The sequence below is a fragment of the Ranitomeya imitator genome, chromosome 8, assembly GCF_032444005.1.
Source record: "Ranitomeya imitator isolate aRanImi1 chromosome 8, aRanImi1.pri, whole genome shotgun sequence".
NCBI lineage: Eukaryota > Metazoa > Chordata > Amphibia > Anura > Dendrobatidae > Ranitomeya > Ranitomeya imitator.
In genome coordinates this window covers 199,945,021-200,014,594 of record NC_091289.1, presented here as the reverse complement: position 1 = coordinate 200,014,594, position 69,574 = coordinate 199,945,021, and the positions used below count along the sequence as shown (strand labels likewise).

Sequence of the window (69,574 nt, the reverse complement as noted above, 5' to 3'; positions counted from 1 at the left end):
TGCTAGGTGAGTGCGTAGGGATTTTAAAACCATCAAAGGCCCATTTAAAAATAAATAAACGTGTACAAGTTGGAACAATTCCTTTTAAGATGCTTTTCCTGACAACTTTGTCCCCTCCTGTGGCGAACGTATTATTTTGCTCTCCAGAGGAGAGAAGGAGAATCTGCGGCCGGACAGCTCATCTGCAAGAACAGAGGGATCGGGCGGGTGAAATCCAATCTGCCCACTCCTTCTTCTGCCTGACACCTGCTGTAGGGTGAGAGTTGGGGCACCGCAATGCCCCCGTACATATTACACTCCTGGTTTTCCCGCAGTTTAAAAAATAAAATGTATTTGCACAAAAAAGTGACTTTTACGAAGTCTGAATTGGTAATAAAAATAAATAAAAATAATCTAGAAACCTCAAATGCTGTTCTCAATGGTCACCGTAAGAAACAGGCGAACAGATAGAATAAACTTCTAAATGGCGCAAAAAAAAAAAAGTTGAGACAAGGCCACAAATGCATTAATGAATCCGACCCATGGACTTGTTTTCTAATCCTGCACGTTAGGTTGGGCCACTACAACGTCAAGCTGTCACACACTACAACTCCCAGCATGCAGGCTGTTGTAGTCTGCAGACCACTATGATGCAGCTGAGTCGTGTGCTGGTGGAGGAGGCTTTAGTGCCTGATCTTTAGCAGCAGGGGGTGCGGTGTGGGCTGAGCCCAGTGTAAGCTCCTTATCTCCCAGTGCAGGAGGTGAATGCTGGAGGGATAGATGCTCCGACCCTGGACCTGCAGTAAGTGTCATCTTCTATGTATTCTGTGTTGCTCCTCACCTGTGGCGGCCTCTGTAGGGTCAGATGCTACCGGCCGTGTCTTACCAGTTCATGGCATTGTACCATCAGGATTGTCGTGGTGTCTGTGCGGTTTCTGGGCGCTTGTTTCTTGGCTGCGACACGTGTAATGATGCACGATGGCCGTCACTCTCAAGTTCAATCCCTTGTGAGGTTCACTTTACTTGTTGATCTTTTTTATCCTTTTCGCTAGAATTGTTACATTTGCCCTAAAACTGAATTGTAACCATTTTTATTATGTTGTAAATGTTTTAGTTACAACACGTTTGGGTTTTATTTATGAATATTTTTGGTGCATTTTTTACGCGCTCAAACACTTCTGAAGGGTCTAATCAGTCTCTGCTGTTTTTGAAAAATATTTAGAATTGAGTCCTCAGTGGACTACTGGCTAACACGGTACAAAGATGTAAATCTCGGCTGTTTGAGTCGTTTGTGCAGTATTTTTTCCCCTAATGAAGTCAGAACTAAAAGGCTTCATGCTGTCATGCGACAGATCTGTGTGGCCCCGTCTGCGCCGGCGGCTGTGTGGCCCCGTCTGCGCCGGCGGCTGTGTGGCCCCGTCTGCCAGGTGCTGACATGTTCTGCTTCGTGGTCTGTAATATTGGGCTACAGTGACTCCATCTGCTGCCATTAAGGCTCCATAGCTTTTTTTTTTTTTTTTTTTCCTTCCATTATTAGTATTTGTATCTATACAGTAAGTTTTGCCTTCTTCTCTAAACTGAAGTCGTGTGCGGTGCCGGTCTAGAATAACCCCATCACACTGAGCGTGATCTATGACTCCGAGGGGGGTAGTTGTCCTTGTCACACCTGTGGAAAGTGTCAGACAAAGCTCATACATTGGGCGTCCCGGAGGCGCAGATGAAGTGTCTTTGCGATGGGCAGAGGATGATCGTCCTGAAGTCTCTGCCCCGTATCAGCTTCTCCTCTGGGATAATGGATTGTGACCAGGTCTTCTGTAATTCTCTAGGCCACGATTTCATTTCAGCAGAGCCATCTGGAGGGGATTAGTGGCCAAATTGGAGGGGCTCTAAGTAGATTGTGCAGCGTCTGGTTATGGGATCAGTGTTCCTTATAGTAATTGTCGCTGTCAGAGGTTCATGTGTACGGGCGACGGGATTCCCTAAACTGGTGTGACCTTCATGGGCAGCGCTGTACCCAGACTAGTGAGGGCACGAAGCCCGAGGGCTGGATCTCCAGGTTAGGGCGATCCTACTGCTTATATAAAGTATCTGCCCTGTGATGTGTGTAGGGGGATCGTGGCGCCCTTCGGACGTGGGTTACAGATCGCCCCAGTATCACTTTTGTGTTTCATTTTATATAAAGGTTTGTTGATTTTAATTCTTGTCTCTTTTAATTTTAGGCAATGTCTCCATAGAAGCGGCTCCTTCTCGCTGTATACCGGCCATTGATGCATGTGGTATGCCGACTATGGGTGACTGGAGGACTGGAAACATGCCGGAACCGGGTAATTCTGCATCCTGACACTCTTCTCCTTTGCTCTTATTACACAGTCTGCTAATATCGCGTTCCTCTGGCCTTAGCCCCTTTTAAGTGCACCATATTTTTTGGATTATAAGACGCACGTTTTTTTCCCCCCAAATTTGGGAGGTAAATGGGGGTGCGTTTTATAATACGACTGTAGCTTTCCGGTGGTGGGGCGGCTGCAGTGGAGCGGGGTCACAGGAGTGGGGCGATGCTGCGGGTTCTGGGCTGGGAGGAGGGGTATCCGGATGCTGCGGGCCATGGGCTGTCCGAAAATGTCGACATTGAGCAGAGTCTCCACATTTTCCTATTAATTTCCCTGCTGTGGGCATCCAGAAAATGGCCGCCTCCAGCGGTGCGTGTACAAATTGAGTTGGACTATAGGACACACCATTTTATTAATACTTTTTTTTTTTTTTTCTTCCCTCCCTAAATTTGGGGTGCGTCTTATAGTCCATAAAATACAGTACATTCATACCAACTAATACGGTACTTAAGATGAAGGACTTTTTTCAATTACTTTTTTTTTTTTTTTTTTTTTTTTCTTTCCATCACCTTGTGGATGACATTTAGTAAAATCCACAAAGGGCTCTATTAAGTTTCCAAAAATGTCCTTCTGACTGCACCCTCTAAGTGGAGCATGATTCGATGTACACGTCACCCCTGACTGTACATTGTAGGGTACACAGACAGGTATATTGTGTTCCACTGAGGACTTTGCTGCCCAAATGTGACGGTCACAGCAAACACCTGTACAGTGCTAATGCAGAGATGCTCCAGTCAGTAAATGGCCCCTCTTCTAGCAACACTTACCTGCCGCGGAGCTCAGGTAATAGAGGCGTCATGGAAGTCAGATTCACTGCCACCCTAAAGGGCCTTCATAGACTTATTATGGGGTCCGTCTTGCTTTATTTACAAAATCCATCCTCCAACACATCTTCTAGTTTTTGTGACGATACATCACATAGGAGACATCGAGGCTGCTGTATATACATCACATAGGGGACACCGAGGCTGCTGTATACACCTCACACTGAATGTGGTGAGATGTGGAGCTGCATTCGGTGTAGGTCGGCAGCGCATCTCGTGTAAACCAGCATGTGCTGCTGACAATAAGAGGAGCGAATAATCACTTGTACGTGTCAGTGGACGCACGCGAGCGTCGGCTTCTTGTATCGTCAGCGTTCCCTGGACAGAATCCACCACCAGCAGGGACCCTGCGTGTTTGTGCCACGTCTGTTCTTATTCAGAGTATTTCAGACTGGTGGTGCAGGTCAGTTTACGCTGAGTAGTTGAGTATTTTCTCTGCTGTTGTAATACGCTGCAAATATTCCATGGAAAATGTGGCGCTTAGTCACTCGTGGGACCAGACCCTCAGTCTCTTGTAATTGGCCACAGCGGGGAGGTGATCGTTCACCGTCGCTCTTTGTAGCCAGGAATATAGAAAAACAAAAAACCACAGTATAGGAGTTCAAAAAATACAGTGTATATAATAATAATTTTTCTTTCTTTCTTCTATTACTCCTATCTGGCTGGGAAATAGAGTTGCTGTTAAGTAGCCAGTAATATGAGTGTCGGGGGCGACTGCTATCGCTCCTGAGGTGCAGAGCATTTGGCATGATCTCCTCCTGCATGTAAACACTGCCTCGTCTCCTCCATTGCTGCTCATTCCAGAAAGCCGAATCCTCTCCCGATACAACTCTGAGCCCAGGATGACGCCCCCGGCCCTCCTGCAGCCCCCGGCCAGCGCGGCCATAGTGTCCCAAGACCTGAACTTTTGTACCGATGACAATGTGGAGCAGTGCATAGCATACATCGACCAGGTGAGCTTGTGGCCCAGTACTGTACAGCGTGGAGACATGGATAATGTTGTGGGATCCTTCAGGAAGGCAGACACTCTAGGTTGCAGTAGTGGCCCCCAGGTTTCATTATTCTGAGAGCCGCATTCAGAAAGAATTGTTCAAAAACTGGAAATGCCTCAAACAAGACTCCACAGTCGCTATTGGTGATGGCTTTTCGGGGGTTAAACTGCTGGGATCGGAGCAGTTTGTGCCTCTGTGTGTACAGAGATGCCCAGTGTCCACGCTCTGCACACAGGGACGTGACTAGGCGTACCTGCCCACGATCAGGAGATGGCAGCGCTTTGGACTCTGTTCTCGCTGCATTCAGTCACACAGTTAATCCGGATGTGTTCATTGAATAATGTTGCTTTGTCGCATCTAATACATTCTATTGTGGAAATTTCTGGTGCAGAGATGCTCGTCCCCACCACAGAAATGTACACGCTGGTAAATCTGCACAGCGTCAAATAGTAGCACAGTGGGCGTGAGACTTCTAGAAGTCCCGTGCACTGTGCTTGTATCGTAGGACGCCGCGCCGGTGAGTTGTGTCCAGAATGCTGCGATTACGGATTGTGGGCACGTAGCGTATAGGGATGTTCCAGCTCCGCTCACCTGTGTCAGGTGAGCAGCGGCACTGAGGTGTGCGGACACCGGCCAGGACGTGTGCGCCATCAGGACGTGTGCCCCATCAGCACATACACTGGGAAGATGACGATTTCATACGCTGCTGATTTTCCATTTTTTTCCCCCCACCTAAATAGAATGGAGCGATCTGTAATTCTTATCGTAGGTACACTTCACCTGTGAGAGACAGAATCTAACATAAAATCCAGAAAATCACATTGTAGGATTGTTACATCATTAAACTGCATTTTATTTAATGAAATAAGTATTTTATCACCGACCAACCAGCAAGAATCCTGCTCTTACAGACCTGTTAGTTTTTCTGTGAGAAGCCTCCTACTCTCTGCACTCATTACCTGTATTACTTGCTCCTGTTTGACCTCGTTACCTGTATAAAGGACACCTGTGCACACTCCAACACACTCCAACCTCTCCACCACGGCCAAGACCAAAGAGCTGTGTAAGGACACAAGGGACAAAATTGTGGGCCTGCACAAGGCTGGTATGGGCTACAGGACAATAAGCAAGCTTGATAAACAAGCTTGATAAGAAGGCGATAACCGTTGGCACAATTGATAGGAAATGGAAGAAACACAAGACTGTCAATCATCCATGCAAGATCTCACCTCCTAGGGTAAGGATGATTCTGAGAAAGGTCAGAAATCAGAACAGTTCTACACAGCAGGACTGTGTCAATGACCCGAAGAGTGCTGGGACCACAATCTCAAACATAACCATTAGCAACACACTACGCCGTCCTGCGGGACATTCAAGGTCCCCCTGCTCACACCAGCACATGTCCAGACCTGGTGGTAGTTCACCAATGACCATCTGGATGATAGACGAGGCATGGGAGAAGGTCATGTGGTCAGATGACACCAAAATAGAACTTTTTGGTATCTACTCGCTGTATTTGGAGGAAGGAGTACAACCAGAAGAACACCATCCCAACCGTGAAGCATGGTGGGGAAACATCATACTTTGGGGGTGCATTTCTGCAAAGGGGACAGGACGACCGCACTGTATTGAAGGGAGCATGGATGGGGTCCTCTATCGAGAGATTTGGGCCAACAATCTCCTTCGCTCAGTACGAGCATTGAAGATGGGTCGAGGTTGAGTCTTCCAGCATGACAATGACCTGAAACACGCAGCCAGGGAAACTAAGGAGCAGCTCTGTAAGAAGCATTTCAAGGTCCTGGAGTGACCGAGCCAGTCTCCAGACCTGAACCCAATAGAAAATCTTTGGAGGAGCTGAAACTCAATGTTGCCCAACAGCCCCAAAACCAGAAAGATCTGGAGAAGATTTGTATGGAGGAGGGGGCCAAAATCCCTGCTGCAGTGTGCGAACCTGGTCAGGAACCACAGGAAACGTCAGACCTCTGTAACTGCAAACACAGGTTTCTACCAAATATTAGAAAACCAGAACTTATTTTATCAAATACTTATTTCATGCAATTAAAATGTGAATTTAATTATGTAACAATCCTACAATATGACTTCCTGGAATTTGTTAGATTCTGTCTCTCACAGGTGAAGTGTACCTACAATAGAAATTAGACCTCTCCATTTTTTGTAGGTGGTAAAACTTGCAAAATCGGCAGAGTATCTGTAAATGTTCCAAATGTTGCGGAGCGTAGATTCATGTTAACCCCTTCACGACATGCGCCGTACATGTACTGCGCGTGTTATGTCCCTCCCTTTGATGTAGGCGCTGAGCTCACATCTTTCCCGCCACATGTCGGCTGTTTTGAACAAGTTCTCTATTTTTCACCTTTTGGTGTGTGTGTGTGTGTGTGTGTGTGTTTGTTTTGTTTTTTTGTTTTTTCCTAAGGGAAAAAAAAACAATGTTATTTTTTTCCCTGGCGCAAATCAAAAATATAATATTCAGAATCCACTGTGAAGCCTCCTGCTTATCGGATAGGTGGCGACATTGTCAGCCATCGTCTGTAGTAGTACACAGCAATATAATGTAAGGTAGACCCTGTATTGTGGAAACTTGCTGCATTCGGTCTCATTCTGTGCTTGTAGGAGCTCACAACATTGGGGTTTCCTTCACTGCAAACTGTCCCCCAAAATGGTGTCGGCAGGAGGCTGCAATTAGTGTCCATTATGAACTGTATCCACGAGCTGCTGCAGCGACAGAGCCGAGACCGGAGACGACGAGAAGATGCAGAAATGCAGATCCTGAAGATGAACAGCGACCTGGAGCATCTGCAGAACGGCCACAGCAAACTGAAGGTGAGCGCAAGTGTGACCTGGTACAATGTCTGCACCTACACTATATATATATATATATATATATATATATATATATATATATATATATATATATATATATATATATATATATATATATATATATATATATATATATATATATATATATATATAGTAATTTTCTGCTCCCATCCATATGCCCTATACGCTGCTCCATAAAAGTTTATGGCCCCCATAAGATGCTCCATATTATATGCCCCCGTACACTGCTCCATTATGGTTGATGGAGCCGAAAAGTGCAGACTGGTGCTTCAGGAATCGGCGTCTGCGCCGCCGCCATTTTCTTGAGGACACACTGAGGTTTCCCACAAAATGGCGCCGGAAAGCGCGGACTGCGCATGCGCCGATTGCGGGAGAAGGGAGACATTCATTGCCTGGAGTCAGGGGGCCTAAAAGTAAGAAATCGCTGTGGCATGTGTTGTGTTCCACTGCCATTTTCTTTCTCCTCCTGCTGCCGGAATCGGCGCCTGCGCAGTTCGCGCTTTCCGGCGCCATTTTCTTGAAGACACACTGTAGTGTGTCTTCAAGAAAATAGCGCCGGAAAGCATGGACTGCGCAGGCGCCGAACCGGCAGAGGGACCAAGAAAATTGCAGCGGAAAGGAATCAGGTGGCGTAAGTAACAAATTGCTGTGGCATGAAGTGCCACAGCCTCATGGCACAACAATTTGTTACTTGCGCCACCTGATTCCTTTCCGGCGCCATTGTCTTGCTCCTCCTGGTGCCGGAATCGGCGCCTGCGCAGTCCGCGCTTTACGGCGCCATTTTCTTGAAGACACACTTTCGGCACCAGGAGGAGCAAGACAATGGCGGCGAAAAGGAATGGCGTAAGTAACAACTTGCTATGGTGGCGGAAAGGAATGGCGTACGTAATAAATTGCTGTGGCATGAAGTCCCACAGCATAATCGGGGTGGAAATATGTGGACGATGACCCCCTGCTCCCGGCAGTCCGCGCCTTTTGGCGCCTTTTTTTTTTTTTTTTTTTTCCTGACACTATAATGTAACGCTAGGAGCGTTGCGCCTGCGCAGTCCATAAAGGCTTTGGACAGAGTGACGCTCCCAGCGTTATATTATAGATATTTATTATTCCGGCAGGATCAGCTGGATCTAACAAAACGAGAAAACGCTGCTCTCCTGGAGAAAGAGCGACAGCAGCAGTGCAAGAACCACAACCTGCTCCAGCTGCTGAAGAACGAGAAAGAAGAGGTGCGTGGTACATGGGGGGACGCGGCCTGAAGGCACGAGTCTGCAGACTAACATGGGAGTGTGGGGGTTTTTATACCAGTACGGCATGGCAGTCGTGGATGCAGACACTGCTGCCTGCTCCTCTGTACGCGGAGTACAGACCTCCATAAACAGCAGCTTCTGTCTGTGAAGACGTTTGCTACACCAGGGGTGTCAAACTGCATTCCTCGAGGGCCGCAAACCATGCGCGTTTTCAAGATTTCCTTAGCATTGCACAAGGTGCTGCAATCATTATGTGTGTAGGTGATTAAATTATCACCTGTGCAGTACAAGGAAATCCTGAAAACATGACCTGTTTGCAGCCCTCGAGGAATGCAGTTTGACACCCCTGTGCTACACAATTCACTAAAATCGGTCCTCTCACAAATTTGGATCGGTATTGCAGAATCTGTAGTGTGCGCCGGCCCGTCAGTACCTGTATGTACTGGGCTGTAATCCCATCAGTAAGGGCACATATAACACAAGCATTGATGTCTGTCCTGTGCAGGTGCAGAAGCTGCAGAACATCATTAGCAGCCGATCCACTCAACACAATCACAACCTGAAGAGGAAGGAGCGCGAGTATAACAAACTGAAGGAGCGGCTGTACCAGCTGGTGATGGACAAGAGGGACAAAAAAATCTGTAGGTGCAGAGCGCGCGCTTCGTGTCCATGAGCCACAGCCGGCATACTCGGCAATTCAGCACATTAGTTATCTGAAGTCCTGGCCATGTTCACACCTTGGAGGAATCTCCTGCCGCTGATCTGGCCACAGACGTCACCTTTTCCCATTACACAGTATTGTATATGCGGACTGAGCTGGACGTGCTGCAGATCTACAGCCGGCGCCGATGCCTGTACATTGGTCCAGTGCTGTAAACTGCTGCAGACTTTCCAGACGCTGCGGCTCCACACTGCTATCACCTCCCTCATTGCATGACGCTTTATTTCCGTGTCTGTGGATGGCGAAACGCAACCTTGTGTAAGGCAGAGATGTGGACGCTGCTGCTCACGGCCTCTGTCTCAGTAGAAGTCCTATAGCCCAGATATAGTCACACACCATAAGTTTGGGGAGGGTTTTGTTTTTCCTGGAGCCAGTCTGTGCTCCCCTGTAGACATGCAGGAAGGCTCGTGATGGAATAGGGAGAATTTGCTGATTTGTCAAACATCCACCATGAATAACGAACGCTTAATCCACAGCCATCGATGTGCTGAACTACGTCGGCCGAGCTGATGGCAAGAGGATGGCATGGCGAACAAGCAGAACGGATGCCAAGTGAGTAAAGTGCAGAAGAACACAAGATGGCAGCTGGTGGGAGACTGTAACTTGTGATGAGACCTAAATGAATTAATTACAGCTGACCTGTGCCATTCGTGTCTGTGGGGCTGACCTTCTCACACCTGTGGAAAGTCTCGTGCACAATGGTGGCGCCTGTCGGTTCTATGCCGCCGAGTGTAATGCAGGTTATTGGCTTTATTCACAGGACCGTCTCCTGATTTGTATCGTGTATCGGTGGATATATTGATTAAGCAGCCTGCATGTGGAAAGCGTCGTCCTCTTCTGCTTTTCCATATAGGTAAACCCTTGCGTTTCTTCTATAAACCTATATTGAACAGCAGACAAGAGCTCTTTCCTTCCAGGCCGCCCTCTGCCTACGTGTTACACTAGCTGTGGTCGGATTCTTCGGCCCTGGGGCATCGGTGTTGCATTTGTTGCTGTATGACCAGAGATATTGCGATCAGGTGTGAATCTTCGCTCTGCGGTGGTTTTCTAGCTGCGGACGGCACGTAATGTGTTTTTTGGTCTCAGAAATGAAGAGGAGATGTACAAGGTTCTGCTGAGTGACTATGAGCAGAGGCAGAAGCAGCTCATGTTGGAGAACGCAGAACTGAAGAAAGTCCTGCAGCAAATGAAGAAAGAAATGATCTCCATCCTCAGCCCGCAGAAAGCCAAAACCAAGGAGAAGCTGGAGGACAGCTTTGGCCCGGTGAGTGTCAGCTGTTCTGCTCTCTTCATCCTTCTGTACCCGACTATGGCCGCCGGTGCTGTAGTTGGCCAGAATTGCTGCTGACTGATCTTCACTTTCAGGCCTTTTCAGATGGAGAAGATGACGCTGCAGACTCCAGCAAGGACAATCTGATTGAGTTATCGTGCGAGGCGGTCCGAGAGCAGCTGGTGAACAGCATCCGTCAGCAGTGGCGCATCCTGAAGAGCCACGTAGAGAAGCTGGACCACCAAGGTGCGCCTCCACCCACCCCTGTATTCATTAGTCTCTGGTTGGATGACGCTACATGTGTGATCTGTCTCCAGATCGCAAAGGACTAATGTCCAGAGAAGATCATGAGAAGGAGCTCGGCCAACTAAAAAAAGAAATTCAAAGCTGCAAAGAAACCATAAAGAACCAGCAGCACCTGCTACAGGTACGGGCGCTGTGGCCGAATCTGGGGTTTGTAGGCTGAATATAACTGATCTCCCCATAATCTGCTGAGGGTCGTCCCATCGATGTCTATATCTAGAATGTACGGAGATCTGCACTTACTACAGAGAACGCCAACGCTATATGTCCTAGAACTCAGAAAGCTGCTGCCTGTCTTCTCTTTATAGTCCCTTACTAATGGGCAGCTGATCTGTGGGGTCCGGGTCCTGAGACCCCCACATTGTCTCTCACTGCAGCCCAGGGGTATATGGGCTCCATAGAAAGTCTGACCCCATAACTCACCTGTTGGGAAAGTGAATAGATCTTAAATGTAGAATCGGTATTCTTCAGGACCCCCATACACTTTAGATGAAATTTGGTGGGACCAGCCAACCATCTGACATTTCTGGGGGTCTCCAACCTCTCTCCATAAGCTCTTTTCAGAGGAGATAAGCTGCTGCCAGAGGCGTCTAGAAGTTGCTTTCTCCACTCTCCCCATTGAAAACACACTACTGCTTGTAGATTGCATGTATGGAGGGTTCAGCGGAGGTGAATCCATGCTGTAGGTGGGCCGCACATCCAGATATTACACATTGCTCGGTGCTGTGTGGCAGCCATTGTTGTGACGCCCAGCGCCATGGTGTCATTACACGGCAGGTTGAGGGCTGCGGAGGCCCTGGGTGGTGGCCGTCCGTGCACAGTGCTGCGCCTACCAGTAAGGGATGTGCGAAGAGTCGCTGTGATGGGGCAGTGGCTTGTAACATTCACTGAGAATCTCTTCAGGTTGGAGCTTTTGCTCAGCTGCAGAAGCTCAATGTAGAATATGCGGTCCGGGGATTTAACTCTTCTACTACAGTAACGGTGAATGAGAGTGAGGTGGCTGCCGTCTGATCGCGGCTGGGCAAGGCGGCTGCCGTCTGATCGTGGCTGAGCGAGGCGGCTGCCGTCTGATCACTGACCGCCATCTTGAGTCCCCATGTTTCTTATGTTTTACACTGATCTGCACCAGTCGCTTTATCAGTAAAGGAGCTTGATGTTCTGTACAATGTCCAGACTGCAGGGACGATCGGGTGCGGCGTGTTTATTGGGTGCTGCATGTTCATGGTGCTGTGTATTCCTGGGGTGCTGCATATTCATGGTGCCCGTCGTGTTTATGGGGGTACAGTGTCTTATGGTGTGCGGCTTGTTCATGGTGCGCTGCTGCCACCTGCAGGATTGTGGTGTATGTTATACAGAAGGTTCTTTATTTTCTGATCGTCCTAGACTTGGCGGAGGTTCTGTGGTCTTGGGCTTTGTGCTCGATCATCTGTTAGCCGCCAGCGTTTGTGTCGAGCTTTGCAAGCAGAAGACTTGTTTGGTTTAGGACCAGTCATTCTGTGTCTTCTTCCTTTCTGACATGTGAGTGGCTCTTTAGCATCTAAAGTGGCGGCTGTAGTGGTCTGAATAGATGCAAACGTTCTCTGCCAGAGTGGTCCGACCTCCATTGCTGCCGCTCTCCGTGGCCGCAGCTTCCTCTATGCTTTTATCTGGGGGATTAACTAATGATTATATTTTATTGTGCAGCAACAGGTTGTTGAAGCGAGTGACGATGACACCTCCACCCTGCTGCAGGATTGCTACCTCCTAGAAGACCAGGAGCGGCTCCAGCAAGAATGGACGCTGTTCAACGAGCAAAAGAAAAACTTTGAAATGGAAAGAAGAAACTTCACGGAAGCAGCAATCCGCCTCGGCCATGAAGTAACGTGCTGTACAGCCTGTAGCACAAACATTAAAAGCTGTCACTAGGTGGCGCTCCCTCACCACTAATGGGGCGTGGGATGGTCTTGTGAGTCTGTGGCTGGTGTCAGCGGCCCCTCCGGGTCCATAATGTGGCTCCTCTCTGCCACTTCTGTCTTTATATCCGTTAGTGGTGGTAGTTTCTGGGGCAAATCCTTTCCCTATACATGCAGGCTTTATTTTTTCGGTCACCTTTAGCTCAGTTACACCCCATTGTCTTCATGGAAACCCCCTGTCTATTCTGTATTTTGTCACAAGGTTTTTCTTCCTTTTTTCTTTAGAGGAAAATGTTTGAGGAAGATCGGGCGCTGTGGTTGAAGCACCAGTTCTTGAACATGACCTTGTTCTCTGAGCGGAGGAGCTCCGAGCACGGCCACCCCCGAAGTGCCTTAGGTAAGATGCTCCTGCGGGATCTGAGGCCTCGTCGCCGGAACCGTGGAGATGCCATGTAAATCCTACCATGGTCTTTGCTCTATTCCTCGCTGGAGCAGTGTGGCCCACTACCGGGAACTACCGGACCACCTCGGCTTTATCCGTTCAAGACCCGAATGATGATAAAAGCAATCTGTAACCTGCATCCGTGCGACTGCTCCCGGCAGTGAGGTGACCTTGTTTTCCTGTGTGGGCTGCAGACTTTACTATTTTATCAGAGCAGACCCCCTGCCCTGACGGCATATTGATGAGTTCCAGCCTCTGATTGGCTGTAGCTGACATGTGACACATTGTCACGTCATCTCTAATGAATCGGTCCCGTGAGGAGGAGTTGACAGCTGGCTGTCCTGCTGCTAGGACCCCTGCTCCACCAGAGACCACCTATAATCTCTGCTGGGACTCTACAGTGTGGTGAACTGCCCTGCAGCGCCCCAACAGGCAAAATGAGGCATTACAGTTTCCATTGAGATCTGTGCTTTCCATGTGAGATCGGCCATTGTGTATGATCAAACCTCAGTCCGCTTCGTTTTCATCCGCTGCATTTTTTTTTTTTTTTTTTTTTTTTTACATACATATCTGCGAAGCTGGAACTTAATCTCTTGTCATTGAGTTTAATTTTGGTGGCAGCACGATGGCTCAGTGGTTAGCACTGCAGCGCTGGAGTCCTGGGTTCAAATCTCACCAAGGATGACATCTGCCAGGAGTTTATGTTCACCCCGTGTTTGCGTGGGTTTCCTCCGGGTTCTCAGGTTTCCTCCCACATTCCAAAGACATACTGATAGGGAATGAAGATCATGAGCCCCATCGGGAACAGCGATGATGATGTGTGCAAACTGTAAAGCGCAGAGGTGCTATATAAATAATGAGATTATTATTATTTATTACTTTTTTAGGCCCTGATCAAGAATCTTCTAATGTCCAGACTGAAAGTAGCCTTCGCCCATCATCTTTAGGAGATGTCACAAGAAGCGCGCGAAAATCACTGCCAGCGACTCCTGCGAGCCGATCGCCTCTCTACAGGTGCAGGTACGTGTTCCGCGGCCGGCAGCTCCCCTCCACCCGCGGGTTAGAAGATTGCGGATTCTCTTTATCTTTCTGGTGCCATGTACAGCACCCCAGAGCTGCGTGTGGCACGTGTCTGAAGCATCAGAGACTGTTTGCAGCGTCTTCTAGCAGATCTTTATTTTGGGGTCTGTCTCGTGTTTGGTTCTCGTGGTCTGTACTCAGATTGTGATGTACGATCTGACACTTGGTCTCCTGACCCCACTTGTGCTGTGTCCTGGGCACATCGCTCTGGAGATAAGTGATCGGTCGGTACATCAGTCTGGACTGGACTATCTTCTTAAAGAGAAACATAACGATGGTGGTTAAATATTGTAGAGGCTTCATCTTGCATCTGTAGGCGCTGTACCCCCGCACCCTAAGGACATGTCATCTCAGCGGTGCAATGCGTGCCACTGATGCCACATAAAACCCCATCGATCCGTCGTATTTCCACTGGAGTCCCCATCTGAAAACTAGAAACCACGCAGCTGTCAGATATTGTAGATGGACGTAGAGCTCCATTTTATCATTTAGGGACCCCTCCTCCTCACCACTAGTGGCATAGATCCGCTGGATCTCCGGGTGCCACATTCTTTTTTTTTTTTTTCTTTCTTCTTCCTAGTGATCTGCCATTGTTGGTGCAGCGTCGAGAGGTTTTGGGTCATTTCTGACCGGTCTCCAGTCCTCCCTCCATTACCTGATTCTAGGAAAGGAGCGGCCTGTAACTAAAGTGTATGGAATCTATAGGGAGAGCGGTCACTTACACCTCTGCTCTGACATACGGCCAAGCCATCGATTATACTGTCTGTTCAAACAGCGACTTTTTGTGTGGGAAGATAAAATGAGAATTGTGCCGCAGCGTGACGTGACGAAAAGACGTGGACTCATCCAAAACTTATGTAGCCATTATTGTGGAATATTTGCGTGTATGTAATACATTTTTATTTTTTCCCCCCTCCAGATCGGCTCGTACTGATGGCAGCGACTTGTGACACCCTGGCAGGTGTGGGATCGTCCTCGGCTCCTGCACACGCCGGCCCGTGGCCTTGCTTCTGATGTGAATTCTTAGTAACTTCTCCCTGTACCCCGTGTCCGTTTCTTCTGTGGATTTCACTGCCTGAATGAGTCGTCTGTCGTTAACGCTGGAGGGAGTTGATCATTCGCCCCTCGTTGTGCTCCACGCTGTGTCCCGGCCATGGAGGTGCGGATCTCATTGCTTCCGACAGAATGTGAATTGATTCTCTCAGGGAATAAAGCCGAGCGTCGTTGCGGCCTTACATTGGCTGCACACAATGATGTCTCATATCCGAATGGAGCTCTGGCTCACAAATCATCCAAGGAAAACTTTACATGGGGGTCCACTGTGCCTGCTGGTGGGCCAGACCCCTGTGTTGAGCCCTGCTGGTCTCTCACTAGTTTTGGGGGTAAATAAAAGCTGTGATTTATGACATATCCTCATGTGATGCGCTGAGCAGCCCCATAATCGAAGCTTAGCCCATGGGTAAACCTGGCCGTTCATGGTGTGTGTGGGGCCCCGACATCCCTGACCACACATGTGATGGGGATTGGGCTGCTGGATTTTAACATGCCTAACCCTTTTGTTTGTGCTGCTTTAACTCGCCGCCTCCTGCTGAGGCCCCCGACATGTTCATCTGAGCCCAGTGTATGGTGGGGGGAGATGGTTATGTGTATGGCCGTTGTTCTGGGGGAACTACCACTCCTGCCATGCTCTGAAGGTCTACAAAGCATGTTGGGTGTAGTAGTCAGGAGTTGAAGCCGCCTGCTGCTTGGGACTTTTTTGTTCTGGTTTTTAGATGATATTTTGGAGCTTTCTTTTATTAGGACGTAGCTTTTTTTTTATTTTTTTTTATTTTTTTTTTAACTTCTGACCTGCAGTGAATGTCAGTCTATGAAAGATGTCCATGGCTCCCAGCATGCCCTGGTGTGATTGTCCAGACATGCTGGAAATTGTAGTCCTACGACACTTGGAGCAATCCCATGTGATTCAGACCAGATGTCCACCATGATCATGGCTGGGACTGGACCCTGGAAAGACTGTACGGCGGTGATGCATTAGAAGATGTATCCTAGAGCACAATACTGTCTGCACGCATACATTGCACCAGAAACACTACTGTGAAAGGCTGGTGGTTGGAGCGTGCAGGTATGTATGCGGTCTGACAGCTGGAGCAGCCGCTGTCCTGTTATATTCTTTTTTTACATGGCGTATACATCTTTATCACATGGGATACGTGACGACACAGGGCTGCGATGTGGCACTGCAAACATGGTGAGTGGCTGCACCGCCAGCAAAGCGACATCGGACTCTGACGTCCCGCAGGCTCGTGCCGCCTGAATCCTGCGTCGTTGCTTCTCACTGTTATTCTACATTTTCATTAAAGGGAACCTGTCACCAGTTGTGGCTGATTATAAGATGCGGCCATCACCTTTCAGGGCTGATATGCGCCATTCTATAATGCTGTATATCTGCCCCAACCTGACCTGCAAGAGAAGAAAACTGACTATTATTACTCCCCTGGGGAGCGGTCCGGTCTCAGTGGTGTCGCTCTTCTTGGTCCGGTGCCGTCCTCCTGCTTGGTTCGTGTGGATGACGCATCGCTGCATCATCCACAGTCTCCCCGGCATCGCGGCTCCAGCGCAGGCGCACTTCTCGGTCCTGCTGAGAGCAGAGCAAACTACTGCAGTGCGCATGTGCCGGGGCGCTTTGACCTTTTCTGGCACCTGCGCACTGCAGTAGTTTGCTCTGCTCTCAGCAGGACAGAAGTGCGGACAGATATACAGTATTACAGAATGCTGTAGATAAGCCTTAAAGGGAACCTGTCATCTGAATTTGGCGGGACTGGTTTTGGGTCATATGGGCGGAGTTTTCGGGTGTTTGATTCACCCTTTCCTTACCCACTGGCTGCATGCTGGCTGCAATATTGGATTGAAGTTCATTCTCTGTCCTCCATAGTACACGCCTGCGCAAAGCAATCTTGCCTTGCGCAGGCGTGTACTATGGAGGACAGAGAATGAACTTCAATCCAATATTGCAGCCAGCATGCAGCCAGCGGGTAAGGAAAGGGTGAATCAAACACCCGAAAACTCCGCCCATATGACCCAAAACCAGTCCCGCCAAATTCAGGTGACAGAGTCCCTTTAAAGGTGACGGCCGTAACTCAATCGGCCAAAACTGCTGCCAGGTTCCCTGTAATGCGGAAGCTGAGCCGCCAACTATGGTCGCACCGGCTCCGCTCTGCCCTCCTAGCCCCTGATTGACGCTACATATTCTAGTACAAGGTCTCATCTGTGGATTTGGGATTTTCTGCCGGCCCTGATCCGCGGGCCTCGTCGCTCCCATTCATCTGCTGTGCACTCTCGGTAGGACGCCTCCACTCTCCAGCATCGTTTTCTGCACTTATAGATTATATTCTCCTCCCTGTTTTTGTCTTTTTAGATTTATAATAAAATTTATTTTTGGCTTTTTATTGTTTGTTCTGTCGTTCCTGCCGGTGCGATCATTGGAGAAACGACGAGGCCTCGCTCCAAGGATTGAGCAGTAGGGAACATCTTCATTTATATCTCACCACCTCTGCGCCATGACAGACTGCGATGCGGGGGGCTCGGATGCAGAAAATGAATGTTCATTTCTTGGGCACCACCTCATAGTGGGGGAGGCCTTGGAAGACCAAGCCATCATGTGGCGGTATATGCGAGTACGTGTGATCTCACTATATGCTGCCATTATGCCTCTCTTCCTTTATAGAGGTCATGGTGTCCCCGGATTATCCAGGAGGCTCCTGAAAGAACAGGCAAATCTGCCACGAGTCCCCACTAGGGGGCAGTAGATCCCGGAGTCTGTCTCCTGCCGCCAGTACAGTGCGCGGGGAGACAAAGAATATAAAGAGTTAATGCCGTTATCAAAGTGGTCTGCCAGAAACCTAGACCCCCTCCCCAGGCCTCAGAGGGCAGAGACCCCCACTAACTGATAGGGTATGTGCACACGTCAGGATTTCTTGCAGAAATTTTCCTGACAAAAACCGGACATTTCTGCCAGAAATCCGCATGCGTTTTTACTGCGTTTTTTCACACGTTTTTGATGTGTTTTTTTTGTGCGGTTTTTCCCAAATTGCGGGAAAAATGCAGAAAATCTGCAAAAATAATGAACATGCTCATTTTTTTTTTTTACCTAGATGCTTTTTTTGCGGAAAAAATACGCATCCATGTGCACAAAACATGCAGAATGCATTCTAAATGATAGAATGCATAATGTATGCATTTTTTAATGAGGTTTTTAGCGTGAAAAACGCGAAAAAAACCTGAACGTGTGCACATAGCCATAGACATAGTGCTCAGCCATGAACACCGACTCAATGGAAGATTTACCAAGTTACGTGCCACAAAAATCAGGAGACCCTTCCTCCGCTGCTTTCACCGCGTTTTACATGCTCTTATTGGGGTCCTGAGTGACCACAGGCACAAAATGGTGTAAACAGGTGAAGGCTCAGACGACGGCATATAAAACGGCGCCAAATGTGTCTTTATAAATCACGGTCACATTTTAGTCCTTATCTAAAGATTAGATTTGTCTGCCCCAATGACCGCGGTCGGGGCCTTCATCTTGTGGCGAACAGCACTGAGCTCTGCTGATCAATTTTACTGGTGGTCTCTGCTCCGAGACCCCCCATTAATACTCCTGTGACCTGGGCCCTTTTTGATAAGGATTTTTCTGCCTGAATAAAAATCATTAAGAATTGATATGTTGCACTAGATGCAGCCCAGGCGCGTCTTTACCCAGAGTCTTTTGACGTGGATTTTGGTGTGAATTTTGCTCTTGTGTGAACCTACTCCTCATGAAGTCCAAAACACATAGAAAACATATTTTTGGGAGGGACTGGTTTTTTTTTTTTTTTGGTTAAATCACATGTTTTTCCCTTTTAATATATTGTAAGCTTACTCTGTATTTGAGGCAGTTTTTCATGTTAATATTGGAGCAAAATCGATGTGGAAAAGCCTCAGTGTGATCATACCTGTATGAGCTGTCGCAGCAAGAAGCTGCCACATACAGTGGGGGAAATAAGTATTTGATCCCTCTGGCAAAGAAGACTTAATACTTGGTGGTAAAACCCTTGTTGGCAAGCACAGCAGTCAGACATTTTTGTAGCTGATGAGGTTTGCGCACATGTCAGGAGGAATTTTGCTCCACTCCTCTTTGTAGATCATCTCTAAATCCATGAAGATTTTGAGGCTGTCACTTGGCAACTCGGAGCTTCAACTCCCTCCATAAGTTTTCTATGGGATGAAGGTCTGGAGACTGGCTAGGCCACTCCATGACCTTTAATGTGCTCCTTTTTGAGCCACTCCTTTGTTCCCTCGGCTGTATGTTTTGGGTCATTGTCTTGCTGGAAGACCCAGCCACAATCCATTTTTAATGTCCTGGTGGAGGGAAGGAGGTTGTCACTCAGGATTTTACGGTACCTGGCTCCATCCATTCTCCCATTGATGCGGTGAAGTAGTCCTGTGCCTTTAGCAGAGAAACACCCCAAAACATAATATTTCCACCTCCATGCTTGACAGTGGGAATGATGTTCTTTGGGTCATGGGCAGCATTTCTCTACCTCCAAACACGGCGAGTTGATTCAATGCTAAAGAGCTAAATTTTTGTCTCATCTGACCACAGCACCTTCTCCCCGTCACGCACAGAATCCAGGTGTTCATTGGCAAATGTCAGACGGGCCTGCACATGTGTCTTCTTGAGCAGGGGACCTTGCGGGCACTACAGGATTTTAAACCTTGACGGCATAATGTGTTACCAATGGTTTTCTTGGTGACTGTGGTCCCAGCTGCCTTGAGATCATTAACAAGTTCCCCCCGTGTAGTTTTAGGCTGATCTCTCACCTTCCTCATGCTCAAGGATACCCCACGAGGTGAGATTTTGCATAGTGCCCCAGATCGATGTCGACAGTCATTTTGTATTTCTTCCTTTTTCTTACTATTGCACAAACGGTTGTCTTCTCACCCAGCGTCTTACTTATGGTTTTGTAGCCCATTCCAGCTTTGTGCAGGTCTATGATCTTGTCCCTGACATCCTTAGGCCTGTCCCACACGTCCAGATAATTCCGGTACCGGAATCATCCGTGTCCGTGAGCTCACGTAGGCCTTCCGTGTGGCACACGTGTGCCGACTAGGTACCACACGGAGCGCGCAGGAGACAGCGCTAGAGATAAGTGCTGTCCCCTGCATCTAGTGCTGAAGCCGCCATTCATATCTCCTCTCCAGCAGCGTTCGCTGGATAGAAAATATGAAAAATCCTTTTTTTTTTTTTTTTTCGTGTTTAAGTTAAAGATGCCTGTCCCCACCCCCTGTGCGCCCCCCGCTGTTAATAAAATACCCGGCTCCCTCGCAGCGTCCTGTCCTCGCCGCAGCTTCTCCTGTATGAGCGGTCACGTGGTGCCCGCCATTACAGTCATGAATATGCGGCTCCACCCCTATGGGAGGTGGAGCCGCATATTCATGACTGTAATCGGCGGCCCCACGTGACCGCTCATACAGGAGAACAATCAGGTAAGTATTAGCAGAATGCATACAGATGGGGAAAGGTATATGTGGACATACCTATTTAAGGTGTCAAACCTGTATAACCCTGTAGAATGTAAGTCCGCAAGGACAGGGTCCTCTCCCCTCTGTACCAGTCTGTCATTGTAAATTCGTTTACCGTAAACGATATCTATTACTCTATATATAACCCCTTTCTCATGTACAGCACCATGGAATTAATGGTGCTATATAAATAAATAACCAATTTAGTCCTAATGACCGTGATCGTATAACTTATATCTGAACAAAAATGATGGCTGGACGTACAAGTGCTTCTCTCAAAACTAGAATATCAAAAAGTTAATTTATTTCAGTTCTTCAATACAAAAATAGGAAGACGAGAGACACCAGACCCATCAATGCGACAAGCTGAAGGCTGCTATCAAAGCAACCTGGGCTTCCATAACCCCTCAGCAGTGCCACAGGCTGATCGCCTCCATGCCACGCCACATTTATGCAGTAATTGATGCAAAAGGAGCCCAACCAAGTATTGAATGCACTTACTGAACAGACATTTCAGTATTTCATTACATTTCGGATTTTAAAATCATTTTTCAAGCTGATGTTATAAAATATTCTAATTTAATGAGATGATGACTTTTGGGTTTTCATTGGCTGTAAGCCATAATCATCAACATTAACAGAAATAAACACGCAAAATAGATCACTCTGTGTGTAATGACTCTATAGTATATAGGAGATTCACTTTTTGCATTGAACTGAAATAAATTCACTTTTTGATGATATTCTCATTTTGTTAGAAGCACTTTGTGCTGCAGACATTTAAGATCAGCAAAAAATAGCAAGTATAATACCTTAATCTTGAAAGCCAAGGTGGAAACAATACGAGTGCTGTCTCTTTCCCACACCTGACTCTGTTTTGCCTATGCTTCTTCCGGGGGAACCAGTATATACACTTTACCTTTTCTGAAAAGCCACTGAGGCTGCAACACCATTAACAAGAGGAACCACTAACCAAACACCATGAAGACCAAGGAGATCTCAAAACAGGGACAAGTTGAGAAGGACAAGTCAGGGTTGGGTTATAACTAAATATCCCAATCTCTGATGATCCCCTGGAGCACCATCAAATCCATCATCATCAAATGGACAGAACATGGTGCCACAACAAACCTGCCAAGAGATGGCGCCCACCAAAACTCTCAGCCTGGGCAAGGAGGGTATTAATCAGATGTCTGAGCCCCAGGTGGATGAGCATAGAGCTTCTAGGTGAGCTGGAATCCAGTTTTTATTAATCAGAGAGGCTGCACAGAGACCAATGGTAACAGTGAAGGAGCGGCAGAGTTCCCAAGCAGAGACAGGAGTAGCTGTCCGTACGACCACAATAAGCCATACACTCCATAGAAATGGCCTATATGGAAGAGTGGGCAGAAAAAAGCCTTTACTTATACACAAACATTGTAAGACTCATTTTTGAGTTTGCCAAAAGACATGTAGGAGACTCCCCAAGTGTATGGAGGAAGGTGCCGTGGTCAGATGAGACCAAAATTGATCTTTGCCACCAAGATAAATGTCATGTCTGGTGCCAAACCAACACAGCTCATCAAGAACACCATCCCCACCGTGAAACATGGCAGTGGCAGCATCATGATGTGGAGATGTTTTTTTTTTTTTTTTAGGCAGCAGGGACAGGAAAAATGGTCCTAGACAAGGGGAAGATGGATGGTGCAAAATACAGGGATATTTGTGATCAAAACCTTTTTGTCAGTGGTTTGAGACTGGGACGGAGGCTCACCTAACTAGTGATGAGTGAAAGTTCTCAGGTACTAAGCAAGTGTCTTTGGCATGCTCGAAAAATATGTTCGAGTCCCTGCGTCTGCATGTCTCGCGGCTGGTTGACAGCCACAACACATGCTGGGTTTGTCTGTTTTCTAGGCAATCACTGCATGTGTTGCAACAGTTGAGCAGCTGTGAGACATACAGGCGCGGGGATGAGAACATATTTTTCGAGCATGCAAAAGTCACTTGGTTAGCACCCGAGTGTGCTCTGATAACACCTTATCCGAGCAAGTTCGCTCATCACTACTTATAACAAGACAATGACCCAAAGCATAGCGCTAAAGCAACACTCAAGTGGTGTAAGGGGAAACGTGTCAATGTTCTGGAGCGGCCGAGTCACAGCCCAGACCTTAATATAATGGAGGATCTGAGGTCAGACGTGAAGATCGCTGTTCACCAGATCTAACCTGAAGGAGCTGTTTTGCTTTGAGGAATGGGCAGAAATCCCAGTGACAATATGTGGAAACTTCAGAGACTTATCCAAAGTGACCTGCAGCTGCAATTGCCGCAAAAGGAGGCTCTAGAAAGTACTGACTTTAGGGGGTGAATAGTTATGCACATTGAAGTTTTTATCTATTTTGTCCTATTTGTTGTTTGCTCCACAATAAAAAGAAAACCAAATGTTCACGATTGTCAGCACGTTCTTTATATGAACTGATGGAGACCCTCAAGAAAGCGGTGGAATTCCAGGTTGTGAGATGGTAAACCACAAAAAATGCCAGGGGCAATGAATACTTTCACAAGCCACTGTAAGTGAGTGGTACATGAGGGTCCTGAACACGGCAGTGCTCAACATGTGACTACACCTCCCAGGATCCTCTGATGTCTACAGTCCGCTTGGAGTTGTAGTTTTACAACAGCTGCAGCTGCCGCCAGATACTGAAATCTGGTTTAGAGGCAAATCCCCCCAGGATGTGTCTGATAGAATGGGGGTCTCCACTGCACAGAATGGGTGCTGCACATCTGCGCCTCTCTCCATGAATCTCGATAGTAGTCACAGAAAGAGCCGAGCATCTGAGCGCTGCCTACATCCGTCAGACACTTATCCATGGCTGCAGTGGTGATGTCCCTTTAAAATAACTGAGAAGGACGTTACATGGAAGCGGCAGTCAGGTGTTTGCACAGTTCAGGAGATGCGACTGATCTCAGGACCAGCGCCGTTATTTATTTGCCAAATGTTTGTTCTTCACCAAAGTCACAGTGACCTGATCCAGAGCGCCCCGGACAGAGAAAGCCAAAAATAACCAATGAGCAACTCTGCTCCCTCCCGGCCCTCAAAGTGAGGGTCGCAAATAAGACCACGCATACGCCACATCTGTTTACTGCTAAAACTACCCAAAATGTTTAATGCAGGTTTCTAAACTGTCCTGTTACCTGGAGGGGCAGCATGGTGGCTCAGTGGTTAGCACAGCAGCCTTCCAGCACTGGGGTCCTGGAAGGGCAGCATGGTGGCTCAGTGGTTAGCACTGCAGCCTTGTAGCACTGGGGTCCTGGAGGGGCAGCATGGTGGCTCAGTGGTTAGCACTGCAGCCTTCCAGCACTGGGGTCCTGGAGGGGCAGCATGGTGGCTCAGTGGTTAGCACTGCAGCCTTCCAGCACTGGGGTCCTGGAGGGGCAGCATGGTGACTCAGTGGTTAGCACTGCAGCCTTGCAGCGCTGGGGTCCTGGAGGGGCAGCATGGTAGCTCAGTGGTTAGCACTGCAGCCTTCCAGCACTGGGGTCCTGGAGGGGCAGCATGGTGACTCAGTGGTTAGCACTGCAGCCTTGCAGCACTGGGGTCCTGGAAGGGCAGCATGGTGGCTCAGCTGGGGTCCTGGGTTCAAATCCCACCAAGGACGACATCTGCAAGGAGTTTGTATGTTCTCCCCCTTTTTGCGGCGGTTTCCTCCCACATTTCAAAGGCATACTGATGGGGCTCACAATCTAAGTTCCCTATCAGGGGACAGTGATGATAATGTGTGCAAACTGTAAAGCGCTGCGGAATATGTTAGCGTTATATAAAAATAAAGATTCACCATACATATCACTATGGTTGTGCCGGACCAAAGTGTGCTGATAGGAAGATAACTTGATGGTTTTTTTGTCACTGCAATTTTTCGGACTGACTGATCTTCATTTCTTAAAGTAATGATGGCCACTCGTTTTCTTTACTTAGCTGCTTTTTTCTTGCCATAATACAAATTCTAACAGTCTATTCAGTAGGACTATCAGCTGTGTATCCACCAGACTTCTGCACAACACAACTGATGGTCCCAACCCCACTTATAAGGCAAGAATCACACTTATTAACCCTGACAGGGCACACCTGTGAAGTGAAAACCATTCCCGGTGACTACCTCTCGGGCCGGTTTCACACGTCAGTGGCTCCGGTGACAGTTTCCTCACGTACCGGAGACACTGACTCACGTAGACACATTAAAATAAATGTGTCTCTGCACATGTCAGCGTGTTTTCACGGACCGTGTGTCCGTTTGCAAAACACGGAGACATGGCAGTGTTCGTGGGAGCGCATGGATCACACGGACCCATTAAAGTCAATGGGTCCATGTAAACATGTACCGCACACGGATGCTGTCCGTGTGCCATCCGTGTGCCGCCTGAGGAACACACGGAACAGCGCTACAGTAAGTGCTGTCCCCTGTGTGTGGTGCTGAAGTCGGCATTCATCCTTTCTATCCTGCTCGGCTGAAAGCAGCGCTTGCAGGAGAGAAGGGATGAAAAATCAAGCTTTTTTTTGTTAAAAATAAAGTTTGGTGTCACCTCCCACCTCTCACCCCCCGTGCGCCCGCCCGCTTGTAGAGAAATACTCACCCAGCTCCCGCGATGCCTTCTCTCAGCGCCGGCAGCTTGTCCTGTGTGAGCGGTCACGTAGTACCCCTCATTACAGTGATGAATATGCGGCTCCACCTCCCATAGGGAAGATAAGAGAATATTACATGTAAATGTATTCAGTAGACGACATAAAATCCACATCGTACAATGAAGGAATAATATCAGATCTCAGTAATGTTAGCGGATATATTCACATGCATGTCTGTGCCCGGCTCCATCACGTCTCGGACATTTCACCACAACACTTTGATTTTCTCTACACCTGTTTAAGGACTGAGGAAGTTGTGAGAAAACTCTAGAAATCACATTGCCGGGCAGATTCTCAGTAATTGGTGACAATTGATTAGTAAATCCCTGCAAATCTCTCCACATATCCATCATTTATTCATTGACTCCCTTCTATCTTATTTATATATTCAATGTTACTTTTTATATAGTTTGGTGTGCACATTCACTTCAGTAATAATTCTTATTAAATTACTGGTTTGCTTTCTTCAGTTGCATGGCTGCACCTACCCCCATGACTATCTACATCGTGCACTTGTACCTTTCCCCTCTAATTTCTATCTTTAATCTCTTCTGATAAGTTTCCTTTATTCAGATGCACATTTTGATACGTTTTATGTGGAATTTTATTTTCCTCCATTTTATTTTCTTTACTTTGTATTTAATATTTTAAAACAAGAAAAATTAGAGACAAACATGAAAGTTTTTACATTTAAATGTTACTTATAAAGGCAGATGAAAGTGGTAGAAAATTCCAGATCAGAGGAAGAAGAGGAGAAACTCAATCCTGGAGTATGAGGAGTGTCCCTAGACCGGGCAGATTGAGTCTGTATAGGGTTAATATTCGCTTTTGCAGAATGAACCATTTCCTTTCCTCGTAGCTTTTCCGTCTGGTTTCCGGTATCGTCTCCTCTCTCTTGGGCTGTGTTCACATGTAGCATGAATGTTATGGTTTTTATCTGCAGGTGTCCTCGCCAACATACACAATATCCATCTGCTCTGATTATTGCTGTTTTTGCTGTTTTATGCATTATTGTTTTTTTGCAGCTGATTTGAAGCAGCCTTTTAATGCATTTTATGTCATACAGAAAAGCTTTGCTTCTGCACTTAATAACGTAGTTGTGTTTTCTACATGCAGATTGGACGGAGTTTTCATGAAATCGCACGCACTTTATTAGAATTGTTAATTTTAGAGGATTTTCAGCACAAAAAAACTGCAAAAAAAAAACCAACAACTTTTGCACCATGTTGGAACCTGACCTTGTTATTTCCCTGCCGACAGTCGTTCTGTATTTGCTTTGTGTGTGACCAGCGGCTGCCGCCGTCCCTGCAGTTCTCCGCACACAAATCCCTCTACGTCTCTGCAGTCTCCTTTGCTATTGTGACCAATTTTAGGTTTAACAACAATATCTCTTGGGAAGGAAGAATCTGTGTCTGGTTAATACTAGAATAATATCTTCCCAGAACTTTATGAACACTATTTGTGCATCAGATTCCAGTATTCCCACATCTACAGATTTCTACATTTTCAGTCATCATTTATTTCTTAAGTTATTCCTGTAATTTATTTTGCTTTGTATTCATATATTTTATACAATTTATATATTTTTTTATTATTTATATATTATATTTTTATTTTAGCATTGACATTTATTTTACTAATAATCTATTCTCTTCCAGGTTTGCTTATACTATATTAATTTGAGTCTGTGCACACACATATATATATATATATATATATATATAATAGCAATGCCGTTGTGTGTTTCCCCTCTACATTCCATTTACATTGCATTCTTCTGATATATTTAGTATTTTTTGCAGACACATTTTAATATCTTTTTTTGTGCATTTTTATTTTCTTGATAAAATAAATTCCCATCTATATCTTCTCCTTCTGTATTTCTTTGGAACTACTGTACTTTTTATCTCTGCCTACATTGTACTCTTTATTAAACTATAAAATGTACATTTGCTTAACAGTTTTATAGTTTTTCTCTTTGGCAATGTGGTCGCGTTTGCCTATTTTACAGATATTTTGCATTTAATTTTATCTGAATTTTCTCAGTGACCTGCAATTGTAACTGATCGTGTTTTCTACAATTTATATCTGTTTTATATTTCTTATTCAGTCCTCAATAGCTTATCCTTCCTTCAGGGCTGTACAGGCAATTAACTCACATTTAGTTGATTTACTATATCTTTTTTTTTTTTCTAAAATATTACGGTATTTAGAAGTTGGTAATGAAATATTAATCTTGCATTAACAGCGTATTAAGATTGCGCAATCTTCGATCTAGTGAACATATTTATTACACACATTTTTATATATGGTACACGTTTTAAAAATTAGTTTCAGTAATTTATTTTTATTTTTACATTTTTTTGCAACTGTTTTTAACTAATGAAAATATCTGATTTGCTTTTGGGTAATTTTTTTTTCTGATTTTTAACAGTTTATTTTCTAATATCCACTTTATAAAATTAAATTATTAACAAATAAGTTATTACTACTGTGAAATAAAGAATATCAGTACATTACGTTCTTCCATCTGTATAGTTGGCTCTTTTTCACTGTTTTTCTTTTTGCTTTCGTGCATATTCTCAAAATGAAAACTTAAAGTCAAGTGTGTCTTTTCAATTAGATAAAAGGAAAAAAAAAGGTTTTAATACCATGTTAACCAGTTAAAAAAAAGATTGATTGTTCTCTGTGGGAGAAATTTTCAATTTGTGTTATTCAAGTGGAATAATATAAGGGAAATCTAAATACGGTATGAGCATATTTGTATAAATTCTGAAATGTAAATCTTTCACTTACAGTAAATGTATTTGTGAGAAGCCAGGATACATTCATATTGTTACCGGGGGCGGCAAAATGTCATCAAATTACCTGGCAGGTTAAGGGAGCTGAAGCTGAAACTGAAAAATTGGGTCAAAAAGTAACGGGACCGTAAAAATAAATAATATTTGTTCTAATAATATGAAATCCAGTGAATTTACATTGAAACATTATATTACAATGAAAAGTCTTTGTTTTTTTTTTGTTTTTTTTATATTTATTATATTTTGTATTTAACATAAAATGTTTGTTGCTTGCCAGATCCACAACTTTATTTTAATATGAATTCAGTAGGTGAAAGGTAAAAATCTCCTTAGTTCCATGTGTAGTTTGTCATCATCCTTTCTATTAGTATTAAATATTAAGATCCTTGTTAGTGTAACACTCCTATAATAATAGGTGCACACTCGCGAAAATTCATGAAGCAATTGTTAATACCCTCGGCGCAGATTTAACCATAGGATAAGGGAGCGGCTACATTAGAATACAGATACATTTATTTTTATTAATGACATGATAAAACAAAGTAAAGTTCAAATTAAGAAAGGTGCAAGAATGAAAAAAATGGAGGGACATAGGACTCAGTCAATAATAATTGCTGACCATGATAAAATCTTCATGTCTTAACAGTGAAATGCTCAGAAAAAATGCAACTAAGGTGTGAAATCAGAATCCAGCAGTGTAAACAAACTACAGAAAATCATAAAATGTCAGAACATCCATAGAATATGAAAGTGCCTGGTGCCAATAATGAAGTATAACCAAAAGCATCTGAAAATATATTGCTGGGAAGGTGTGAACTCAGGCAGGTTCAACACAGCAGACAGAGAAATACAATTCATTCATGTCACTCATTGAGGTAAGAGTAAAGGTACCGTTACACTAAACGACTTACCAATGATCACGAGCAGCGATACGACCTGGCCGCGATCGTTGGTAAGTCGTTGTGTGGTCGCTGGGGAGCTGTCACACAGACGGCGCTCTCCAGCGACCAACGATCAGGGGAACGACTTCCCCGGGTAACCAGGGTAAACATCGGGTTACTAAGCGCAGGGCCGCGCTTAGCAACCCAATATTTACCCTGGTTACCATTGTAAAAGTAAACAAAAAAAAACAGTACATACTCACATTCTGATATCTGTCACGTCCCCCGCCGTCAGCTTCCCTGCACTAACTGTGTCAGCGCCGGCCGTAAAGCAGAGCGGTGACGTCACCGCTGTGGTCTGCCTTACGGCCGACGCTGACAGTCAGTGCGGGAAGCTGACGGCGGGGGACGTGACAGACACCGGAATGTAAGTATGTAGTGGGTTTTTTTTTTACTTTTACAATGGTAACCAGGGTAAATTTCGGGTTACTAAGTGCGGCCCTGCGCTTAGTAACCCGATGTTTACCCTGGTTACCAGTGAACACATCGCTGGATCGGAGTCACACACGCCGATCCAGCGATGACAGCGGGTGATCAGCGACCAAAAAAAGGACCTGATCATTCCCCAGCGACCAACGATCTCCCAGCAGGGGCCTGATCGTTGGTCGCTGTCACACATAATGATTTTGTGAACGATATCGTTGCTACGTCACAAAAAGCATGACGTTGCAACGATATCGTTAACGAAATCGTTATGTGTGAAGGTACCTTAAGGCCGATGTCACACTTGCGAGTGTAATGCGAGAAACTCGCGCATCAATACCCGGCACTGCCGCCGGCACACGGACCGGAGTGTGCAGCTCTATGTATCTCTATGTAGCCGCACGCTCCGGGAAAACCCAAGCAACGAGTATATTCGGTCATCACTAGATAACATATGGAAGTGTAGAGCGGTCCTGTCCCTCTGCCCCGACGCACGTTTCGCTCAGCTTCTTCCAGAGAACTGAAACTTTTACATCAATGAATTGTTTTTGTCTGTCTGCTGTGTTGAACCTGCCTAAGTTCACACTTTCCCAGCAATATATTTTTATATACTTTTAGTTATACTTCATTATTGGCACCAGGCACTTTCATATTCTATGGATGTTCTGACATTTTATGATTTTCTGTAACTTGTTTACACTGCTGGACTCTGATTTCACACCTTAGTTGCATTTTTTTCTGAGCATGAAGATTTTATCATGGTTAGCAATAATAATTGACTGAGTCCTATGTCCCTCCATTTTTTCATTCTTGCACCTTTTCTTAATTTTTACTTTGTTTTATCATGTCATTTATAAAATAAATGTATCTGTATTCTAATGTAACCGCTCCCTTAGGGCATTCTCATCCTTTCTATGTAACACAGGAATTATTCATTTCTTGGTATTATTTCTGTTATCTCAGAGCGGAGTCTGGCGACTTATAATAATAATCTTTAAATTTTATATAGCGGTAACATATTCCGCAGCGCTTTACAGGTTGCACACATTATCATCGCTGTCCCTGATGGGGCTCACAATCTAAATTCCCTATCAGTATGTCTTTGGAATGTGGGAGGAAACCGGAGAACCCGGAGGAAATCCACGCAAACACGGAGACAACATACAAACTCCTTGCAGATGTTGTCCTTGGTGGGGTTTGAACCCAGGACCCCAGCGCTGCAAGACTGCTGTGCTAACCATTGAGCCACCGTGCTGCATAAAGTTCTGTTTTTCTGTTCCTTTATAGTAAAGAGAGAACTCATTAATGAAACCGCCCCAGACAAAGCGAATATATCGGGGCCCATTTGGTTTCCATTTGGGTGTACATCATTTTAATAGAAAAAAAAATTGAGCTGTTGCTCTTAGAAAGTCTCCTATTTTAAAGAATGTCGGGAGCACGGACGCAGCCGAAAAATAAAGCAAATAAAATGATCGCAGTTCTAGTAATAAGAGAACCTCAAAGTCCATAAAGTGTCAGTGACCGCGACGTTTCCATCACTCCGACATCTCTGTTGTGCTGCTCTCTGACAAGAAAGGTCGTGTTTGGAAACATATCTTCGCTCGGATCGGACAAGTTTACTTATATTGTTTTGGTTATTAAGATCCATTTTCAATCAAATGTTCCTCTTGTTATTTGTAAATTTATTTTTTGCATGTTATAAATATCTTTTTCTAGTGGCTTCAAATGTAAATGAAAGTTGTCTTTCAGCCCCAGGGTTATTGTAGAAGCCCCTTACAAGAGCCTTAATCCCCTAGAAGGGTCTCATCCTCCTCTGCGCTGGAACCCGCAGACAGACCCCACAGGGGACCGGGGAATGGGAAGGGGAGCATTACTTACAGTTATATGAAAAAGTTTGGGCACCCCTATTAATCTTAAGCTTAATGTTTTATAAAAATTGTTGTTGTTTTTTTGCAGCAGCTATTTCAGTTTCATATATCTAATAACTGTTGGACACAGTAATGTTTCTGCCTTGAAATGAGGTTTATTGTACTAACAGAAAATGTGCAATCTGCATTCAAACAAAATTGGACAGGTGCATAAGTATGGGCGCCCCACCAGAAAAGTGACATTAATATTTAGTAGATCCTCCTTTTGCAAAAATAACAGCCTCTAATCGCTTCCTGTAGCTTTTAATGAGTTCCTGGATCCTGGATGAAGGTATTTTTGACCATTCCTCTTTACAAAACAATTCCAGTTCAGTTAAGTTTGATGGTCGCCGAGCATGGACAGCCCTCTACAAATGATCCCACAGATGTTCAATGATATTCAGGTCTGGGGACTGGGATGGCCATTCCAGAACAGTGTAATTGTTCGTCTGCATGAATGCCTGAGTAGATTTGGAGCAGTGTTTTGGATCATTATCTTGCTGAAAGATCCATCCCCTGCGTAACTTCAACTTTGTCACTGATTCATGAACATTATTGTCAAGAATCTGCTGATACTGAGAGGAATCCATGCGTCCCTCAACTTTAACAAGATTCCCGGTGGCGGCATTGGCCACACAGCCCCAAAGCATGATGGAACCACCACCAAATTTTACTGTGGGGAGCAAGTGTTTTTCTTGGAATGCTGTGTTTTTGGCCGCCATGCATAACGCCTTTTTGTATGACCAAACAACTCAATCTTGGTTTCATCAGTCCACAGGACCTTCTTCCAAAAAGAAATTGGCTTCTCCAAATGTGCTTTTGCATCCCTCAGCCGACTCTGTTTGTGGCGAGCTTGCAGAAACGGCTTCTTTCACATCACTCTCCCATACAGCTTCTCCTTGTGCAAAGTGCGTTGTACAGTTGACCGACGCACAGTGACACCATCTGCAGCAAGTTGATGCTGCCGCTCTCTGGAGGTGGTCTGACGATTGTCCTTGACTGATCTCACCATTCTTCTTCTCTGCCTTTCTGATGTTTTTCTTGGCCTGAAAACATTAAGCTTAAGATTAATAGGGGTGCCCAAACTTTTTCATAAAACTGTATTTTGTTATTTCACACCATAGTCAACTATTCCCCCCCAAAATACCATATTTTTTTGTATTATAAGATGCACTTTTTTTCCCCAAAATTTTTTTGGGGGAAATAGGGTTGTGTCTTGTAATGCAGATATACCTTACCGGCTGTGGTGGAGCAGGGTCCCAGGGTCGCTGCTGGAGGAAGCAAGAATGGAGCGTTGCTGCAGACCAAAGGCAGGGATGAGGGGGTGTTTGGATGTGCTGCGCGCTGCTGTGGGTATTCGGTGCTGCGGGGGCTCTGCCAACATTTTGTGAAAGCCCAGAGCCCCCGCAGTTACATGGGTTCCTATGCGGTGGACTCTGGGAAAATGGCTGCCAGGGGCGGCGCATGCGCAGATGGAGATCTCGGTACCAAGATTTCAGTGCTGAGATCTCATCTGCTGAGATCTCCATCTGTGCCTGCGCCGCCCCCAGCAGCCATTTTCCCAGAGTCCACCGCATAGGAAATTGTGTAAGTGCGGGGGCTCTGGACTTTCACAAAATGTCGGCAGAGCCCACGCAGCACCGAATACCCGCAGCATTGCCCAGCACATCCGAGCACCCCGTCATCCCAGCCTGCGGCAACGCTCCACTCTTACCTCCTCCAGCAGCAACCCTGGGACCCTGCTTTACCGCAGCCCCACCTCCGGTAAGCAATAAGACGCATGGATTATAAGAAGCACCACCATTTTATTAAAAAAGATTTTTTTTTCCTATTTTTATCCTCAAAATTTGGGGTGCGTCTTATAATCCGCAAAATACGGTAAATAAAATAAACATCAAAGAGAAAAAGGCAGCCGTACCCTCCAACACCAGTCTACAAGGCCAGCACCAGCAGGACGCCGCAGACCCCCATGATAAAGGCGCAGCATACTGATGAAGCGGCCATCTTGGAGGGCGGCTCTCTGGTGCTATGAATACACAAAGATGAGGCTGCCATAGGGCTCCAGTCACACAGGGGCAGATCTATGTCCCATGAAGCTACGTACCTCAGCTGCTGCAGAACATCGATGGAAATATGACAATAGATTAGAGAGTTGTTCCCATAAAATCAGTTGATCCCCAATCAGAGGATAGCCATGGGTTAGGGGATAAATTACTGATCGCTGGGCACTGGGGTCCGACCGCTGAGACCCTCACTGATTCAGAGACTGTGGATCAGCACCCCTTCCCGGGCAGAGCAGATCTGCGCATGAGCTGCCTATTCATTGTGTATGGGGCAATTCATGAAGGGGCTGCAGTTATTCTGAAATATCCCCCAGAAAGGGGGCAAAAAAAGGTTTGATGACGAAAGTCAAAATTACAAGGCAAAAAAAATACAATGAACTACACTTTGAAAACAACATTTTTTTTAGTAAAGAGTTAAACCACCTTCCTTGGCATCATCCTGGTGCGCACAATTTACCACCATTACCGCCACTTGTAACGTGCCTGAGACTGCAGTGATCCGACACTTGACTCTGAGTGATACTTTTCCCTTTGCTGCATTTCAAGACCCCTGCTGCCCCTGAAACGACATTTGCAGATGTAAGCTGCAGGACCTGCTGTATCTTCACATGCGCTGAGCGCTCTTAGCCACTGAGCCAGGGCAGTAGAGCAGGCAGCCAAAGAAGTGGCCAAACTGCCATCAAATTTAGAGATGGGGACGATGAAACTACAGTTTACAATTCTGATCCCGGGGCAGCAGGAATAAGCAATGGGGGTATTCGGTGTTGCTGGTGCCCCCAATCTGTCCCCATTTTTCTTCATGGCAGCACAGACAAGATCGTCTGACAGATGTACCCCTTTGTGCAGCTATAGAGATGGTTGTGATATCCGAGCCCTGGCAACTGAGGGGGTCTAACAGAAAGCACCACTGTTATAAATGACCATTGTATCTGGACCCTGGTTCCATCTTGGATTGGGGCCCCGGAGCGACATGTTACATTTTCATAACCATATTATAGATTTAGGGTCCTCACAGTAAATGCCCCTCGATCATACAAACAGCACTACAGAAATATGGACCCCAAAATGGCAGAAAAGGTCTCCAGAGAACATCTGATGACTGTGGAGTTAATGTGACCGGAGTCTGGTCATGATGACCGCACCAAAGTCCACACAACCTGGACCTAATCCACATCCTGGACCTGCGCCAAAAGTATAAAAGAAATGATACAAAGTATAAACACGAAATATCCCCACATGGTAACGCAGAAGATGATTAATCCCCCGAAAAGAGAAAATCCAGAATTATCAAAAGTTCTGAGGTTAATGGTTGATGGAAGATCATCCGGCCAAAGCTGATAAGGACCCGAGTCGATGCCAGCGGTGATGTGTCCAAGGCGTGACTGCACCCGGGAGCACTATAAATATTCTGGGCGCTCCGCAGTCCGACATTCACCATCATCATGAGGGGAATCATCCTAGCACTAGTGCTCGCACTGGCGGGTGAGTGGCGGCTCCGAAAATAATATCTATCATCTATCTACATTATCTATCTATTATCTATCTATCTATTATATATTTATTATCTATCTATTATCTATCTATCTATCTATTATATATTTATTATCTATCTATTATCTATCTATCTATCATCTATTATCTATCTATCTATTATATATTTATTATCTATCTATCATCTATTATATATTTATTATCTATCTATTATCTATCTATCATCTATCTATTATCTATCTATCATCTATCCATTATCTATCTATTATCTACCTATCTATTATCTATCTATCTATCTATTATATATTTATTATCTATCTATTATCTATATATCTATCATCTATTATCTATCTATCTATTATATATTTATTATCTATCTATTATCTATCTATCTATCATCTATTATCTATCTATCTATTATATATTTATTATCTATCTATCATCTATTATATATTTATTATCTATCTATTATCTATCTATCATCTATCCATTATCTATCTATTATCTATCTATTATCTATCTATTATCCATCTATCTATTATATATTTATTATCTATCTATCTATTATCTATCTATTATCTATTATCCATCTATCTATTATATATTTATTATCTATCTATTATCTATCTATAATCTATTAATTATCTATCTATTATCTATCATGATTTTCGCAGTCACTTTTCCTGGTATTGTGTTTCGTGTGTTGTGTGATATTTATTGATTGTGAAACATCTTGAAACATAAAACTTCTCGCTAATTTAAACCTTTCTTCAGTTTGTTTTCCATCTCAATTACTGGAGTAAAATTAACACTTTATTTTGTGACTTTTTTTTTTCAATTGCAATTTATAAATCTGTTCTTCAGCTCATTTACATAGCTAACCACGCCCACTTTATCACCCACTTTTCCAAGGGGGGCAAGAGAGGCTTAAAATATCAAAAAGTTTTAACATTTGTGATTTTTTGTGATGGTAAAAAAACTTCTGAAAAAACCTTAGAACATTCTCCCCATAAAGTACAACATCTGTGCACTTTTCATTCTAAGTATATTATTCACAGGTGTATACAAGTATATATATCTGGGGTCCTAATATGCACACAGACACATACTGTATATAACATCTCTTCTCTTCTCTCCACAGGCGCAGACAATGCCTATTTAGGTAAGATGAACACTACAGATGTGATACTATTATCTGTCTGTCCAGATTGTGTTTTGTAGGGAATCGGTCACCAGGTTTTTGCTTTTTAATCTGAGAGCAGCATGATGTGGGGGCTAAGATACTGATTCCAGCTATGTGTCACTTACTAGGGTCCAGCTAATCTGTGAAGCCCCGCCCCTACCACTGATTGGCAGCTTTCTCACACTATACCCGGGAAGCAGCCAATCACTGGTGTGGGCGGGGCTATACACAGCTCAGCATTCTGAGCACTGCTACATCTACAGCACAAAACACAGGTATTGTATCAAAACTGAAGGAAGCGGCCCCAGGGTTTGGAATCGGGGACTCAGATCCTACATCATGCTGTTCTCAGATTACGCAGGAAAAGCCTTCTGATAGATTCCATTTAAGAAAACGTTTTAAAAGAAATAATAAAAACCTAAAGATGATGGACTGAAAAATGAGTGCAATGATCTGTCATTCTTATACCATATTTATGATATGGTCTATTGATCATAATAAGAATTATTCTGATTAAATAATAATTGACAGATCTGAATATCTCCAATAAATATATTTTAGCTTGTGAGCCGCTCATTGTCACCAGCAGTAATAACAGTGATGGCGGTTTTCATTTTTTTTTACATATATATTTTTATGATGTAATGAATATTTCATTTATATTTTATGAGGATATTCTAGAAGTAGAATCTGTTGTCATCAGAGATGTACGAGTTGTGGACTATCCTTGCTGCTCTACTAACACACCCACCATCCTCACCAATGTAAACCCATGATGACCCTCCGGCCACATTAAAGGGATACAGTTACAAAACCCAATTTCCATTGATCTATCAGATAATTATGGGGAAACAAGCGTATTTCATATTCAGGTGCCTTTTCTATGAGCTGTAGAGATCATCTCTCTCTGGAGGACCCATCACTTTTGTACATTATACAGACAATCCATTGATTTCAATGTTTACTACCTAATACCCCCTGTGGAGGCGCTGCAGGAACGTAGAAGCTTGCCGCCCGAGTCATACACAGATTCCATGTCATTACTACTATGCATCAATTTGACCCTCTCCAGGAGCCCAATGATTTAATGTATATTTTACCAGATTCTCAACTTTTTATGTCTCAGATCCTTCGTTCAGCCAGAACAAAATCACAGTTTTTGACTATGAGGCCTTTGTCATGACTGGACTTCCTGAAAATGATTTTGTACGAGCTGGAATTAATATCGCCTGCAAGCTTGAGATCATTCCCTATTCCCAGAGGATGTACTTGTTAAAGGTAAAGGAAGATACAAACCTTCTCTTATGGGTCCAAATTGTAATCCATCAATGGCAGATTGGCGGGATCTGAAGTCTGATCAGCTGATTGATCTCACCGATCGGTTTCCTGTTTCCTCTGCTTTGTTTACAAGTCACAGCACCATAAGCCTTGTAGTGGTTGTAGGTGGTACTGCAGCTCTCTGCGGGTGGTACCATTCAGCCTTGGTGACAAATGGTAGATCATTAGTTTGGAAGTCATGGAAAACCCCTTTAACCAGTGGCTCAGGGTAACTATGAATAAGTAACTAGTTGGGTGTAGATTTTAGACTAATTGATAGTACAACTGATCATACATGGAGAAAAATATTTTAACAAGTCAGGGAAAACCCAGCTGGTCCAAAGTATTTATCCTTAAGGAGCAGAAATTTCACAAGGTCCTCCTAGATTTTCAGTGCTCATCGGAGGCAGCCCAATGGTGGACTCACCAATGGCTTAGGTCAGTGGTCTACAATTTGTGGCTCTACAGCTAAGCCACAAAGTGAATATTAACAGGTGAGGCTGAAATGGGTGCAGAATTTGTTTCCTATGTTTTGATCATTCTATTTTAATTTTTAGGCCCAGTCTCTGACCATCAAAGAAATGAATGGTGCGTGGCCTAAAGACCCATTCACTCGCTCCTCTAAGTTGACCCAGGTTGTTGCTGAGCAGCTCAGTAAACCCATCAAGTTTGAGTACCACAGCGGAAGAATTGGAAACATTTATGCTTCCAATGATGTTTCCGAAACCATGGTCAACTTTTACAAAGGAATCCTCAGCTTGTTCCAGGTCAACATCAAGAAGACCCAGAATGTATACGACCTGCAAGAGGTAAGTAGATGTCCTATCATACTCTGCTGTGAATGTCCTACCGTACTCTGCTGTAACCCGTACCCCGTACTTTCTTATGTTGGGTACTCACCACTAATTTCTTTCCATGCCGTAGACAAGCATTGCTGGTGTTTGCCATACAAGATATGTGATCCAAGAAGACAAGAAAGGAGATCAACTGGTTGTTGTGAAATCCATCGACTTCAATAACTGCCAAGAAAAAGTATCAAAGGATATTGGGATGGCCTTCATGGAAGAATGCATCACCTGCAAGAAGGTACGCTCCTTGTGAAATCTCAACAGACTCTATAACATCTGGCTTTTATCACTCGCTCATTGTCTGTTCTGCTGGTAATTGCATATAGATGCACAGGAACATTCGTGATGCTGCAACTTACACCTACAAGATGAAGAACCGGGAACACAATACTGTTATCACCCAGGTCACTTCCGAGCAGATCATCCGCTATTCTCCATTCCAAGAACGTCAAGGTGGTGCCGTAATGGAAGCCAAGTAAGGAAGTTCTTCAAATCCAACTAAACTCATGATGTACATAGAAAAAGTAGAGAATATTTTATGCATTAGTTTTGTTTTCATTTACAACTTTTTACTTTTAGGCAAATTCTCACCTGGGCAGGAACCAAGAGCAGCCAACAGAGCACCCCTCAACTTCAGCTCCAGAACCGTGGAAACCTCCATTATAACTTTGGAGATGAAATATTCCAAATTCCATTTGTTCTGATCAAGACTAAGAGCCTTGAGGCGCAGGTAGGAGCAGGGCACACATACCGGCTCTAGCTATATAAGGAGGCTTTATTCTCAGCAGTCATTCATTACATTCATCAATGTAACCCACCACAATGATATCACAAGTGCATTTCACTCCTCAATTGTTCTTTTTGACTCCCATCAGATCGTAGAAATTCTTCAGCACATAGTGCAGAACAACCAGCAGAAGCTCCATAAGGATGTCTCCATAAAGTTCATGCAACTGGTTCAGCTTTTGCGTCATGCCACCCCTGACATCATGCAGACCATTTGGAAGCAGTTTGCCGAAAAGCCAAGATATAGGTTAGTGATTTTATATCCTGCTGGTTTTCATGTCATACTGCATAAACCTGATAGGAGTCATCAATAAACTATCAGGTCATTAATTCCTATATAAACTGATATGTCCTCTTGGACAATGAACATTGTATCTCATTTTCCTAGACCCTGGATCTTACAAGCTCTTCCTATGGCTGCCACAGCAGACAGCCTGAAGGTGATCTACCAGATCCTTCACAGTGGAGATCTGACAACTGCAGAAGCCCTCAAACTGATCCCCTTTGCAATGCACTTTAGCAGAGGCAGCCAGCGGGCATTGCAGATTGCTCAAGTAAATATTCACCTTGTGACCTAATATTATATCACTAATATAATGTGCATTCTGATATCAGTTTATCCAATACTATAATTACATCAAATAGTCACATTTTCACATACTTCTTGCTGTAGGATATCATCAAGGACTCCAAAATTGAGAAAAGCCCTTCATTGTTCAAAGTTGCAATTCTGGGATATGGTTCAATGGTAAAGAAATACTGCAACCATCTCAGTACTTGTCCAGATTCAGTTCTTGAGGTGAGTTATTGCTGCATGTGATGGAGATTATGACTAGTGACGTCTACAGAAAACCACTTTGTAGTGTGTTTTTCATGAGCAGGTAGGCTATCCATGGAAAACCTAAGGTCTACGCCTAGTGAAGGTGACCATAACCATGCGAGGCGGACATACAGACCTGCTATAAATCTACTTTTTAGGATTTCCTGACTTTTGTGCTTTTTCTTTTATAGCCTATCCAAGATTTGGCAGCAGAATCCCTAAGCAAGGTCCATGAAGAAGACATGGCTCTGGCATTGAAAGCCCTGGGTAACGCTGGTCGGCCAGAATCCTTAAAACGTATTCAGAAATTCCTGCCAGGATTTTCTTCCAGTGCCTCCCAACTTCCAGTCAGGATTAAGGTTGATGCCATCATGGCTTTAAGGAATATTGCCAAGCAGGAACCCTATAGAGTAAGATAGCCTTCAAGAACTCTTCATTTATTCATTTTTTGGGCCTTTTTGATTAATAACTTGACTGGCATATGCATTCTAGGTTCAAGAAATCCTTATGCAAGTCTATATGAACCGTGAGGCACGGACTGAAGTGAGAATGGTTGCCGTTCTGAGCTTATTTGAAACAAAACCCAGCCTTGCCATGATTGCCAATATTGCAAATATCGCTGTTAGAGAGAGCAAGGCTAACCTCCAGATTGCCAGTTTCGTCTACTCCCAACTCAAAGCTTTGGCCAAGAGCAGTGTACCCCAACTGGAGCCCCTGTGAGTATAGCGCCCGCGTATAATTATAATTCAGGCCCTTTTAAGAGCTGTGCTGAAAACAATATGATGGACAAAATTTGAATTGAGCCGGAAAACGTCTGGAAGTATATTATTTTATGAGGTCCTAATCCATAAACCAATGCCTATTATCTTCTAGGGCTGCTGCCTGCAATGTTGCCCTCAAACTGTTCAACCCAAGCATTGATAGTCTGGGCTATCGCTACAGCAAAGTCATTCGTATGGACACATTCAAATGTGAGTCTATGGAAGGAGTTATGTTATCGTATCGGTTTATGTGCTAATATATCATGATACTAAATTGTTGGGATTTTTTTCATCTTGTAGACTCTTTGATGAGTGGAGCCGCAGCTAAATTGTACGTGATGAATAGCGCCAGTACCATGTTCCCCGTGTTCCTTATGCTCAAATTGAAAGCCTATGTTGGTGGAGCAGAGACTGACGTTATGGAGGTACAAGAGTCACCAAAAGATTGACACAAAACAGAGATGCCACAGTGCCATTGATGCCCTTTTCCTCTTTTCTGTTCACCATTATTTATGTCAAGGAGATAAAGATTTTGTTGTTGTTGTTTTTTTAAAGGTTGGTATCAGAGGAGAAGGAATCGAGCAGATCCTGAGAAAGCAAGATGCCCAGTTCCGTGATTTCCCAATGAAGAAGAAGATCTACCAGATTGTGAAAATGGTGAGCGTTTTTGACTTTCCTTGATGTTGTTCAGATGTCTTTGCTTGCAATAGAGGCTGTAACTTTAATTTTCTTGGCAGCTGAAGGGATTCAAGTCTCAACCATCTCAGGCTCCACTTCTGTCTGGATACATCAAAGTATTCGGTCAAGAAATTTCCTTCACTAACATCAACAAAGAGACTCTTCAAACTCTGACCCGGGTAAGAAGAACGTACAACGAGTGTATATAATTTTGTGCATATGTCAGGCGTAACTTATAAGATTGGATTATTTCAGGCATTGAATGAGCCAGTAGAAAGACATGCTGCCATCAAGAGCATCCTTAACAAGCTTCTGAATGGTCTGGTTGGACAATACGCCAAGGCTATTGTGGCATTTGAAGCTCGTCACATCACCCCAACTACTGTTGGTTTTCCAATGGAATTCAGTTGGTACTCTACCGCTGTGGCCAACGCCCCTGTGAACAGTACGTCAATGTGATTGAGTTCTTTCCTGTGTCATATCCTTTATGAGTATGATATTGATCAGAATATCCATTCCTCGCTATAGTTGATGTCAAGATGACCCCAGCTTACACACCGGACTTCAGTATTGCTCAGTTGCTGGAATCTCAGTTGCAGATCAATGCAGATGTCAACCCCAGGTGAGATCCAACTTCAATCAGGATGACCAGCGATTCTTGTAGATTTACCATCTAATAATGTCTTGTCTGTTGTAACTGCAGTTTCTTAATCCATGGTGTTTCAACAATGGGAATCAACACCCCCTTGATCCAGAGCGGAATTGAATTTCATGGCAAAGTGCTCACAAACATCCCAGCGAAATTCACAGCACGTGTGGATTTGAAAGAAAAGAACATTAAATTTGAAGCACAACCCTGCCAACAAGAGGATGACTTACTTCGCATAAGGTACATTTAGACCAATATTTCACAAGCCTGTGTAAATAAATCCAAAGAAAGCTAAAATCATTGCGAGCTGCTAACCGAATGTCTCAAAAAAACAATATTTCTGGATTCCAAGACAACAACAAATAACCCCTTTCTTCAATTTTGTATAGTGCACATACTTACGCCGTCTCTAGAAATGCTGAAGACTTGGATGCCGTTAAGAAGACACCATTGGTGCCAAAAGCAGTCAGTCAAGGCATCCTCCAGAAGCACTTCGAGTCTACAGGCAGAACTTCAGCTGAAGGAGCAAGCATGATGGTAACAACTAATAATTTCTATAGCCCAGAAGAAGAGTCATATTTCTACTGATCACTGTGATCAATCCCATCTTATTCTCTTTTCCAGGAGGCCTCCTCAGAAACTGGACCCAAGAAGTACATGGGTCTTGCATCTGCCCATCGCCAATATTCTTCCCAGACATTCAAAAAATGTTTGAAAATCTCCCAAGTTGCCATCCAAGTTTGTCTTGAGAACGAGTTTTTGACAGCGGCAGCACGCAAGAACTCAATCCTCTATCATATGGTGGGAGATCTGGACACCAAAATCACAATAAAACCAGGTTGGTGGGGTCACGGTCACAGGACTGTTGACACCTTGCAGTCTATCGTTCATTGGTTTAAGGTTGTTTGATGTCTGATCTGTGCACATTTACAGCTCACACCGATGCCTCTATTGAAAAGATCCAAATTGAGTTCACAGCCGGACCCAAAGCAGCATCAAAGGTAATTGCCTTGATTGATGTAGAGGAGAAGGAAGGTGAACAACTGGAGGAATCTGAGATCCATAGGAGACTGAAGACCATTCTTGGCATTGATGAACAAATTGCAGTAGGTGTCAATTAACCCATATTAGTTTGCTGGTTTTCATAAACATAAGTATGTAATAGTTTGGTTGAAATTACGGTATATTCTTTTTTTCCCTACAGGCAAGGAACCAGAGCTTGGCCCAAAAAGCCAGAAAGCAGAAGGCAAAGCAGACCAGAAAGCGTACACCTGCTGCAGATGGCACTGAGACTGAGTTGGCCCGTGCTTTATCATCCTCAAGCTCTTCATCATCTTCTTCTTCATCTTCTTCTTCATCTTCTTCGTCTTCTTCATCATCATCACCTGGTCATAGAGATAGAAGCCGACAACATGGTCAGAAGCCTCAAAGCTCTAGCAGTCAGTCAAGCAGCAGCAGTAGCAGCAGCAGGAGAAATGGCCCTGCACACAAACATGATGAAGATGAAACAAAGAGAGGCCAAAATAAGAAATTCAGCTCTAGCAGCAGCAGCAGTTCCAGCAGCAGTAGTAGCAGTAGCAGCAGCAGCAGCAGCAGAATGGGAAGACCTAAAAAGGACAGCAGCAGCAGTAGCAGCAGCAGCAGTAGTAGTAGCAGCAGCAGCAGTAGTAGTAGCAGCAGCAGCTCAAGAAGGCATAAGAAGGACAGGCAACAGCAGCAAGATCGAGCACAGCAACACCAACATGGAAAGAAGAGCAGCAGCAGCAGCAGCGACAGCAGCAGCAGCAGCAGCCAATCCAAGGCATGGCATATATAAGTTTATGCTTGAGAACACATATTGTGACCATTTATTCCATCCATATCCATTAATAAACTTGTGTCATTTTCCTATACAGAGACATTTTTACAACCTCCGCTTCAGACCAGTACGGGAACAAAGAGTAAGTGACCACTTTTCTCATGCACTTGTGGATCACCTCTAAAGCATCTCTAAAAATTATTATGATATCCTGACTAAAGCCATTATCTTTCCAGACCGACAGCAAGCAGCAGTCCTCTTCATCCTCAAGCTCGTCATCTTCAAGCATGAGCGGTGGTCGTCAGCCTAATCGCCAGGTAGATCTTGTTGACACATGTGCTAAACCTCGCCCAAAGTTTATAGAGCATCACATAATGGCTATTTCTGCCCGTAGAACAAATTTTTGGGTGATAACAAGCCCCCTGCATTGGTCGTCACTGTCCGCGCCATCAGAAATGACAACGTTCGTCAAGGATATCAACTCATCGTCTATGCCGACTATTTCATCTCCAAACCTCGTCTCCAGGCCTATGTTGTGGACTTCACCAAGGCAAGCCGGTGGAGAGCATGTATCAATGCTGCAGTGCTGAGCTCCCATAAAGCTGAGGTGAGCCAACGTCTATGTCAAATACGTCTTGAAATATCTGTATTAAATCCATTCTACTGAATGTGTCCACATTTTTACCAATTCAGGCCAGTCTCAAGTGGGGACAGAACTGTCAGGATTACAAGATTATAACCAAAGCTCAAACTGGTCACTTGGGTAACCAACCTGCAGTGAAGGTGACTGTAAACTGGCCAAAAGTACCATCCAAACTGAAGTATGCCGCCACATAGTAAGTTCTCTTCACTCCGTGACATTGAGAGCTCTGATCACGTGTCTAGGCTTTTTTGTAGATGGTTTTGTAGCATATTAGGGACTAACAAGTCAATATTTGTGTCAGTGTTTCAGAATTCATCCCAGGAGTTGCCTACTTGTTGGGAGCCTCTCAGAGATACAAGAAGAATTCTCAGCGTGAAGCAAAACTCATCTTGTCCCTCAGTTCTTCAAGAACCGTCGATGTCATTGTCCACCTGCCAAAGGTAAATTTGTACACGAGCTTATATACTATTGAATTGCATCTCACAAGGTGAACGTGGTAATAATCAATATTTTCTAATGTCCTCGCTACAGCTGACCATGCTCTACACAGCACTCAGAATCCCACTGCCAGTCCCAGTTCGGCGCGTTTCCCAAAGTGAGATTCTCCAGTCCCCAACTTGGAACTTAATCGCTGAAGCTCCTCAGATGATCCTGGAGTCTTTGCAAGGTTCGATGGTGCACAGAAAACATGGAAAATAAATACAATTCCCCACAATCTGCCACTTTATTTCATATAATGTTAACATTTACAGGTGAATGTAAGGCCACTGAAAACCGCCTGACCACCTTTAATGGCATTGACCTTGCTTACGCCATGCCTGAAAACTGCTACCACATCCTAGCCCACGACTGCAGCGATGAGATGAAATTCATGGTGATGGTGAAGAAATCTAAGCATGTTCCCGGACACAAGGACTTGAACATTAAAGTTGGCAACTAGTGAGTATCTCACAAAAAAAATCAAATAACCAATTACAAATTTTAGAAGTTATTAAATTTAGGAAATTCAATTAAATGTAAAATTTGAAAAGCTTTTGTTTTCCAATCTAAGAAAAAGGTGAGATATCAGGCGACGCTGGGATGATGATTTCATATAGTGAAACCTATATAGAAGTGATCGACTATTACAAACAATCCTCTTCATTTTGTACCCTGATAGTGACATTTCCATGTCCTACAAATCTGAATCACCGGAGATGACCCTCAACGGAGTCCCCCTGTCAGAAAGCCAGCTCCCATATAAGTCAATGGCAGGTAGGTGATTGGAAGTTATAGACCCATGGAAGGGAAGCTGCAGTATTGAAGGGAATGTGCCAGAAAATTATCAAGGGATAAAGTCAATGTTTAATACATTTTGCTGATGTTTTTGAAAGTTTCCATGTCAACTATAGTTCAAAATTCCTGAAGTTTTACTTTTTTGACTTTTGGACACAGAGCCTAATTCTAGGCTGACTCTTCCTGTTTTGCAATGTTTTACAATGACAGGTAACACCTACATATAGATAGCAGAGGATCCACTATTAATAATATATGATTTCCCAACTTACCTAATCATCCGCTCCCTGCACAATTACCCCTGCACAGGTCACAGGGCATGCCCACAGCACTTTCCTACAGAAACCAATAGGTGGTGTCACAACTCACTTCCTCCTCTCTGCACCGTGACCTCCGCACAGATTATAGAGCATGCCTACAACACTCTTCTGTAGAAGTTTATGGATGACACAGCTCACCTTCCCTTCCTGCACAGTAAGGGCATACCTTACTCTTACCAAAAGGTCAGGGAACATCTCCAGACTATTGTTTCCCATGGTCCGTATAGCTGCTGCACCCCATAAAAGATAGTCGCCCTGATAATCATATACAAAAAATAAAATTAATATATCTACAATAACAAAAAAAGGAGAAAATAGTTATCATAAGATGTGTCATTAGTAAAAAATTTTCATGTGATACCTTCCCTCTAACTTTACCATATGCGATTTTGATCTTTTAGAGCCAGTGGTGGAGATTCTGAAAGCAGAAAATGGTTTGTCCATCTTAGCACCAGAATATGGCATTGAGAGGATTGACTACGATGGATTGAACGTCCAGGTACTTCTGGTGTGATTGTATTCCCGAGTGGCCCATAGTGTTGGAAATAATAAGGATTTCCATGCCTGAGGTTTTGGTAGAAATGGATCATCAGTCTTAGGTTTAAAACCCATCATAAAGGCTCAGAGGGTCGGAAACTGTTCTAGGAAAGACCTGATTGTGATTTCTAAACAGCTTACAGAATGAATGGTTTTTCAGGTGATACCAGCCATCTGGATGAAGGGTCAGACATGTGGCTTATGTGGCCGCAATGATGACGAGTCAGTACAGGAGTTCCGTAGACCTGATGGCTCCGTGGCCATGGATGGAATGAGCCATATTCACTCTTGGATTCTTCCTGCCCAGACTTGTGCTGAAGGTAATTTAGGCAGCTTTGCTCTGTTCTCAGATATCCTGAGTTGTACCTCTGGGTAGATCCAGAACATGGCCTAACACAGAGTTTCTCTTCCTTTAAGGTTGCAATGTTCAACAATCTCTCGTGAAACTTGAGAAGGAAATTGATGGCGAGAATGCCAAGTGTTACTCAGTTCATCCCGTATTACGATGCGCCAAAGGATGCTCCCCAGTAAAGACAACCGAAGTAACCACTGGTTTCCACTGCCTACCTGCTGGTGAGTGTAACCTTCCTCTTTGCAAAGTATTTCGAGACTTTACTATCAAATAATGATCATGTAATTCCCATGGGGTACATTTTTTAGCAAGATTTATGACTTTCTATGTCTTCATCTCTGTAGGAGCAACTCTGGACCTGGTTGAAGGACAAGTGAGCTTGGACAAGTCTGAAGACTTCACAGAACTCGTGGAAGCGCACACGTCCTGTTCATGTGAAAACACGGCATGCTCCTCTTAATCCGGCGTCCCGCCGTCACCATCCTTTAATTCTCTGTATAATCTGTGCACCCCACAGAGACATGATTTTCATTTCAGGGTGACCCCCAAGAAGTAATCTAGACTTTGTAATGTATTTCTTCATTCCCAATAAAAGTTTGCATTTGAAAATATTTGACTTGTGGCTCCACTTTCTATCAGTGATTTTTGTGATGGATGACAATCATTCATAGTCATATACATAAGAGATGACTGGTTGGAGTAGGAAAGATATATATCTTGGTACCGTGTTAGCCAGTAGATTGAAAAATATTTAGAATTGAGAGTCCTCAGTGGTTGATACCTTTTAATGGCTAACTGAAAAGATGGTAACAAACTGCAGCTTACAAAGACTAAAGAAATTCTGAAGAATCACATATTTATTCACAACATAGCACAGAAAAAAAAACCATGGATAAGACAGGTGACATGAAGCAGAATTACGATGAGTGATAAACAGTTATGTCCATAAATATTGGACCAGTTCTTAGATAAGGAATGTTTTATTGTCCTCTGATTGGGGTCTGGTTCTGTTGTGATGACCCCTCATAGTCTGAGGGGCAAGTTCTTTAGTTGATGTAAAAAGACATAAATCCATGCGACACATTCATTTCTGCACTGAGAGTTCCAATCATATATGTTCCAACCCAATGGATAGGGATGAACACTTTGGTCGCCTCAGAAAGACCTTTTTGAATCAGGGCGACCATCCAAGAACAATTGAAAACCAGATCACAAGAGCCACCAGAATATCAAGGCATCACCTGCTACATTACAAAGCTAAAGAAGAAAATAACTGGGTACCTCTAGTAGTTACCTACAATCCAAATCTGGAGGTCCTAAGGGGAGATGCACGGAAATTACAACCTTTACTACAAAAAGATGTCCGATTACAATCCATTTTTCCAGACCCCCCACTACTGTGTTTTAGGCAGCTCCCAAATCTAAGAAGCATCATTGTCAAGAGCTCCCTGTCCTCTCCAACAGCTGCAGGAACCTTTCCTTGCAATCAGAAAAAATGTAAAACCTGTCCATTTATAATGACCACGGACAAGAGAAAGATCCCAATTCACATCAGGACTACAAGATCCCAGGTACTTTCAGCTGTGACACTTCTAATGTGGTGTACTTAATTATTTGTACTAAATGTCCAACTGGGGGTCTGTACGTGGGCGAGACAGGGCACAATAAGAGAAAGAAGAATGGATCTACCTGTGGCAATACATTTCTGTCTCCCAAGTCATAACATTATGGACATGACATTACTTGTGTTAAAGGGTAGCTTCAAATCTAAGAGAGACAGAAGAGTCTGGGAATATAAACTGATGACGACCTTTGACACTCTCACTGCAGGAATGAATGTTCGCACGGATTTATGTCTTTTTACATTAACTAAGGAACTTGCCCCTCAGACTATGAGGGGGTCATCACAACAGAACCAGACCCCAATCAGAGGACAATAAAACATTCCGTATCTAAGAACTGGTCCAATATTTATGGACATAACTGTTTATCACTCATGGTAATTCTGCTTCATGTCACCTGTCTTATCCATGTTTTTTTTTTCTATGCTATGTTGTGCATAAATATGTGATTCTTCAGAATTTCTTTTAGTCTTTGCCTGATGAAGAGACCTGTGTAGTATCGAAAGCTGCACTCTGTTACCATCTTTTCAGTTCGCCATTAAAAGGTATCAACCACTGAGGACTCTCAATTCTAAATATGGTTGGAGTAGCAAATCCAAGGATACGGGGGAAGCATGGGAGAAATGTTGGAGTCTGTTGCGTGAGGAGCTGACCAGAGGCGAGCAGAGAACGAGGTCTCATCGGGGCTGTAGATGATGGTAGCACTGATAAAGGAGGCATTGCGGCTGCTTCTGATATAGGGGGCATTTTAGGCTGAGAATAATATTGCTGTCACTGTTTCTAGTGAAAGCAGGTGAGAGGATGCAGTAACGGTCGGAGGCAGAGCAAGGGTTAACAGAGGAATTTAATCTAACAGCGTTACTCCACACAGGGAGGGGGTAAATGTAGGATAGGGCAGTTCAAAAGTCTGTCCGGGGAACTAAACTCTCCCCCCTGCAACATGGGTGACAGCACTGATGGTTCCGGACTCGTTCTGGAAATGGCACACCGCGGCCGTCTCTCCTCCTTCCACTGGCGCTAATGTATGGGCTCAATGCCATACAATGGGGGAATTTATTAAAATTGGACTCAATAAATTAGGCAAATCTCTTGTTACGCCAGAAAATCAAATCGACACTATCCATAGGCTGGCGGAGACCTGCACTATAATATACGCCACTTTCTGGTGTAGATTATTATAAATTTATTGGGACGTTCGTGGTCCTCCGCACACAGTTTTTAAAAGTGCCATGAACAGGGGAAAATTAAAAAGTCGCTAACTATGGTGCAAATATGGCATTCACTATATTTTTCGGCTTTTTAGGGTAATGATAAATTCCCCCTAGAGTCCTTCTAGAATCAGTAATACAGGCACATTGCAGGCTAAAGACATGTCCGACGCGATCTTCAGACAGGCCGCGGGTCTCCTGACCACAAACAGATATGAGACTGCTGAGTCTGGGTTGGAGACCTGCGGTCAGTCCGTGCACCGCGGTCCGTACTCAGACCATGAATGTCAGATGTGAATGAGGCTTTAGTCTGTGTGGTGGGAGAGTGAGACCGGACAGCACCAGGCGGCCATAATGTGCCATGGTAAAGCCGTACCACACGTGAGACCATCAGCAGATGCCTTTCTCTTCGTCCTGTCTACTTCACTACCACGGCCCGGATTTGGGAGAACACCGGGCTGATGAAGGCCAGAAAGCTTCTACGTCCCTCTGTACGTGCTTAGCGTGGACATTGGGAGCCTTTTCTGGAGGACAAGTCCTTACATCCCTACTCACATGGTCGTCTCCCTCACACGCCTTTCTTTACTGAGGAGGCTGATTACTACCTCCAATTATAAGGGCGCTGTCATCTCCCGACATTATACCTCATGCTCAACTGCTGTTCCCATAGTACAAGGATTGTCTCAGAGTTATAGACAATGAGGTAAAATGCTTCTGAGGTAAAATGAAAGCTGCGCTCTGATTGGTTGCTATGGGCAATAAAGGTAGACTACATATGAGACAGTTTATGAGGCTTATCACTGTGGGAGGTTGGCATTGTGTGCTATCCCCCAACAGACCCTCTCTGCCCCTTCTCTTTCACCCTCTCAGTCTCTTTCCTTCTCTGCCCGCCTGTTTGCCCATCTCTATACTCTCTGTCACTGTCTGCTCATCTGTACCTCTCCGCCAGACTCTGACTCCTCTCTTTGCCCCTTTTTGCCCTTATGTGCCCTTCTCTGTCAATCTCTGCCCCTGTTTGTCCTGTGTCTCTCTACTCGTTTTCCCCTTCTCTGCCTGTCTCTGCCCATTCTCTCTGCCTCCCTTTGCCTATTTCTGCCTATTCTCTCTGCCTCCTTTTGCCCCTCTTTGCCCCTCTCTGCCTCCCTTTGCCTGTCTCTGCCCCTTTCTGTCCATCTCTGCCCCTCTGTTTCTGTCTGCATCCATCCTCTCTGCCTCCCTTTGCCCATCTGTGCCCCTCTCTGTCCGCCTGTCCATTCTCTCTGCCTCCCTTTGCCTGTCTCTGTCCCTCTCTGTCTCTGCTCCTCTCTGTCTGTCTCTGTCCGTTCTCTCTGCCTCCCTTTGACAGTCTCTGCCCCTCTCTGACCGTCTCTGCCCCTCTCTGTCTGTCTGCCTGTTCTCTCTGTCCCTCCTTTGCCGGTCTCTGCCCCTCTCTGTCTGTTCTGTCTGTTTCCCTTGCCCATCTCTGCCCCTCTCTGTCCTTCTCTGCCTCTCTCTGTCCTTCTCTGCTCCTCTCTGTTCGTCTCTGCCTCTCTCTGTCCATCTCTGCCCCTCTCTGTTTGTCTCTGTCCTTTCTCTCTGCCTCCCTTTGCCTGTCTCTGCCCCTCTCTGTCTGTCTCTGCTCCTCTGTCTGTCTCTGTCCATTCTCTCTGCCTACCTTTGCCAGTCTCTGCCCCTCTGTCCCTCTCTGCCCCTCTCTGTCTGTCTGCCTGTTCTCTCTGCCCCACCTTTGCCGGTCTCTGCCCCTCTCTGTCCGTCTCTGTCCCTCTCTGTCCGTCTCTGCCTCTCTCTGTCCATCTCAGTCCCTCTCTGTCCATCTCTGCCTCTCTCTGTCCATCTCTGTCTCTCTCTGTCCATCTCTGTCTCTCTCTGTCCGTCTCTGCCCCTCTCTGTCTGTCTCTGCCCCTCTCTGCTTGGCTCTGTCCGTGTCTGCCCCTCTCTGTCTGTCTCTGCCTCTCTCTGTCCGTCTCTGCCCCTCTCTACCCCTCTCTGTCCATCTCTGCCCCTTTCTGTTTGTCTGTCCGTTCTCTCTGCCTCCCCTTGCCCGTCTCGGTCCCTCTCTGTCTGTCTATGCCCATCCCTGTCTTTCTCTGTTCATTCTCTCTGACTCCTTTGCCCGTCCCTGCCCCTCTCTGTCCATCTCTGTCCCTTTCTGTTTGTCTGTTCTCTCTGCCTCCCCTTGCCCGTCTCTGTCCCTCTCTGTCCCTCTGCCCATTTCTGTCTGTCTCTGTTCGTTCTCTAAGCCTGGAACTCACTGACTTTTCCCTACAGACTACCAGTTTCTATATACATGGGGAGTCACCTAGCAGGTAGGATCAAAAGCTCCCCCTGGTGCCCTGGAGTGTGAATGTGTTGCATGTTTGTGGTACCTGGTTACAGTTATCCCTTCTTGCCTTCAAGCGTAACATTACTCTCCCTGTGAGGAAAGCAATGCTACTGTGATGACCAGGACCCTGGGGCGCCACATCTGCCCCTCTCTGACAATTCTCTCTGCCTCCCGTTGCCTCTCTTTGTCCGTCTCTGCCCCTCTCTGTCTGTCTCTACCCATTCTCTCTGCCTCCCTTTGCCCATCTCTGCCCCTCTCTATACATCTCTGCCCCTCTCTGTCTGTCTCTGCCACTCTGTCCATCTCTGCCACTCTCTGTCCATCTCTGCCACTCTCTGTCTGTCTCTGCCCCTCTCTGTCCATCTCTGCCACTCTGTCCGTCTCTGCCACTCTCTGTCTGTCTCTGCCCCTCTCTGTCCATCTCTGCCACTCTGACCGTCTCTGCCCATCTCTCCCCCTCTCTGTCCATGTGTCCCCATTCTCTCTGCCCCTCTCTGTCCATCTCTGCCACTCTCTGTCTGTCTCTGTCCGTCTCTGCCCATCTCTCCCCCTCTCTGTCCATCTGTCCCCATTCTCTCTGCCCCTCTCTGTCCATCTCTGCCACTCTCTGTCCGTTTCTGCCCATCTCTGCCACTCTCTGTCCATCTCTGCCACTCTCTCTCTGTCTCTGCCCCTCTCTGTCCATCTCTGCCACTCTCTGTCTGTCTCTCCCCCTCTCTGTCCATCTCTGCCACTCTCTGTCTCTGCCCCTCTCTGTCCTTCTCTGCCATTCTCCGTCCATCTCTGTCCATCTGTCCCCATTCTCTCTGACTCCCTTTGTCTGTCTCTGCCCCTCTCTGTCCTTCTCTGCCACTCTCTGTCCATCTCTGTCCATCTGTCCCCATTCTCTCTGCCTCCCTTTGTCTGTCTCTGTCCCTCTCTGTACAAGACACTTTTTTGGAGCGGATCCAGATGGAAAATTCTCCAAACTTGATGCTGTCCAATCAGAAGACTGCAAAAACACTTGAATCGCTGATAAGACTGAACATGTGAGCGGCAGACGGGTCTATAAGGGACATGAATACGTAGAGTCTTTCAAGTTATTTTTAAAGAGATTTTTTTAGTGGATGGCGCCAAATTCTCCACATAAAGCTCCGTCTGCACAGAGACTCTGCATCCACATTCGGCCCTTGTATTCTGTGCTTGGCGAGTGCTCTCCGGCGCGGTCTCACCTGAGTCTCGGAGGCTGCGTGGTACTAGGCCGGGCTCAGACGAGCGTTCCTGATGTCCGGGAGCAGGCAGACAGCAGAGACCGATGGGACTGACGTGTAATCTCCAAATCAGACTCGTTTCACATGAATAAATCGGCAGCATCCACAACTCCCTTCTGTAGTTTTGGGGATCAGACTCATCCATTGAAATCTGTGGGTGCACAAAAAATCCAAATCCCAAACTGATCATTAGGTCTCATTCACACACCAGTATTCTTGATCAGTAAATAATCAGTATTTCTATACACAAAACCAGGAGCATCTCCGACACAGAGCAGGTGTCAGTAGTTTTAATTAAAGTTTTCCTCTGATTGTTTCTCTCCTGGTCTTGGCTTACAAATACTGATGTCAAATACTGACCAAATACTGACCATGTGAACGAGGCCTTTATGATATTATTATTATTACTACAAGAAAGCAGTATTTATTTGTTCTATCTTCAACTGTTGATTTATAAAAACAGAAGTATTATATGAACAGGTTACTCGGATGCATACTGTGGAGAAACAGGGTCAGTGGGTGCTCTCGTCCGCTGGCCCGGCTATCTTTAGCAAGACTGCATGGACCAGGACTCATACCACTGAACGCCCGCTCTATCTCCCCGTGGGCAATACACTACACAGACAACACAGGGGTAAGGTAAAACAGTGTGGCAATACTTTATCGAACCACAGCACACAATAGCAACAATCCCAGGTGTGATGAGGGAACAGCCGCCATCTTGGAACAGGCATGCTATCAGATTGGCGTGACTCCATTTTGTCTCCTGGACACAGGAGTGCTCCTGGCCCCCACCTTTGCTAATGAATAGAGTTCCTATTAGTATGCTAACGGGCTGAGCTCAGTGTAAACTGTAGACGGTAGTTCAAAGCCCCATGAGGAAACCACGCCACCAGGGGGCTTGGAAATGCTTGGGGGCTTAATTAAAACACGCATGCCAAGTGGCCACTGGATACACATCTATTATGGCAGCCCAGCCAAACCGTCTCCAACATGGAATTGTGAATTATGGACGCATCGTCCGAGGTACAGGCTCATAAAAAATATTCTCCTTACCCTAAAGAAATTGTGCATCCAACAGTGTGACTCCCGTGACGGTGGAAGGTCTGAAACCCGAGATATAGGGATCAGCCTCCCACAGGGACCGAATGGGTCCAGGTTTGATCCCAGTACGACCGGCAGAACAAACCACAGGCGCTGGTACTGCCCGTGTGCTGATCCGATCATCCTGAGAGAAGTTATCCCATTTATTAGATATTGGAATAAATCTTGCAGGGAGACAGAGGGGGTGGAGATTGCTAAGCCCACCCAGCTGCAGGCAGGGGGGCTCAGCCAGGTATAAGAAGACGCTGAGGTCACTGGGAGGGTCTCACTCCACAGAAGAAGATGATGATGATGACATCTTAAGGAACAGGGTATGCCAGCCAGAGGGGAGCAAGCACATGCTTTCTGGGGGCTGCCCGGCAACTAAGTTTTTGGACCTGCGGAATGCTATGCCCCCCGGCTTCCACAAGCGACCTTCGACCTGGTAAATTGACCTCCAGCTTTATACCTTTAAACCTTGTATTATTGTTGTTATATTGTACTCTGACTGTAACTCTTGATATATTGTGATTGTATATTTCTTGTAATTATCTAGTGCGCCCTTAAGGCAATTAAATCATAAATTAATTTTGGGCTGATCCTTTTACTCTGATTGCGAATCTTAGAATACCCAGGGTGGGTAACAGGGCAGACTCCCCGGCGGCCATTTGCTCTAGGTGCAGTCCCTTTACTGACCTGAGAGACAAAGGGGGCGCCGGAGAGCTGGGCCTGTGTAGTGACGTCACGGATTGGTGACGTGGGAGGAAGGGGTAATCCTTCACAGTGGTGGCAGCGTACGTGGGATCAGAGTAATAGTGTGCGTGGGACCCCTACTCCCAGACACTAAAGACTACCAGTGGTAACTTTCACTGCTGGGGTCTTAAGGTCAGCCCAGCACTAGACGGTCAGAGTGTAGATATAATAAGTTGTGTGCAAGGTCAGGGGTACAGCTGTGTCAGTAACCAGAGGTTCCAAAGATGGCGGAGGGCACCAGGAGTGCAGTGAGGGCGCAGGCCAGTGCTATGGCTTATGAGGAGGTGGTGGTGGACGGTACTGTTCCAGGCGAGGGGGAGCTCAGCCCAGACTCCCCAAGGAGCCAGCCACCCGTGCTTAGTCCGGCAAGGGACTACCCACCACCTACCCGCCCCAGCCTGTCCACATCAGCGGCCCTTGTTGCAGCGGCAGTGGCACGTCTCGAGGCGGGTAATGAAGACGCCTATGTGAGACTCATGGCAGCTGCAGAGAAAGCAGCGGAGGCCGAGCGTGCAGAACGCCGTGAAGCAGAGGAGCGGGAGAGGGCAGAACGCCGTGAGGCGGCAGAGCGAGCAGAGAGAGCGGCAGAGCGAGAGCGTGCAGAACGCCGAGAGGCGGCAGAGCGGGCAGCGGAGCAAGCAGCGGCAGAGAGAGCAGCGGAGCGCCAGCACCGACTGGAGATGGCTCAACGTGGGCTCCCGCTGGACGCCCCAGCACCGCCAGAGTCCAGGGTTTCCAAAGTCCGGGCTGAGGACTTCCCTCTGCTTGAGAAGGATGGAGACCTGGATTCCTTCTTGCTGGCCTTTGAAAGGACCTGCCTTCAACACCATCTGGCCCCGGATCAGTGGGCAAGATACCTGACCCCCCGTTTGAGGGGTAAGTCCCTGGAAGTTTTGGGGGACTTACCTGCCGGGGCGGAGCAGGACTACAGCAGCATCAAGCGGGCCCTGATCCAGCACTACAACCTCACCCCAGAGTCTTACCGCAAGAAGTTCCGGAGCCTGCAGCGGGGCCCAAAGGACACCTGGACCGACCACATGCGGGCGTTGCTGAGAGCTGCAGAGCACTGGACCTCGGGTCTAGCGCTCACCACCCGCCAGGAGGTCCAGGAACTGTTCGTCATGGAGCAGTTCTTGTGGAACTGCCCAGAGGACCTCCAGCAGTTCCTCCGTGACCGGAAACCGAAGGGGGCTTCTGCTACAGCCGCCCTGGCAGATGAGTATGCCAATAACAGGGCGCCTGAGCCGAAGAAGCCTGCCAGCAGCACCTGGAGAGGGGGTAAGCCCAATCCTGCCCCTGTTTCCCCAGCCCCCAGAGTGCAAGGGGTGTACCCCCCTGCTGCCCTCTCCAGGCCAGGCGCAGAACCCAGACGTTGTCATCACTGCAACCAGCTGGGGCACTTCAAGACAGCATGTCCCCAGCGTCTTAAGGCCCCATCCATGTCCCCGAAACCGTCCACTGTTTTATGTGTGGGAGGGGGTGGTGGGAGGTCCCTGGACAATTACCAACCCGTCACTATCGGCCGCTCAGCGGTCATGGGACTGCGGGACACAGGCGCTGAACGAACCCTAGTACGTCCTGAGGTGGTGTCCCCTCAAGACTTGGTGCCAGGGAGAACCCTGTCCGTCTCCGGAATTGGAGGCGTGGAACCGGCGCTGCCTGTCGCAAAGGTGTTTTTGGACTGGGGTGCCGGGAGGGGAATGCGGGAGGTGGGAGTAACGTCAAATATTCCTGCTAATGTATTACTTGGGACCGATTTGGGGCGGCTAGTGTCTCAGTATGTGGCCACTGAACCCCCAAGTTCGGCTCCCCAAGAATGTCATGACTCTACTGTGAATGTTGATGTGTTGAATGTGCCTCCAACAGTGGGGGAGGGAGTGAAACCTGAGGGTACTCCATACACTGACACCACACACGCAGGGCTCACAGGGAGGACAGGTGAGGAGACTGTAGGGGAGAGCTCAGAGGTGGAGGGAGGGGCTGCTACGGGCAGTGTAGGGCCCCTAAGTGAATCCAGCCTGCTGAGTCTAGGGCCCCTGCAGGAAGAGGAACAGGCCATGGGGGAAGGAGGCGTCCCGGGAGAGGAGCCACCAGGTAAGACCCCAGGGCAGGAGTTCCCCACACCCGGGATGTCAGGAGGGCAGGGAAGTCTGCCTGACCCGGCGACTTGGTCAGGAGCCGGGGGGAAGCGGGCGCTACCCATGGGCACAGTGGTCGTGGCCGCTGTCACCAGGAGTGGGAGCGCCGGAGCCCAAGGAGCCTTGCAGAGGTCCGACGGCTTCCCCCTCTCTGACCAAGTGGCTGCCGAGTCAGACAGCAGCCAGGAGACAGATCCCGGGGAGCTGACGGTGGATGTGGCGGTGTCGTCCATTCTTGCCACATTGAGTCAGGGATTTCAGGAAGCGTTGGAAGCTGATGCTAGCCTGAAAGCTCTTAAGGAGCAGGCGGCACAGCCTCCTGGGGAGTCAGACCGCGAGCGGGTGGTCTGGGACCAGGGACGGCTGTACCGGGTAACGGTCCAGCAGGGTTCACCGGAGGCGTGGCCCAGGGACCGACAGTTAGAGGCAGCCTCTGAGAGAGGAGGAGGGGGCAGGGACAGCCTCAGCGAGAGAGAGGAGGGGGCAGAGACAGCCTCAGAGAAAGAAGGAGGAGGGAGCAGAGACAGCCTCAGAGAGAGAGAGGGAGGGGCAGAGACAGCCTCAGAGAGAGGGAGGAGGGGGCAGAGACAGCCTCAGAGAGAGAAGGAGGAGGGGGCAGAGACAGCCTCAGAGAGAGAGAGGAGGGGGCAGAGACAGCCTCAGAGAGAGACAGAGGAGGAGGGGGCAGAGACAGCCTCAGAGAGAGACAGAGGAGGAGGGGGCAGAGACAGCCTCAGAGAGAGAGAGGAGGGGGCAGAGACAGCCTCAGAGAGAGACAGAGGAGGAGGGGGCAGAGACAGCCTCAGAGAGAGAGAGGAGGGGGCAGAGACAGCCTCAGAGAGAGACAGAGGAGGAGGGGGCAGAGACAGCCTCAGAGAGAGAGAGGAGGGGGCAGAGACAGCCTCAGAGAGAGACAGGAGGAGGGGGCAGAGACAGCCTCAGAGAGAGGAGGGGGCAGAGACAGCCTCAGAGAGCGACGGAGGAGGAGGCGGAGACAGCCTCAGCGAGAGAGAGAAGGAGGAGGAGGCAGAGCCAGCTTCAGGGAGAGAGGAGGGGGCAGGGACAGCCTCAGAGAAAGACGGAGGAGGAGGGGGCAGAGACAGCCTCAGAGAGAGAGAGGAGGGGGCAGAGACAGCCTCAGAGAGAGACAGAGGAGGAGGGGGCAGAGACAGCCTCAGAGAGAGACAGAGGAGGAGGGGGCAGAGACAGCCTCAGAGAGAGAGAGGAGGGGGCAGAGACAGCCTCAGAGAGAGACAGAGGAGGAGGGGGCAGAGACAGCCTCAGAGAGAGAGAGGAAGGGGCAGAGACAGCCTCAGAGAGAGACAGAGGAGGAGGGGGCAGAGACAGCCTCAGAGAGAGACAGGAGGAGGGGGCAGAGACAGCCTCAGAGAGAGGAGGGGGCAGAGACAGCCTCAGAGAGCGACGGAGGAGGAGGCGGAGACAGCCTCAGCGAGAGAGAGAAGGAGGAGGAGGCAGAGCCAGCTTCAGGGAGAGAGGAGGGGGCAGAGACAGCCTCAGAAAGAGGGGAGAGGCAGAGACCGCCTCAGAGAGAGAGAGGAGGGACAGAGTCAGCCTCAGAGAGGATGGGGCAGAGACAGCCTCAGAGAGAGAAGGAGGAGGGGGCCGAAACAGCCTCAGAGAGAGACCGGGGAGGAGGCAGAGACAGCCTCAGAAAGAGGGGAGAGGCAGAGACCGCCTCAGAGAGAAAGAGAGAGGAGGGACAGAGTCAGCCTCAGAGAGGAGGAGGCAGAGACAGGCTCAGGGAGAGAGAGGGCGAGACCCTAGTAATGCTGATGGGTTGCCCCGGCAAGGAGAAGGTGTGGAAGGGCGCATGGGGGAACACAGGAATGTGATGCCCCCTAGCGCCCTCTAAAGCAGGGAGGTGTGATGAGGGAACAGCCGCCATCTTGGAACAGGCATGCTATCAGATTGGCGTGACTCCATTTTGTCTCCTGGACACAGGAGTGCTCCTGGCCCCCACCTTTGCTAATGAATAGAGTTCCTATTAGTATGCTAACGGGCTGAGCTCAGTGTAAACTGTAGACGGTAGTTCAAAGCCCCATGAGGAAACCACGCCACCAGGGGGCTTGGAAATGCTTGGGGGCTTAATTAAAACACGCATGCCAAGTGGCCACTGGATACACATCTATTATGGCAGCCCAGCCAAACCGTCTCCAACATGGAATTGTGAATTATGGACGCATCGTCCGAGGTACAGGCTCATAAAAAATATTCTCCTTACCCTAAAGAAATTGTGCATCCAACAGTGTGACTCCCGTGACGGTGGAAGGTCTGAAACCCGAGATATAGGGATCAGCCTCCCACAGGGACCGAATGGGTCCAGGTTTGATCCCAGTACGACCGGCAGAACAAACCACAGGCGCTGGTACTGCCCGTGTGCTGATCCGATCATCCTGAGAGAAGTTATCCCATTTATTAGATATTGGAATAAATCTTGCAGGGAGACAGAGGGGGTGGAGATTGCTAAGCCCACCCAGCTGCAGGCAGGGGGGCTCAGCCAGGTATAAGAAGACGCTGAGGTCACTGGGAGGGTCTCACTCCACAGAAGAAGATGATGATGATGACATCTTAAGGAACAGGGTATGCCAGCCAGAGGGGAGCAAGCACATGCTTTCTGGGGGCTGCCCGGCAACTAAGTTTTTGGACCTGCGGAATGCTATGCCCCCCGGCTTCCACAAGCGACCTTCGACCTGGTAAATTGACCTCCAGCTTTATACCTTTAAACCTTGTATTATTGTTGTTATATTGTACTCTGACTGTAACTCTTGATATATTGTGATTGTATATTTCTTGTAATTATCTAGTGCGCCCTTAAGGCAATTAAATCATAAATTAATTTTGGGCTGATCCTTTTACTCTGATTGCGAATCTTAGAATACCCAGGGTGGGTAACAGGGCAGACTCCCCGGCGGCCATTTGCTCTAGGTGCAGTCCCTTTACTGACCTGAGAGACAAAGGGGGCGCCGGAGAGCTGGGCCTGTGTAGTGACGTCACGGATTGGTGACGTGGGAGGAAGGGGTAATCCTTCACACCAGGAATTACCCGAAAGCCGGTTTCACACGTCAGTGGCTCCGGTACGTGAGGTGACAGTTTCCTCACGTACCGGAGACACTGACTCACGTAGACACATTAAAATCAATGTGTCTCTGCACATATCAGCATGTTTTCACTGACCGTGTGTCCGTTTGAAAAACACGGAGACATGTCAGTGTTCGTGGGAGCGCACGTATTACACGGACCCATTAAAGTTAATAGGTCCATGAAAAAAACACGTACCGCACACGGATGTTGTCCGTGTGCAGTCCAGCATGGTGCTGAAGCCGCCATTCATTTCTTCTCTCCAGCAGCGTTCGCTGGAGAGAAGATATGAAAAATCTTTTTTTTTTTTTTGGTGTTTAAAAAAAAGATCCCTGTACCCAACACCCTCCCACCCCCTGTGCACCCCCCCTCCCCCCCCTGCTGTTAATAAAACACTTACCCGGCTCCCTCGCTGCTTCCTCTCCTGGCCGCAGCTTCTCCTGTATGAGCGGTCACGTGGTGCCGCCCATTACAGTGATGAATATGCCTCTCCACCTCCCATAGGGGGGGCGCACAGGGGGTGGGAGGGGGTTGAGGACAGGGATCTTTTTTTTAAACACCAAAAAAAAAAAAAAAGATTTTTCATATCTTCTCTCCAGCGAACGCTGCTGGAGAGAAGAAATGAGTGGTGGCTTCAGGACCAGATGCAGGGGACAGCGCTTAAAGGGAACCTGTCACCCCGTTTTTTCAGATTGAGATATAAATACTGTTAAATAGGGCCTGCGCTGTGCGTTACAATAGTGTATGTAGTGTACCCTGATTCCCCACCTATGCTGCGCAATACATTACCAAAGTCGCCGTTTTCGCCTGTCAATCAGGCTGGTCTGGTCAGGTGGGCGTGGTGACATCGCTTTTTTCGTCCCCAGCTTTCCGTTGGTGGCGTAGTGGTGTGCGCATGTCGCAGTGACGAATCCACTGCGCGCACGTGAAGGAGCAGCGCGCGATCTGCGCTGTTACCCCCTGTCATCGGTGTCATCGAGTTTGAATCTCGGTTTTGGGAAAATGGCCGCCGCGATCTCTTCTGCGCACGCGCGGCATCCCGCGGCCATTTTCCTGAAGCCCCGTGCAGCAGAGCACTCCATCTGCGCACGCGCGGCCCCAGGAAGATGGCCGCCCCCACCGATGACAGGGGGTAATAGCGCAGATCGCGCGCTGCTCCTTCACGTGTGTGCAGTGGATTCGTCACTGCGACATGCGCACACCACTACGCCACCAACGGAAATCTGGGGAAGAAAAGAGCGATGTCACCACGCCCACCTGACCAGACCAGCCTGATTGACAGGCGAAAACGGCGACTTTGGTAATGTATTGCGCAGCATAGGTGGGGAATCAGGGTACACTACATACACTATTGTAACGCACAGCGCAGGCCCTATTTAACAGTATTTATATCTCAATCTGAAAAAACGGGGTGACAGGTTCCCTTTAACTGTAGCGCTGTCTCCTGCACGGTGCGAGCACACGGACACGGATAATTCCGGTACCGATTTTTCCGGTACCGGAATTATCTGGACGTGTGAGACTGGCCTAAGATGGTGCACATTGCAGGGCCTCACCCTTCCGCTGACTAGCGGAGATAATGGTAGATGTTATGTCAGAGCTCCCAGGGTCGCTACTCCATCTGTGGTATGCACGCAGAGAGGAGGTAACGACAAGCGTAGGGAGATATCCGAGAGCAGTCCTGTGTTCTTCAGCCGGGTCCAACAGACCCTCGGCTAAGATCCTGAAGAGTCTCCTACCAGAAGAAAAGAAGTCTCTTTTATACCCGAGGCCTGTGAGCTATTTTTATAATTACCCAAGGTCCTTCAGTCCAACATCAAGAAAAGGTAAACAATGGTGATGGGATCAAGTAGCACTATTTGACCATTCAATCTATTTGTACAGTCTTTCTCTCTCTGCTTTTGAAGTCACCAAGCTGGTTCCCGAATACAATGCACTATTAGCATATCAGCACACATAAATAAACAAAGCTTGACACACCCTATGTACAGTCACTATTACAGACTTAGGCCAGTCTCACACGTCCAGATAATTCCGGTACCGGAAAAAATCGGTACCGGAATTATCCGTGTCCGTGTGCCGGTGCGTTTCTGTGGCACATCAGTGTGGCACACGTGCGGCACATGTGTGCCGCCCGTGTGCCCACTGGGTACCACACGCACCATGCCGGAGACAGCGCTAAAGTTTAGCGTTGTCCCTGGCATCGTGCTGAAGCCCCATTCATATCTTCCCTGCAGCAGCGTTTGCTGTAGAGAAGATATGAATAATAGTGTGTAAAATGTAGATCCAGGTCCCCAACCCCCTCCCACCCCCTGTGCGCCCCCCTGCTGTGATTAAAATACTCACCTAGCTTCCGGATCCCTCGCAGCGTCCTGTCCTGGCCGCACCATGTACTGTATGAGCGGTCACGTGGGGCCGCTAATTTACAGTAATGAATATGCGGCTCCACCCCTTTACACACTATTATTCATATCTTCTCTACAGCAAACGCTGCTGCAGGGAAGATATGAATGGCGGCTTCAGCACTAGTGGGGGGGACAGCGCTTAATGTAGCGCTGTCTCCTGCACGGCACATTGACTTTAATGGGTCAGTGTAATCCGTGCGCTCCCACGAACACTGACATGTCTCCGTGTTTGGCACACGGAGACACGGTCCGCAAAAAATCAATGACATCTGAAAAGATGCATTGATTTTAATGTGTCTACGTGTGTCAGTGGCTCCGGTACGTGAGGAAACTGTCACCTCACGTACCGGAGCCACTGACGTGTGAAACCGGCCTTAGGGTATGTGCACACGTCAGGATTTCTTGCAGAAATTTTCCTGACAAAAACTGGACATTTCTGCCAGAAATCTGAATGCGTTTGTACCGCGATTTTACCACGTTTTTGACGCGTTTTGACGCGTTTTGAGTGCGCTTTTTCCGAAATGCATAGAATTGCGGGAATAATGCAGAAAATCCGCAAAAATAATGAACATGCTCATTTTTTTACCGCGATGCGTTTTTTTCACAGAAAAAAATGCATCTATGTGTACAAAACATGCAGAATGCATTCTAAATGATAGAATTCATAATGTATGCGTTTTTAATGAGTTTTTATAGCGTTTTTAGCGCGAAAAAACACAAAAAAAATGTGAAAAAACCTGAACGTGTGCATATAGCCTTACACAGTATGTTAGATAGTATATCAGTTGGCAAGTCTGTCTTCTTGACCCACCAGACATAAACACTTAGGCTGGTTTCACATTTGCGTTTTTTGCTGCTGCGTTTGTACCGCATATAAACGCATGCGTCGTGTTTTCCTATATTTAACATTAAAAATGCATGCTTTTTTTTTTGTTCGCGTTTGGCCGCGTTTGACGACGCATGTGTCGTTTCGATGCTTGCGTCTTGGTGCAGAAATGCAACATGTAGTAATTTTTAGAGGCGTCTATTTTCCGCAAGGAAACGCATGCGTTCGATTGCGCAAGATTTGCGTAAAAAAACGTATTGCTGTCTATGTAAACGCATGCGTTTTTAAGCGCATGCGTTTTTGAGCACATGCGTTTGGTTGCGTTTTTGAACGCATGCGTTTCAATTAAGATAACCATGTCTAGACACTAATAAGCCACCCCCCACCATCAAGGTGATAAAAGGGAGGGTGTGGACAGTTGCAGGTCACTTCTCACCAGACTCTGAAGCCGAAGAGACACGGACAGGCCACATCTTGGAGGACAAGACCCTGAACAATGTGAGTATATCCTAGCCAATGCCTTTATTTTCCATTTTCTGTCTCTACATGTCCTAATTTCTGCCATTTCTTTCTTTCTACATGCATCAGAATGTCTTCTTCGGATTTTTCATCTGGTGAGGAGTTTCGGCCAGGACAGTCGGAAGTGGAGCATGTCAGTGAAGTGAGTATTTGCCTCGTCAGATTGGTAAGTATTCACTGTCACATCGACACATGTGACAATTTGATTTTTCCTTTTTTTTAGAGCTCTTCTACTGAGGCACAGACAGGGCAGGAGCAGCGGAGTCAAGGTCTGGTAGAAAGACAGCAGCAGGTACATATACAAGTCTGACTGTCCTCAGTGTAATATTATTGAATCTTCCTTTCTTTCCATTCGTATTTCTAAACTTTTTCCTTCTGTAATCCTTTTGTATCTTGACTTTCCTATTCATGCCATTTCTCAGCATCTTTTTTCTTTCTTTTCCTTATGTAATTAAGCAAACGATAACCTGATAGACAATGACCTACTTATCACCCTGGTCCAGGAGCGAGTCCCGTTGTGGGACACCCGGGATCCACTGCACTCGAACAACACCACGATCCGGTGTTTATGGAATGAGGTGGCCCAAGTGATGTGGGATGGCTGGGACAACGCCACGACACGGGTCCGAAGTGCATTTGGTAAGTATTGCACTGCAGTGTGAAGCAGCAGAGACCTTGGCCGTGCTCACTCGACTGTGTGACTCTCATCACACACAGTTGTCTGAGCACGGCAAAAAGTCAATTTTCTGACCAGAATGTTTTTTTTTTTTAACAGTGGACAAAGTAAAAACACGTTGGCGTTCGATGAAGGACCGCTTCAACAAGGACCTGCGCCAAGAGAGTCGTGTTCCCAGTGGTTCAGGAGCAAGGATCAGAACATACAAATACCATCGCGTTCTGGCATTTTTAAGACCGGTCCTTGCCCAGAGAACGTAAGTATTTCTCCTGTGCATTTGGTTATATTGCATTGCCATAATCTGTATTTTTAAATTCCACAGGATTTTGCGTCTGGTTAATTTTTGGTATTAATTTTCTTTTTCCTTTTTTCACAGCACATACAGCACGACTGTCGGCCCAGGTTCTGGAGCAGTCCTTCATCCGACAGCCACGGACCCGTCCCAGCCATCCAGCAGCGCAGCAGCAGGTGGGCCTTCCACACTTAAGGAAACCAGGGAGCTGGTCCATCAGGTCTTCCCCTTTCACAGTCCTCTTCCACTGCCCCCTTTTTTTTGGGCTCATCCCGGCAGCGGCACAGGGCTTCGGACAGGTCACTCATGCCCGAGTTTTTGCACTTGAGCTCGGTTTTACACGAAGCAATCAAGGCTTTAGGTGACCGAATGGATGTTTCACATAACCTCTTGAATGCCCGTATCCAGGAGGTCACCAAAAGCCTTGATCAAGTAAAAGCCGACCTCCAGAGGCCAGCTCATCATTTTTTTAACCAAATTGAGCAGGGCATGTCGGAACACTTTACTCCTGATCTCCAGCTGAGTGTCATGCAGGCCTGCAATGCTGCTTACGTGCAGGCTATGCAGCAGAGTCGGTATTTCCAGCAGACAGTGGCGGCATATCCAACTGTGCCTTCACTGTCACAATTAACCTCAATGCCGACCTCTGCTGCATACCACTGCACGGCCACCTCAATTCCTTCCACAGGCGGACTCCACTACAGCGCCAGCACCATGACGAGTGCAGTTGGACATCCCACCACCACCACCGTGACAACCGCTGCTCCTGCTTGGATCTCCTCCACTGAAACCACGATGCAGCAGGACTTTCCGTACCGCCACCACCACGATGCAGCAGGACCCTGGCATGGCTTTCCGTACAGCCCCCACCACGATGCAGCAGGACCCTGGCATGGCCTTCCGCTCTCCAAGCGCTATGGACTCTGGCATGGCTGCAAGCTCTACGAGCAATATGGACTCTGACACAGTGCAGCCGGACCCTGACAGGTCACCCGCCACCACGCCACGGCATATGAGCCCACCAAGACTTCCCCCAACCAGGCAAACCCCCCCAAAAAACAGAAAAAAAACAAAAACAGAGGACTCTTAGCATTCCTCCCCCTTCACCTACCAATGTGTCTGTAATGTCAGGTTTGTCTCACCCTTCCAGTGCGTCTCAGGCCTCTCATGTGTCAAGCCCCATCCCCGAACTTCCAGACCCTTCTAGTTTTAATGCCACCTCTGCGTCGTCCACGGTTAGCCAGGCCTCAGTTCTTCACACCCCCCGTTTACATCACTCTACCCCAAGCCGGCGCAGTAAAAAATAATTTTTTTCAGTTGTTAACAAAATAAAAAAAGTTTGATTTGCCACAATTATGTTTGGTTTATTGTGTCTATTGCTGCTGTCAACACACACCGTGCACCAAGAAACGTCGCCACTTACTTTTTGGGCCACATCATATCTCCAGTAGTTAAAAATAAAAAGACTGCAGCTATATGTGTGTCTTTAGTATACAGATATGAGGTGGGCCAAAAAATATTACATGTATCTCCATAATCTCTTTTTGTCTGTGCCTAGTGTGGCAGTCTGAAGAGAAAATGGCGGAAATACAGTGCAGACCTCTACTGAACAGGTCAGGTGTAAAAAAACTCATTAGTTATGACACCTGACCTGTTGAGTAGAGAACTGCCTTGTATAACCTCCATTTTCTCTTCTTTATACATAATCTATTACACATAAATTGAGGGGACAATGGTGGTCACACGCTACATATCTATGCTCACCTGCCCAGGTGTCAGAAATAGTGAATTCATGAGCCTGTATATGTTTATCATGAATTCATTATTTCTGACACCTGACTTGATGAGTATAGATAGTGTGACAGTGATTGTCTCTTCAGTTTGTGTCCAATGGGTACATGAGAAGACAATCATGACGCAATGACATCAACAAGCTTACCAATAAAGCAACATGGCTGCCATTACTAGCAGTATGTGGCCAGTGTTTTATATCAGTATTTGTAAGCCAAAACAAGGAGTGGAACAATTAGAGGTAAATTATGATATTAACATAATAACTAGCACCTCTGCCTTTATCACCCACTCCTGGTTTTGGATTACAAAAACTGATATTAAATACAGATCAAATACTGCCAGTTTTAGGACAACCTTGGTTTGGAGAGGAAAAAGATAGGAGACATGGTCAACACAACCAAAACTAAAGTTTATTAATGAGAAATATTATTACCATTGTAGAAAATTACTGGTACAGATATAATTACAACAGGACATTTACACAACATTGTCCTGCCATGACACACGTCCAATATCTGAATAAAAAAAGGCAGCAAATTGGTTCCGCATGTGATCAACGGCTGCAGTTGACCGCAGCGGGTGGTGCTGGAAATCGGGCAGTGGGTGTGCAACTGGTTCATCCAGATCAATGTTGGGTCGCTCCTTAGTAATTATGTAATTGTGGAGAACCACACAGGCTTTGACCACCTCGTCGACTGTTTCCACTTTTAGATTTATGGCTGATGCAAGAATGCGCCATTTAGCGACCAGAATGCCAAAGGTACACTCTACCGTTCTTCGGGCCCTGGTCAGTCTGTAGTTAAAGATCCTTCTAGTGTGGTTCAAGTCCCGACTGGAATAGGGCTTCAGTAGGTTTTCACACATCTGGAAGGCCTCATCCCCAACCATAACAAATGGCAGCGGTTGACCTTGAGTGTTGGGGAGGGGTTGTGGCGGTGGAAAATTGAAATTTTTGCCATACACACGGCGGCCCATATCCGAGTTCTTGAAACTCTGGGAATCGTTGCCACGGCCAAAAGCTCCAATGTCCACGGCGATGAAGCGACAGTTCGCATTGGCTATTGCCATGAGCACCACAGAAAATTATTTTTTGTAATTGAAGTACTCCGATCCTGTCCTGGCTGGTTTGATAATGCGAATGTGCTTTCCATCCACCTCTCCTAAACAGTTGGGGAAATCACACACATTCCAGAATTTTTCCGCAATTTCAAGCCACATGTCCAAGGTGGGTAGGGGTATGAACTCATCCCGGAATAGATTCCACAAAACCCGGCAGGTGTCCGCAACTATTCCGGACAGGGTGGATATTCCAAGCTGGTATTGGAAGTGGAGGGATGATAAACTCTCTCTGGTGGCCAGAAATCTGGAAGAAAAACAAACACAAAAAAACATTATAATCTATTCTTTTTATGGTGTGGTTACGATAAAAAAAGAAAGGAAAATACACAAAAACTACATGTCAGAAAAAACTAAATTTGGACTGTCATTGGTTTAGATTTTGAACGTACCTTAATGTAACCAGCAGACGTTCCTCGGGTGGAATCACTCTACGGAGCTGGGTGTCCTGTCGTCGTATGGCTTCTTGGACACGAGAAAGCAAATCCCGGAATGAGTCTTGCGACATTCGTGTGTATTCCTGGAATTTCTCCGGGTTGGCATTAAGCTCGGCATAGAGCGTGTGATAGGCTCCACGGCTCTCACGTAGTTCAATAATGCGGTGCCTCCAAAAACGCCTACGTTGTCTCCTTCTCCATCTTTCGCAATTTCTGTCTTGCTCCCAAGCAAAAGCACAGGCAAGAAACAGCTTGAAGCTGAAATCCAGGTTGAAATAAAAGCTCTCCATGCGAAGATCCATCATGACACAGGATACAGTAGTAAACTGTTAAAATTTCAGTAGCCCTAGGGTCTATATATAGAGATCCCATCATACACGCCCTCTGTAGTCCCATTGGCGGTGTCTGGTTATCTTGATTTTTCTCTTGTGAAACTTCTCATCATGCGCACCAAAAACGCAAACGCATGAAAAAACGCATGTAAACGCATTTTTTTAACCGCATACAACAACGCAGCACGTAGTACTCCATACAGAATAATGAGCCCCATATAATGCTCCATACAGTATAATTGGCACCACAGAGTGCTCCATACAGAATGGGCCCCATAAAATGCTCCTTACAGTATATGATTGGCCGCATATAATGCTCCAAAAATAATTGGCCCCATAAGATGCTCCATGTATAATGGGTCCCATATAATGCTCCATATATAATTGGCCATATAAATGCTCCATATATAATTAGTCCCATAAGATGCTTCATATAGTATTGGCCCCGTATACTGTTCCATATGTAATCGGTCCCATATATTGCTCCATATGTAATTGGCCCCATATACTGCTCCATATTGAATTGGCCCCATAAGATGCTCCATATAGAATTGGCCCCATAAGAAGCTCCATATAGAATTGGCCCCATTAAGAAGCTCCATATAGAATTGGCCCCATAAGATGCTCCATATTTAATTGGCCCTATAAGATGCTCCCTATAGATGTAACAACTCTGCTGGCCTCACATCTCTCACACAATCCCAATTACCCACTGCTCCAGGCCATGATGTGGTTTCTGTTTCTTGCCAGCTCAATGTTCTGTGTCTCTTGCTCTCTGCATGCCTCATGGTTCCTATAGGAATCAGGTGCATCTGTCTAATCAGTTCCTGACCAATTACCAAGAGGCCTCCTGTATATAGTGCAGCTCCACTCTGTGGTCTGGGCCTGTGCAATGTG

General features: G+C 46.4%; 2 protein-coding genes across 4 annotated transcripts in view; both read left to right on the top strand.

Moving 5' to 3' along the window:
- SSX2IP (SSX family member 2 interacting protein) overlaps positions 1-15,403 on the top strand; it is a 19,851-nt gene extending 4,448 nt beyond the window's left edge. For 2 of the 3 annotated variants that reach the window (XM_069735822.1, XM_069735823.1), the window contains exons 2-14: positions 2,199-2,303; positions 3,995-4,143; positions 6,814-7,023; positions 8,157-8,267; positions 8,794-8,929; positions 9,486-9,561; positions 10,096-10,273; positions 10,375-10,525; positions 10,597-10,706; positions 12,266-12,439; positions 12,760-12,871; positions 13,804-13,936; positions 14,916-15,096. In XM_069735822.1, the coding sequence (XP_069591923.1) occupies positions 2,258-2,303; positions 3,995-4,143; positions 6,814-7,023; positions 8,157-8,267; positions 8,794-8,929; positions 9,486-9,561; positions 10,096-10,273; positions 10,375-10,525; positions 10,597-10,706; positions 12,266-12,439; positions 12,760-12,871; positions 13,804-13,936; positions 14,916-14,946 (1,617 nt within the window). In that variant the 5' untranslated portion in view covers positions 2,199-2,257 and the 3' untranslated portion in view covers positions 14,947-15,096. Of the gene's footprint in view, positions 1-2,198; positions 2,304-3,994; positions 4,144-6,813; positions 7,024-8,156; positions 8,268-8,793; positions 8,930-9,485; positions 9,562-10,095; positions 10,274-10,374; positions 10,526-10,596; positions 10,707-12,265; positions 12,440-12,759; positions 12,872-13,803; positions 13,937-14,915 lie in introns of all 3 variants that reach the window. The other variant, XM_069735821.1, reaches the window with a different exon arrangement.
- A 19,385-nt stretch (positions 15,404-34,788) lies between these two features.
- LOC138648153 (vitellogenin-A2-like) lies at positions 34,789-47,415 on the top strand. The gene is given in 35 exon segments (XM_069737656.1): positions 34,789-34,828; positions 35,979-35,999; positions 37,147-37,298; positions 37,895-38,146; positions 38,262-38,423; positions 38,512-38,660; positions 38,765-38,915; positions 39,061-39,218; positions 39,360-39,525; positions 39,645-39,770; positions 39,983-40,201; positions 40,284-40,507; positions 40,665-40,762; positions 40,853-40,977; positions 41,108-41,209; positions 41,290-41,409; positions 41,486-41,675; positions 41,759-41,852; positions 41,934-42,119; positions 42,269-42,416; positions 42,504-42,717; positions 42,813-42,985; positions 43,084-43,695; positions 43,775-43,819; positions 43,914-43,994; positions 44,072-44,284; positions 44,371-44,513; positions 44,622-44,760; positions 44,852-44,987; positions 45,073-45,259; positions 45,480-45,574; positions 46,317-46,414; positions 46,613-46,772; positions 46,870-47,025; positions 47,149-47,415. Coding segments are annotated over 35 exon segments (5,451 nt in total). The 3' UTR covers positions 47,265-47,415.
- Positions 47,416-69,574: the final 22,159 nt, after the last annotated feature.